General features: G+C 56.9%; 3 protein-coding genes across 7 annotated transcripts in view; all 3 read left to right on the forward strand.

The window, feature by feature from the left end:
- Positions 1-5,063: 5,063 nt before the first annotated feature.
- Positions 5,064-40,632, forward strand: AGL (amylo-alpha-1,6-glucosidase and 4-alpha-glucanotransferase). Of its 3 annotated transcripts, none has more exons than XM_084865333.1 (34): positions 5,064-5,206; positions 5,786-5,932; positions 11,865-12,075; positions 13,014-13,180; positions 14,065-14,268; positions 15,805-15,986; positions 16,087-16,198; positions 17,274-17,400; positions 18,732-18,834; positions 18,927-19,024; positions 19,118-19,257; positions 19,865-20,052; positions 20,988-21,111; positions 22,257-22,420; positions 22,704-22,805; positions 23,343-23,498; positions 23,587-23,737; positions 24,542-24,666; positions 24,751-24,863; positions 24,961-25,095; positions 26,471-26,601; positions 27,516-27,652; positions 28,333-28,466; positions 29,139-29,314; positions 30,546-30,648; positions 31,257-31,482; positions 32,187-32,298; positions 32,463-32,598; positions 33,300-33,412; positions 34,220-34,431; positions 35,449-35,546; positions 36,260-36,347; positions 36,442-36,575; positions 39,500-40,632. In XM_084865333.1, the coding sequence occupies exons 2-34, from the start codon at positions 5,851-5,853 to the stop codon at positions 39,615-39,617; spliced, it is 4,602 nt and encodes a 1,533-aa protein (XP_084721459.1). In that variant the 5' UTR covers positions 5,064-5,206; positions 5,786-5,850; the 3' UTR covers positions 39,618-40,632. The 3 variants fall into 3 exon arrangements, with proteins under 3 accessions (XP_084721459.1, XP_084721460.1, XP_084721461.1); XM_084865334.1 differs by lacking the exon at positions 5,064-5,206 and adding an exon at positions 5,416-5,697; XM_084865335.1 differs by lacking the exons at positions 5,064-5,206; positions 5,786-5,932; positions 11,865-12,075; positions 13,014-13,180; positions 14,065-14,268 and having other exon boundaries at positions 15,851-15,990.
- A 4,793-nt stretch (positions 40,633-45,425) lies between these two features.
- Positions 45,426-59,393, forward strand: SLC35A3 (solute carrier family 35 member A3). Of its 3 annotated transcripts, none has more exons than XM_084865382.1 (8): positions 45,426-45,525; positions 48,163-48,367; positions 50,016-50,170; positions 50,246-50,368; positions 51,749-51,920; positions 52,089-52,207; positions 53,479-53,612; positions 55,313-59,393. In XM_084865382.1, exons 2-8 carry the CDS (start codon positions 48,181-48,183, stop codon positions 55,401-55,403), a joined length of 981 nt encoding a protein of 326 aa, XP_084721508.1. In that variant the 5' UTR covers positions 45,426-45,525; positions 48,163-48,180; the 3' UTR covers positions 55,404-59,393. The 3 variants fall into 3 exon arrangements, with proteins under 3 accessions (XP_084721508.1, XP_084721510.1, XP_084721509.1); XM_084865384.1 differs by lacking the exon at positions 45,426-45,525 and adding an exon at positions 46,295-46,367; XM_084865383.1 differs by lacking the exon at positions 45,426-45,525 and adding an exon at positions 46,812-46,951.
- Positions 59,394-62,126: 2,733 nt separating this feature from the next.
- MFSD14A (major facilitator superfamily domain containing 14A) overlaps positions 62,127-67,818 on the forward strand; it is a 13,767-nt gene continuing 8,075 nt past the window's right edge. Inside the window, exons 1-3 of the mRNA XM_084865361.1 lie at positions 62,127-62,387; positions 67,100-67,195; positions 67,562-67,624. Coding sequence (XP_084721487.1) covers positions 62,304-62,387; positions 67,100-67,195; positions 67,562-67,624 — 243 coding nt within the window. The 5' untranslated portion in view covers positions 62,127-62,303. The remainder of the gene's footprint in view (positions 62,388-67,099; positions 67,196-67,561; positions 67,625-67,818) is intronic.

Below are 67,818 nucleotides of genomic sequence, written 5' to 3' on the forward strand. Positions count from 1 at the left end.
CTGGTCCGGCTGCCATGGAAAACAGTACTTCGGCCCCCTCCCCCAAAGTTAAAAATGGCATCGCCACCTGATCCAGCACTTCTGCCTCTTAGCTTTTACCCAGAGAAATCGAAGGCGGGGTCTAGAAGAGACATTTATACACACACAGGCGCGGCAGCATTATCCTCAGCAGCTAAAACCAGAAGCAACCCGTTTCCGTGTATACAACGCAATATAGTCAGCCATTTGCAACATGGGATGGGCCTTGAGGGCACGATGCTGAGTGAAATAAGGCAAAGACAAGCACATATGAAGTGTGATCGCACGTCTATGGGAGCTTAAAAAGCTGAGCTCAGGCTCATCATGACACCGGGAGTCATCGCACTGCTGTTCTGGGAACTGAGCTGGTACGCGATGCCTGGCCCTCTTACATGTTCACTGAATATTTGTCATTAACTAGTTGTGGGGCATACCAATTTTCAAAGCATTTCCTTCATGTGAGTTCTGTACATCCTTAGAAGAGAAGGTCCCAGAAGCTTAGGAACTAGAGCAGGAGGGGTTAAGGGGCTTGCTTGATGCCTGGAGGAGAATGCTTCTCGTTTTCTTTCTTTCTTTCTTTTAATATATTTTTATTAATTTTTTTTACAGAGTGGAAGAGAGAGGGATAGAGAGTTGGAAACATCGATGAGAATCATCGATCAGCTGCCTCTTGCACACCCCCTTCTGGGGATGTGCCTGCAACCAAGGTACATGCCCTTGACCAGAATCGAACCTGGGACCTTTCAGTCCACAGGATGACGCTCTATCCACCAAGCCAAACCGGTTTCGGCTTCCCGTTTTCTTAAAGGAGCTTCTTCCCTAAACAGACTCAGGAGCCTCTCCCCGCGGCCCCGCCCTTGCCCAGAGGCAGAGGTCTTACCTGGAGGCTACCTTGGGGAAGAAGAACCGGATGGGCAGATGGGCGGACGGGCGTGGCTCACACTGTCCCTCTTCCTGTGGGGTGTGACCAGCAGGGAACCTGACTTCCCCAGGCCTTGTGCGACTGGGGTGAGCGGCCGGTTCTGTGTTTCCTTGAAGCTAGCTCATTCGGCTCACAGCCGGATCTGAGCCTGGCTTCTCCACCCAGACTTTCCCGGGGTGAGGGGCGGGGACGAGGTGGTTGGCTTCGTTTTCTGTGTGCCAATCGAGGACCCACTGCCAAGCCGAGGGGCAGGAAACGGAGGGGGTTGTGAAACCTCTCTCCACGGGGCCAGGCACGGTAAGTCACCAGATCCACTTCTTCCTGGGAGTCACTCTTCCAGAGCCTTCCATCCGTCCTCCTGCTCCAAGCTGACTTTATTGCCTTAATCGTGACTCAAATGAAGACTATAAAGTACCAGGAAACCTGTGACCTGCTCAAATCTGTCCTCTCTCCCCTTAATAACTGTTAAGGAAGAAAACAAACAAACAAACAAAAAACCCACATTGAAACTTGTAAAGAATTGTAGTGAATTTATTTGAGCCAAACTGTCAACATAAGCTGGGAAGCAGAACCTCAATGAATAGAGATAATGCTCCGAAGAATGGCGGGTAACACCTGTATTTATTTATTGAAATCAAAGGAGGGACGTGGGTGGGTTACATGAAATCCATTGGTGATGGATTAAGGAGGCGGGATAAAGCAAAGCAGTGGGAAACCCCGGGATTGGATAAAAAGTAAAATGATGGACACATGCTTAGGTGGGTGCGGAAACAATTAACAAGATAATGAAGGAATGTGTGTTATCCTGGCACCCACCGCATTTGGTTGTGCCCCAGGGGCTCTAGAAAAAGGGAAGTTACAAGTTACCCAGACATCTCACAGATATGTTATCTTAGAGGAAAAAAGGCAAATGGGCTCAGTAAAGATCGAAGTTGATCTTTGACAGGGAAAATATCGGCCTAGGAGTGACTGCCCACTATAACCTGTTTGTAGTTAAATATTTAATGTTCAGACCATCTTTGGTGGTTATTTTAGGTCTCTGAGTTTGCAAGACTGCCACAGAGGCCTCCCCTGAGTTTGTCAGGTTAGCATGTGGCTCCTTTTGTCCACAAACAAAACGTGGGTTTGGGTTCGTTCTGTAGTTGCCCAGAGAGAGGGGGACGGGGTGTGTGTGCGTGCCTGGTGGCCACGTTCTGGCTGCTGGCTGCAAGCAGAACTGCTGTGTGGGGTTCCCAGGAATTCTCAAAGGGAGGAGGCTCCCCTGCCTTTCTTCTTCCTCGTCCTGTTGCCCAAACTTGGATATGGCCGTGGCTGTGGCTGTCTGTCTGTACGGTGAGGAGGTCCAGGCAGCAAGAGCGAGGACGCTGTGGGCCTGGGAGGGCTGGCTTCCTGGGACGTGACTGAGCTGCCCCCCCCCTCCCCCCCCAGTTCCGAACTGCTAACCCGGAGGCTTCCACCGGGGAGAGAGAGAAACCACCTTATCTCTGCCTTCAGCCACTGCTGTTTGTTATCTGTCCCATAGAAACTCAGCCTCCAGCCCTCCTTCCTCGTCCTTTCTCCCCAGCCAGACTGCCCATCTACACCCCTCCCGTCAAACGCGGGAGGGGAGCCAAGATTTCAACAGCAAGCTAAACGTGTTTGCAAGGGGAAAATGATTTAGCTTTGGATTGGGGGCCAAAGAGCTTTAAAAAGATCTATCCTAACAACGAGGAAGTGGACAGCCCTAGATGGCTGACAGTCCACAACCAAAGTCTGAATCTCACCCTCCGGGCCCGCCCCTTCGGTTTTCTTCCTCTCTTCCCCTGACTGGTCTCCCACACTGTCCGCCTGGCGGACACTAGCCACCTGAAATGTGGCTCCCGGAATTGAGACAATCGGAAGTGAAAAATAGACATCACACTTCTAAGACTCAGCATGAAAAAAAAAAAAGAATCTGAAATATCTCATTAATAGCTTTTCATACTGGTTGCATGCTGAAATCATGTTTTCGGTAGACCGAGTTAAGTAAAATACATTATTAAAATGTCACCTGTTCCTTTTTCCTTTCTCTGATGTAGCGACTTGAAAGTGTTCGATGACCTCTGGTATATACTGGCACAGTACATTTCTATTGGATAGCAATGTCCTCTCAGGCTCAAAAAAATATGGTGGCCATCTTTGTTGGTGTTTTTTTGAAAATATATTTTTATTTATTTCAGAGAGAAAAAGGGAGGGAGAGATAGAAACATCAATGATGAGAGAATTATTGATTGGCTGCCTCCTGCACGCCCCCCACTGGGAATTGAGCCTGAAACCTGGACATAAGCCCGCCCTGTAAATGGAGCCGTGACCTCCTGGTTCATACGTAGGTCCATGCTCGACCACTGAGCCATGCTGGCCGGGCTGCACCCATCTTTGATTCCTTTCTCTCCATCGGCAAATTGTGTAGGCTCTGCCTTCAAAACTGGTCCATGACTCATCTTCTCACCACCTCCATTGGTCTATCCACTTTTCACACATACGCCTATCTCCTGTGTGTGTATTTGAAATAGCTTCCTAGCTGGTCTCCTTGCCTCCTTCCACACCAGACCTGACAGTTTCGCTAGCTACTAGAGGCCCGATGCAGGAAATCTGTGCAAGAGCAGGCCTTTCCTCCCCCTGCTGCCGGCACAGGCTTCCCTCTGGCACCCAGACCCGGGCTTCCCTCCAGCAGGTGTATCTTCCTTAAAACACAGGAGTTCCGTGAGGGCCGTGACTTTGTTTCCCCGCTGTGTTCCCAGTATCTCCGTGCCTGCCAAAGCCGAGGTTCTCAATAATTAGTCCTGGAATGAATTAATGAGCTGTGGGTTCCCAAAGTCTGTTTGGAACCGTCGAGCCGCTGGCAGAGGCAAACATTTCGGTACCCTTCGATGTTAGCCCATTACTGCCCTCAGGCCTACAGGAATTCCACAAAGACCAAAGCCAGAACCTTCTCACACGCCAAACCTTTCGTCCGTTTCCTCACGAGCCTCAGTTATCCTCAAAAGACTCTGGAAGATGTGTTCCTTTCCCTCTCGGTTCCCTAAAATCTCCGAGCACCTGGGCGGCGTCCTGAACTTCTGGCCTCAAATACAGGGTGTCCCCAACCAATGTACACACACCCCCACAGCTGATGGCTCAATGTGGAAAGTGACATGTACTTTAATAAACCCTGCCTTTATAATCCCTCAAAGTGTGTGCGTGCATTTTGGGGTCACCCTATGGTGCAGCTACCCGCAACAGGGATCCTTGATCTCACAGGGCCTTGGGGCTTCAGGGCAGACACTGCGAGCACAGGCCCTGTGCACATTGGTTGTTGGTTACCTGCCGTGTGGTTGGTTACCTGGCCGTGTGGTTGGTTACCTGGCCGTGTGGGTGGTTACCTGGCCAGGTGGTTGGTTACCTGGCCGGGTGGGTGGTTATCTGACTGGGTGGGTTGTTACCTGGCCGGGTGGGTGGTTATCTGACTGGGTGGGTGGTTACCTGGCCGGGTGGGTGGTTACCTGGCCGGGTGGGTGGTTACCTGGCCAGGTGGGTGATTGCCTGGCCCGCCCGCACCCCCTTAGTCCTGGGGCTGCATTATTGGGGAGATGGCCCCGTATTGGAACCACAGATGGGGGATAGGTGACAGGGGCCGCAGCCAGGCCCCTCCTCTGAGACGCGGGGAAATCAAGGCTCAGACAACTTGGGCCAAGTACACTTAGGCCACGAAACAAATAAAAGTAACAGCGAAGACCCAAAACTCAAGGCCCAGGAAGCCAGGTGGCTGGGCCCCCACCATCCCGCCGGTCCCCACAGAGACCTCGCGGCCTTCCCCGCGGCTGCGAGCGGAGAGGCCCAGGGCGGCCGTCACCTGCCCCCCAGCCCCCGGGGAGGAAAGAGAGGGCGGGCCGCCCCCGCCGCGGCCACCTCCCGGCCCGGCCCGCCGCGCCCACGCTCTCGCGAGACCAGCGGCGCGGCGCTCCCGGAAGTGGGCGAGGAAAGCGGTCCGCCGCCCCCCGGGGCCGCCGCACTAGAGGTCCGGGGGCCGGGGGACCGGCGGGAGGCGGCTTCCGGGAGGAGCTCCAGGCCCCGCCCACAGAGCCCGGCCCCGCCCACGGCGCTCTGGCCCCGCCCACCCGCTGGGCCGCCCCGCCCTTTGCCCTTCACCGCGCCCGGCCCTGCCCGCGCCGCCGCCGCTCCCTCCGGGCAGCCCGCCTCGCCGTCCCCGCCCGATCGCCCGCAGCGGCGGCCGGCGTGTCCCCGCGGCGCACGCACCGCTCGCTCCGTGTAAGTGCGAGGAATGCCGCGGCCCCCGGGGCCGAGCCCTCTTTCTATCTATAGCTCCGGCCGCCGCCCCGGCCGCCGCAACTATTCCCGGGCGACACCTGCTCCGGGCCCCTCTCCCCATTGGTGGCCGCCCACCCCGATTTGGGAACGGGGCGATCTCCCACCTGTTCCCCTGGAAGGACCCACCCCTCCGGCAGCGGTGCCACCGGGAGCCTGGCAGCCGCTTGGCCTGGGGCTGGGGCTGGGACGTCACCCCACCCACCTGCCTGATTCCAGATCCGCTGCTTTGGGGGTTTTGTTTGTTTGTTTGTTTGTTTGTGGGGAGGGTTTTTGTTTTGGTTTTTCAATTGCAAGACTAGGAAACAGTATTTTTGCTTCGGTTACACTGTGTTTCGAGTGCCTGAGTAACTGTCCATTTGCCTTCTCCGGTCTTATTCGTAAGACTGGCCCTTTCTCTGTGCTCTGCGGGGGTTAAAACGTACTTAGAACATGTAAGTGTGCCTGGCAGCCTGGGAGGAGGCAGAGCACGGCTGTTCTCTTGGTTTTGATGTGTTGTGTGTGTTTGTGTGTTTGTCTCAGGGGCCACGCGTTGGATTCCGGAGTTCTAATTCTGCAGAAAGACCTCCAGGCCTCCAGCAGCCGAAATGGAACCCAGTAAGCAGGTTCGGATTTTGCTTCTGAACGAAATGGAGAAGCTGGAAAAGACCCTCTTCCGAGTGGAGCAAGGTCAGTGTCCGGCTGTCGGGCTGTCGGGTTCGCCGTGTGTCTTTGAGGTTTTCAGTTCGCTGTCACAGTCCGTTTTTTAAAACTTTAAGGGGGATGTGGCTTCCAAGGCCCCTTCGAACCCTGCTGCGGGCAGAGCCCGGGCTGTGTTCGAAGGTGTCAGTGATGAAAGTCGATTGTCGTCGGAAAGATTTTGTACCGGCGTGTCGGGACCGGGATACAACAGCCCTCTCTCTTGGCATGCTGACCTCCCCCTCGCACAGACGTGGGTAAATTAATTCCTAGGTGATTTTCTTTTCTTCGCCTGTAGCTGTAGTTTTGCTCACTTAGAGGCTTACGGGTCCCACCCTTTTCCTTTACTGGGATTTTGAATTAGCAAAACAGATCCCAGCAAGAGGTGAACTATTACTTATGTTTATCAAAAGCCCCTCCACGAGGGAGAAGGGAAAAGTTGAAAATAACTCTTTGCCGAATAAGAAGTGGCTTCCGAGAGGTGATTATGGTGACTATGGTGAAATCCGTTGGAGCTTTTTAAAGGATCGAATTGTGTTCCTGTAAGGCTAATTCAGCAGATGCTTTATTTTCATAGACTTTTCAATTGTCCGGCATCGAAAAGCATTTCGCATTCATTTCTGTTCACGTAATCTGTGGAGTGGAAGTTTCACGTGTGGGAAATCAAACGCAGCCCCTTTGTTCACATGCCGGCTGGACTCTGTTCCCGGTAAACATGATGAAGGAATTTCCCCCTCAATATCTCCAGTTAAACGTTTGAAAAAAATCTCAGCCGTCAAATGCGTTATGCCCGTGCCCAGCCTTCTTCTTCTGCCTCTGGCATCACCGAGCACTCCTCCATTTCGGGCTTCCCTGACTCTGCACTTTTCTGGTTTTGGTTTTTTTCCCTTCCCTCTTGAGCAAGCATGTCAAACACATGGCCTGCAGGCCACATGCAGCCCACAACGAACATTTGTGTGGCCCCGCCACGATAGGGGTATACAAGAAACGTTCTAATAAAAACTCCCTACTCAAAATGTTCTCATGGCCGAAACCAGTTTGGCTCAGTGGGTAGAGCGTCGGCTTGGGGACTGAAGGGTCCCGGGTTCGATTCCGGTCAAGGGCATGTACCTTGGTTGCGGGCATATCCCCAGTAGAGGGTGTGCAAGAGGCAGCTGATCGATGACTCTCCCTCATCGATGTTTCTAACTCTCTATCTCTCTCCCTTCCTCTCTGTACAAAATCAATAAAATATATTTTAAAAAAAGAAAGAAAGAAAGAGAGAAAGAACACATAAAAAAGAAAAAATTTTTTAAAAAAATGTTCTCATAAAAATTTAATATTGACAACATCCCGTTATACGTAATTATTAGTAACAAGCTACAACTTTTGCTGATGGCTGATTGCTATAGCAGTGTCGTGTTCATGTCCCTTAGCGCCTTACGCGCAGGCGCACCGGTCCTCCCCGAGAATCCCCGCAGCGAAAATGTTAGCAGCCCATCGCCGCGTCATTCGTCTCGGACTGACTTGGTTGGTGCGCGCAACAGGAAAAATTCCGCTTTCGGAGAACGAGAGAAGTAGGTTTAATTGCGTGACACTTATTAATCTGTGCCGTTATTCCGTGTCTGGCAGGTGAATGTTCAAGAAAAAAAACACATTAATTTCTATTAAAAAGTTCTGTTATTCTGTGTGAACGATGACTCGTTTATTCCAGCCCTATGTATTCAGCGCGTCTCTATCGGAGCAAACCGACGCTTCTATGGAAATGGAAGCTTTTGTTTTTGTAGACCTTGTTCATGGGGCCCGTGTGAGCCTCTGCGTGTGGCACGCGTGCTCTGGAGCGTTTGTCAGCTGGGCGGTGCCTCCTGCGGTGCCCTGTTCTGTCCCCGTTTCGATGAGCCGTCTGTGTCTGCAGGGGTCCTGCTGGCGTTCCCCCTGCTCCCACCTCGGAGGGGTCACCCCTCAGGGCGCCTTCGGCAGAAGCCGGGGCCGCTCCCTCTGGGAGCTGGCGAGTCTCGGGGAAAGGAAGGAGCCAGGCCGGCCTGGTTCTGCTGGCCGCTGTGGGTCCGCGGGGAGGCCACATCCATTCTGAGCATCCATCTTCCCAGCTGTGCGGGGAGGGACCCACCGCCCCTCCACCGGGCTGCGTGTGAGGCTCCAGACCAGTCGTGGCTGGTTCCAGCTCCCGAGAAGAAGGAAGGCGTTGGCAGCCCCACGCCTGTCTCTTCCGGCTGTGGTCCTCGGCCTCAGCCGGTGCCGGCGGCAGAAGGGCCGTGGGGTAGCTGCTCTTGAAGAGGCCGGGATCCCGGTCCACAGCCGTCTGTTCTCCTTCTCACCCCTCCTTCTCACCTTCCCACGTTCCTGGCCGGCTGTTGGGTATCTCCATTTCCCTAGACTCCCCGCTACTCTCTGAGGGTTTCTTCTCTTCAACTGCGATCTCCCTTTAAATAGTTACTTCGCTATTTAAATAGTTACTTCGCTATCTGTGTCTCCTCCACATCCTGGACGTGCGTGCTGGAATCGGCTTCTTCTAATCCGCTCTTCCCTCCTTACCACAGGCCTCGGTGACGTCCCATTGCAGCGCCTCCGCCTGGCCCCCAGACGGTCTGTCACGGCACACACCGGCCGGGGCCAGGCCCGTGTCCTCGCCCCCCTGGACCCCTCCCCGGGGCTTCCCCCGTGCCCGTCCTGACACGGCCCCTCCTCGGGTTCCCCTTTCCGACCCTCCCCCCGGGTGCCCACCTCCCCCCTGCCCGCTGGAGCCCGCCCCTCCGGGCAGTCACGGCTGTGGTTTCCGATGACACGGCGAGCGGCGGGCGCAGAGCGATGGCGAGCTGAGCCCTGAAGCCGCGTCTGAAAGCTTGTTTGTCTCAGAGTGTCCGGCGGAGAGAAGGTCTGAGGCTAGGGACAGGGTGACAAGCCCCCTGGACGGCGGTAAGGCCAAGGCCAAATAATTGCCCTCTCTAGTCAGGTCCCGGCCTTCCCCGTCTTCCCTATCTCACCGAGCGGCGGCACAGAACAGTGAGCAAAACTGGGCTCCCACGCCTGCCGTCCCCCGTCCCTCTGAGGCCGGCCCGTGCTCGGCGCTGGCTGTGTGGACCGAGTGTGACCGAGAGAGGAAACTTAGTGGCAATCGCAGGGTCACCGGTTTCGCTGGCGGCCTGCAGGAGGGCGGCCGGAGTGCGGACTGAGACAGCCTCTCATGTGCGGCTGTGATGCGGCTAATTTTAGCCAGCGAGCCGGCGGTTCTGGAGTCTGACCACCCCGGCCTCTGGCGCTTCATGTGCTGTCTGTGAGGAGTCAGTCCCGGGCGCCACGGCCTGTGCACCTTGTGGGGATGCGCCGATCTGTCCGTAGGGATATAGAAAGAAACTATACATTCATCTTTCTTTTTCTTTTTTGTTTTTCCCCTCTCTTTCTCTCTCTTTCCTCATACCTACCTAGCTATGTGGTTTTTTAACATATTTTTATTGGTTTCAGAGAGGAAGAAAGAGGGGGAAAGAGAGAAACATCAATGATGAGAGAGAATCACTGACCAGGTGCCTCCTGCACGCCCCTCACTGGGGATCTAGCCCCCAACCCAGGCCTGAGCCCTGACCCGGAATCAAACCAGCGGCCTCCGGGAGCTGGGACAAGGCCCACACCGGCCAGGGCGCAGGCCACACACTTTCTGTTGCAGCTACTCCGCTCTGCCCCTGAGCCCGGAACGCAGCCACCGCCACGTCCACCGTGGACGGCGCGGCTGGGGTCCGGTCAGACTCACAGACATGGGTGGCGGGTAGGCTGTCGCGTGCCGGCCCGGGGCCGTGTGGTGAGAGCATTTGAATGTGGAGGTTAGTAACACCTCTATCAAAAGGTTTGGCCCTTAGAAAGGAGCATCTTCCCACTTTAAAAAGTTGGTAAAATGTTCTAGTCTGCTTACAACCTTCCCAATAAAGAACTTCAGTTGCTTTTCACACCATCTGTTTAAGATATAACTGCGGCCTGCCTTCTGGCGAGCTTGTATTGTAGAAGCAATGGGTGCGTGTCAGGGAAATACACAGATTTACCAGCTCCTTCCAGCAAAAGCCTGTCCCCGACTGTGGACGGGACCGAGAGGGACTGTCCGGGAGAGGACGCGGAGCCGCCAGGGCCGTCTGCCTGTGGACGTGGGGGCCTTTGGGCATTTTTCCGAATCTGAGGCCAATCAGCCAAGTATCCAAATGGACGGAACTGGGAGTCTGTAAAGTGCTTTGTCAAAAGAAGTTTAAAATGAATGAAATTTACTTATCCACCTTTCTTCCATATTAACTTTAGGATCCATATTAACTTTCAGTGACAGCTCAGACTTTCGCATCCGCTCATAAATAAAATGAGGGTTGTTTGTTTGTTTGTTTTTTTAGATTCATAAGCTGGGTGTCGGGTGGAGGCTGTCACTCTGATGCAGGGACAGTCAACACCCATAAAATGAGTTCTTTAAAATATCGTTCATTTGCATCTCACCCTTATCTTGCTGTCTCATCATTTACATAATCTATGAACTCATCAGACGTAGATTTTCCATGTATGTTACACGGAAAACTAAGTATTCGTGTTTGGAGCGTGCTTTTCTGGAGACAGACCGTGGATCCAGACACGGCGTTAGCGTGTCCGGGTGCCTTAACCTTTGTGCCCGAGTCCCTGTGTCATCATCGGAGCGCTGTTTGCACAGGCTGCAGGGACAGGCTGTCTAAACCGGCCCAGACCACCCGTGTCCGCGCCGGGCACGCGCTCCGAGGCTGCCGTTTCCTCCGGAGGAGTGGGGTCCCTCCCGCAGGCCGCAGCTTTGTCGGAGTCACAGCCACCGAGTATTGAAACTTCAGATTTCAGTTCTTTTTTAAAAATATATTTTATTAATTTTTCACAGGGAGAAAGGGAAAGGGATAGAGAGTTAAAAACATCGATGAAAAAGAAATATCGATCAGCTGCCTTTTGCACACTCCCTACTGGGGATGTGCCCACAAGCAAGGTACGTGCCCTTGACCGGAATCAAACCTGGGACCCTTGAGTCCGCAGGCCAAGGCTCTATCCACTGAGCCAAACCGTGTAGGACCAGATCTCAGTTCTCCCGACAATTACTTCTCAGTCTGCATCCTCATAAGTGTCGAGTAGGAAGGCGTAGGGGATCACCCGGAGGATCGGGATGCAGCAGGGATTAGCTGGAACCGTGCTTGTGGCTCAGAGCTGATGGCGCCTCGTCCCCGGCCAGGGATGGCGGGCTGGTGGCTTGAGAGGGCCGTGTGGGACGGGTGACACCAGGAGGTCAGCACACACTGCAAACCAGAGCCTCTCGTCACCCCACTGCTGCCCCCTGCCCGCACCCCAGCACTTCCTCACCTCCAACCCTCTGTCCCCGCTCCCCCTGGATTGGAGTGACATCAACACGTATCGGGGGCTCCGGTGCCTCTACACCCCTGTTTGAGCCCCACTTCTGCCTCTCCAGAGGGGCTCCTCTCCGGGAAGGCCGGCTTTCTCCGGATGGTGAGACAGCTGTGCCAGGCCATGCCCCCCCCCCCACGTTTACATGTGCCGTAACCTCTGACCCCCAGACACGCACTTCTCCACTGCCGTGTGAAGAAGACCAGCCAGGGTCTCAGGTTGCCCCCCTGCTGGGCAGTCAGGTCCAGGCTGGGGCGGACTAGCCAGCGGGTTGGAAGGGGTTGGGGGATGGTGTGAAGTGGGGTCACATAAGAACTCGCATGCCCCAGTGTAGCCGTGCGCACAGGATCCGTGTCCAGGCGGGGCAGGGCGGTGCGGACAGTGCTCCCGGCGCCGGTGCTGACCGGGAATCCGCTGCATCGGAGGCAGCGTCGCCTGTTCCGTGGAGCAGAGCAGAGCAGAGGGCGCGGCTGTGTGACACTTGCACCGAAAGCTCTCTCGCGTCGATGCGGCCCTTCAGGTCCTCTACGATGTGCTTTTCGTTCAGGGTTCGAGCTGCAGTTCCGGTTGGGCCCCACGCTGCAGGGAAAGGCCGTGAACGTGCACACCAACTACCCGCTCCCCGGCCAAGCCTTCCGCCGGGACCAGTTCCGGCCCCTGGAGTGGCAGCATCCGTCGGGCAGAGAGGACGACTCGGACAAGCACTGTGCCCTTCACCTCCAGCAGGCAGGCTCCTTCCACTACTACTTCCTGGAAGGGTGAGCCGGGGCCGGGGGAGAAAGGGAACCCACGTACTCTCCCTTTAAATGTGTGAGCAGCTGCCTTCTGAACCGCAGCTTCCATAGAGATGTCCTGGGACGCAAATAGAAAACGGCTCTTCCAGAAAGCGATTGGGAGGCTCCTTGCAGAGTCAAAGTGTTATTATTTTGTTTTAAACTGTGTGTGTTTGTTTTGTTTGTTTTTTTACTGATTGGAGAGAGAGAAGAAGGGAGAGGGAGAGAAAGAAACATCAATGTGAGAGAAACGTGGATCGCCTGCCTCCTGCACGCCCTCGACTGGAGATCGAGCCCACAACCCGGGCCTGAGCCCTGACCGGGAATCGAACCACCAACATCTCAGTGCATGGGATGATGCTCAACCAACTGAGCCACCCCAGCCATGCATTATTATTATTTTTTAAAACAACAGCTTAAATACTCTAGGCCCGTGGTCTGCAAACTGTGGCTTGCAAGCCATGTGCAGCTCTTCCACAAAATACCGTGGCCTGAGCGAGTCTATGTTGAAGAAGTGGCGTTAGAAGAAGTTGTTTAAAAAAATTGGCTCTCCATAGAAATTTCCATCATTGTGCTGTTGACATTTGGCTCTGCTGGCTAATGAGTTTGCCGACCACTGGGCTAGACTTCCCGTGCAGCCTGACGATAGGATGCTACTTGCCCCGGGGCCCTTGTTGTTACGGACAGGGTTTAAGACACTTGTTTTTTTCTTAAAGCAACATTATTGGACACATTATATTATGTAAAGATTGGGAAAGGATAGAACTGGCTTCTCGTTGAGTTTTATCACAACTTTTCCGGTGATTCTATGTGCTTAGAGATAGACTGCTACCTGGGACAAGGCACTTCCCGCGGGAGGGTCAGACCAGGAGGTGAAGACCCCTCTCGCTGGCTGAGCGTCCTCACGTGTCTCCTTCCCGCAGGAATGAGAAGAGCGGTGGGGGGTACATCGTCGTGGACCCCATTTTACGGGTCGGCGCCGATGACCGGCTGCTGCCCCTGGACTGCGTCACCCTGCAGACCTTCCTCGCCAAGTGTCTGGGGCCCCTGGACGAGTGGGAGAGCCGGCTGCGGGTGGCGAAGGAAGCAGGTATGTCCGCGTTCTTTCTCTCCTGCTGTTTGACGGTAAGTGTGGTCATTGTCTGTGACACAGACCTCCCGGGCTCTGGTTCCCCTTTTCACAGCGTTTCTTAGACTATTTAGTAAGACAAAGAGGTGGGACTGAGGCGATTGTTGATGCGTGACCGTTTTTTAATGCATAAAACTGACAAATCGTATGGTTCAACCTAAATGGAGGAAGTCTGTGATGAAATATTGTTTCTAAGACTTTCCTTAGACATATAAAGATGAGAGGTACTCTATTAAAATGTATTGGGAAATGTATTATCATTACATGCAACTTTAATCCGACAGATACCGTATTAACTGCCTTCCGTGTGGAAGACCTGTATGGAAGGAAGGCTGTCATACATGCAAGAGTAAAATGAAATTTAAGTTGTGTCTTACTCTTCAATAAGAGGCCATATTAATGTTCTGCTTCCAGGCTGAATGTCGTGTGAAGAAATAAATAAGTTCACTGTCATAACTAACACAAAATACAAGTATCGTGGAGCGTTAAAAGTAGGAGAAAGATAGGCTGATAAACTTGCCTAGGATGTATTCTCTACATGTAAATCTATCCATTCAACAAATATAAATCAAGCCCTTAATAGTAACTAGCCTTTAATAGTAACTAAATTTTTTTCACATACATCATCTCCTTATCTCCATCTTGGGCATGAAGCCACTGGAAGACTTAAGTGGACTTGCTAGAATTGACCTGTGGTGGAGCTTGGATTTGAACCCAAGCGTTTGCCTCCTTCCTGGTACCGCGGTCGCCTTCCGGTTTAGAATTCCTCGAGGACGTTGTGTGTTGCTCAGTCTTCGGTGCTGTTTTCCTTTTCGGTGATCTCGGTTCGTTTTCTTGCGCTGCAGGTTACAACATGATTCATCTCACGCCGTTGCAGGCCCTCGGAGAGTCCCGCTCATGCTACTCTCTCGCTGATCAGCTGCAGCTAAACCCTGACTTCTCAAGACCCAATAAAAAGTACACCTGGGATGACGTCGGGCAGCTGGTGCAAAAGCTGAAAAGGGAGTGGGGCATGCTTTGCATTACCGACGTTGTCTACAATCACACCGGTAGGAGCTTCGTTAACCGCTGTGCGTTTTGACGAAAATATGTTCCAATTATTTCATTCCTGGCCGTTTTGTATAACATTGGAAGCACAGTGCCGCTTGGGTATCCTTCCCTTTAAAAACCCCCTTATCTATTTCCACTTTTTCTTTAAAAGAAAACTGAAGTGTTGGTTGAATGTACACTGAGTGGCCAGATGATGATGACCTCTGAACGCATAATAATCTGGCCACTCAGTGTGTGTGTGTGTGTGTGTGTGTGTAATATATTAGAGGCCTGATGCATGAATTCGTGCATGGGTATGGGACATGGGTGGTTGTCCAGCCAGCCTGCTGGTCAAACTCCTGGTGGAGGGGACAATTTGCATATTAGCCTTTTATTCTATAGGATAGACATGGAGCGGCCAGATGATCATGCGTTCAGAGATCATCATCATCTGGCCACTCCGTGTATAATCAGTATGTAAGTATTTGGGTGTAAACCAAGGAACGTATTGTGTAAATCAAGCAGGGACTGCTCGAGAAAGGCAGGCGCAGGGGCTGGAAGGGGTGAAGACGAGAGGGCAACAGGAAGGTCGGAGGGCGGTGCACCCTGGGCCGGGGGCCTGGAGCAGCGGGATGCAGAGTGTGGGGAGAAGGGGGAGGCAGCAGATACTGGATGGACTTTCAGGACATTTGTTTTCGATACTAAGAGACTGCGCAGACGTTCAAGAAAGAGCTGCTTAGACAGGATGTGTGCTTGTCTGTGGTCTCAGCTTTGGGGGGATACGAGCGTATTTAAAGATGCAGAGGAAGGAACCTCAACCCCCCCCCCCATTCCCCCCAAAAAACACCCAGGGAGACATGAGTCTGCAGGAGACTCCTCAAGTTAAGGTAAGAGAGAGAGCCCGGAGCTTAGATGGGACGGAGAAGGGCCCTGTCACTCAGGAGCCGGGGAGGAGGGGAGGGATGGGAAAGGGCTCTTCTCCCGCCCTGGACCTCACAGCCAGACCCGGGCAGCCCGTGGCGTCCTATCTGCTCTCCTTAAAAACCCTACAACAGCCCTAACCAGTTTGGCTCAGTGGATAGAGCGTCGGCCTGCAGACTGGAGGGTCCCAGGTTCGATTCTGGTCAAGGGCACGTACCTTGGTTGCGGGCACATTCCCAGTGGGGGGTGTGCAGGAGGCAGCTGGTCGATGACTCTCTCTCATCGATGTTTCTAATTCTCTATCCCTTTCCCTTCCTTATTATATAGGATAGACACGGAGCAGCCGGGGCCACCTGGCCCACGGTATGGAGCGCACACGCTCTCTGTAAAAAAATCAATAGAATATATATATATTTTTTAAATCCTACCATAGAAAAGCACGGTGGACGGTGGAGGGGGGATGGGCATATATCACAGACACACGTGTGTTCCCAGCACAGCGACAGCATCAAGCACTGATGCCCCAGGTCAGGCAGCGAGTGGCCGAGGGCAACGCGGCATTTCACTTTTCACTCCGCGCGGCTGCGAACCGCGGCCCGTGACAAGCTCTCCCCTCGCGTTTCCCCCTCCCGAAGCCGCCAACAGCCAGTGGCTCCAGCAGCACCCGGAGAGCGCCTACAACCTGGCCAACTCGCCGCACCTGAGGCCCGCCTGGGTGCTGGACCGCGCCCTGTGGCACCTGTCCTGCGACGTGGCCGCCGGCCGCTACTGGGACCGCGGCGTGCCCGCGCTCATCGAAAACGACCACCACATGCATGTCAGTATGTACGGGGCCCCGCAAACCGCACGCGTGGCTGGGCGTGTCGTGGAGAGGCGTCACACGCGTGCACCCGTGTCTCCCCGTGTCCGCCCTGCAGTGCCTCCGGACGGTCATCTGGGAGAACGTCTTCCCCAGGACGCGGCTCTGGGAGTTCTTCCAGGTGGACGTGGACGGCGCCGTCCGGCAGTTCCGGGGCCGCCTGGCCCACGGTACGGAGCGCACCCCGGAGGCTGGGCCTGTTATTACTCTTCCTTCCCGCGTTAGCCCTGCCCCAGACGTGTGATAGGCGGCATCTGTGAGACTCTGCTTTCGGAAGCCCTGATAGTGGGCGGAGACGATCGAAGGGCGGGTCACATCACATGTCACCTCATTCTTGCCTTCGGGGACTGTGTCTGTCTCTTGGTTCCTTGGCCCCTTGAGTGTGGGTCTTCCACAAAACGCCACGGCCCGGGCGAGTCTGTGTTGAAGAAGTGGCGTTAGAAGAAGTTTATGTTTAAAAAATGTGGCTCTCTACAGGGGATGGAGCCCGCAAACCCGGGCTTGTGCCCCGCCCAGGAATCAAACCCTGACCTCCTGGCTCCTAAGTCGATGCTCAGCCCCTGAGCCTCGCCGGCCAGGCTATATAAAGCCATTTCTACGTCCCTTTAGAATAAGCCAGGTATTAGTTAGTTAATGTAAAATCAAGCCCCGGGGAGCAATCTCACGCCAACACCTGATGAATCAGGAACACGTTCTGGAAAAGGAATGAAAAGCCGCCCCCAGAACACTTGTTTATTTTGTACGTTTTTCTCCTTCTATAAGGGATGTGCTTGTTGGGGGAAAGGTATAAAAATAAACCTTGGCCGAAGGAAGTCAGGTGGCCAGTGAGACGGCCTGTAGCACAGAGCAGTCTTCGGGGAGAGAGCGCCTGGGGTCGGTGTGTTTGCTCTGGGAAAAATGTACAGAATGAGTGGGTGCTGACGGAGGCGGGAGGGGGGTCCGGGTTTGGGCTGACAGGAATCCCTGTGTTTCTTCTTCCATGATGTTCTTTTCTCCCAACCTCTCTTTTCTCTCTCTCTGTCTCCTTCCCTCTGCATGTGCATGTGTGTGCATGTGTGTGGGGTGGTGTGCAGGAGGTTGGAAGGAGGACAAGAAGGATGTCTGTGAAACAAACGTTGGTTTTATTGTCTGTAAAAAGCATCACAAACTAAAAATGTTAGTCAGCAAGAGTTCGTCTCCGCGTGGGGGTTAAAAGAAATTGCCTTTTAATTTGCACTCAGGATGACGTCGCCCTTTCTCTCTCAGGAAAGAGGGCGGCAGCGAGCCCCCCGGATGCCCAGCGGCACCTGGAGATCCTCCAGGACCCCGAGTACCGGCGGCTGGGCTGTGCCGTGGACATGGACCTCGCCCTGGTCACCTTCATCCCCCACAAGTATGTCGTGTGTTCTGTGCAACAGAGAATAAGCCCAGCCCTGGCCGGCGTGGCCCAGTGGATAGAGCGTCGGCCTGCAGACTGAAGGGTCCCGGGTTCAACGCCAGTCAAGGGCATGTACCTGGGTTGCAGGCTCCTCCCCGGCCCGGGGCCCTGGTCAGGGTGCGTGAAGGAGACAACCAATGGATGTGTTTCTCTCACATCAATATTTCTCTGTCTCTCCCTGTCTCTTCCATTCTCTCTAAGAATGAATGGGAAAATATCCTTGGGTGAATATTAAAAAATAATAATAAGATCACTTCCAAACCTTTAGTGCAGGTATTGTTTCCACACGATTTACTCTGAGTTTGAAGAGGAATGAAATGAAGACATTCAGGTCATTCCCCCTTTCCCACCTGCTGGTCCCTGCTCCCGTGGGGGGTGCAAACACGGTACAACTGGAAAACTCCTTCGGCCGCAGTGAAGACCCTGATGAATGTGTTTAAAGAACCTATGACCGCCCTAACTGGTGTGGCTCAGTGGACAGAGCGTCAGCCTGCGGACTGAAAGGTCCCAGGTTCGATTCCACTCAAGGACATGCACCTTAGCTGAGGAGGCAGCTGATCATTGTTTCTGACTCTCTATCCTTCTCCCTTCCTCTCTGTAAAAAATCAATAAGATATATTTTTTTTAAAGAAAGAAAGAAAGAAAGAAAGAGCCTATGACCCTTGGTAGAAATTGCCTCTTCATTTCATTAAAATAATTTACTTTAAATAATACTGTATTTTCCAATTACAGTTCACATACAGCCTTACATTAACCTCAGGTGTGCAACCCCACGATTCGATATATTTATTTTTATAATTATTCACCAACTCTTTTTTTTTTTTTTTTTTTTTTTAATATATCTTATTGATTTTTTACAGAGAGGAAGGGAGAGGAACAGAGAGCTAGAAACATCGATGAGAGAGAAACATCAATCGGCTGCCTCCTGCACACCTCCTACTGGGGATGTGCCTGCAACCAGTGTACATGCCCTTGACCAGAATCGAACCGTGGACCCTTCAGTCTGCAGGTCGACGCTCTATCCACTGAGCCACACCGGCCAGGGCCCCCACGATTCGATATTGATACAGCTCACTGCGCGGTCACCCTGATAGCTCCAGCCCCGCGGGGCCCACACACGGTCCTGCAGGACTGCTGACGGCATTCCCCGTGCCCCGCTCCACATCCCCGTGACGACCTGTAACGCCAGCCTGCACTTCTCCGTCCCCTCCCCTGTCACCACCCCGCGAACACCGTTCACCGTGGCCGTGTAACCGGGAACGAACAGCTGTGTCCTCTCTCCCCAGCGACGGGCCGGCCGCCGTGGACGAGTGCTGCGGCTGGTTCCGGAAGAGACTCGAGGAGCTGAACGCGGAGAAGCGCCAGCTCGTCCACTCCCACCAGGAGCAGGTCCGGCCCGGGCGCCGCCGTCCGTCTCCCCGAACCGCAGAGCCGGCGGCTGCGCCGTGGCTGCGGCGCCGACACCGTGTCCTGTCTTCCAGGCCGTGAACTGCATCCTGGGCAACGTGCTCTACGAACGCCTGGCCGGCCACGGCCCCAAGCTCGGGCCCGTCACCAGGAAAGACCCCTTGGTCACCAGGTGGGGAGGGCCCCGTGCTCCGGGCCGGCCCCGCCTCTCCCGGGGCGGCTCCCGTGGGCTCACGTCCGTCCGTCTGTCTGCCCTGTCGCCCAGGTACTTCACGTTCCCTTTTGAGGAGTCGAGCCTGTCGGCGGAGGAGGCCCTGGCGCACCTGCCGCAGAAGGCGTGCTTCCTGATGGCGCACAACGGCTGGGTCATGGGGGACGACCCGCTCCGGAACTTCGCGGAGCCAGGTGCGCGGGCCCCTCCCACGGCTCCGAGCCGAAGAGGACGCTCAGGGCGGGCGCGAGGCCGGACCGTTCCCCCGGCAGGTTCCTCCCGGGCTGTGCTTTATAGACGGTTCCATCAGAGGGGCCCAAGGGCAGAGGGTTGGAGGGGAAAGGATGATAAGAAGGATGGATTCGGCTACCCCCTCCTGCTCCTCCCCTCCCCTCCTCCACCAGACGGCGTCTGTAGACCTGCTGGTCCCTGTGCATCAGGCTGTATTTTTGCAGAACATGTGCGCCATAGCATTTTAAAGAGGCATTCGGGACCACAGCGGTCACAGCGTGCTGCCATAGGACAGGGGTCGGTAAACCAAGGCCCGCGAGCCACCTGCGGCTCTTTGGCCCCTTGAGGGTGGCTCTTCCACAAAACACCATGGCCTGGGCGAGCCTGTGTTGAAGAAGTGGCGTTAGAAGAAGTTTACGTTTAAAAAAATGTGGCTCTCCAAAGACATGTCCATCGTTGACATTTGGCTCTGGTGTCTAAGGAGTTTGCCGACTGCGGTCCTATGGAGCCGTGGTCCCCTTCGGACGCCTCGGTCACTGACCGCACGCTCTCCCCCCACCCCCACCCCAGGGTCCAACGTGTACCTGCGGAGGGAGCTGATCTGCTGGGGGGACAGCGTGAAGCTGCGCTACGGGCAGACGCCGGAGGACTGCCCGTACCTCTGGGCCCACATGAGGAAGTACACGGAGATCACCGCCACCCACTTCCAGGGCGTGCGGCTGGACAACTGCCACTCCACGCCCATCCACGTGGCCGAGGTGCGCAGGCAGCCGCCCCCACCGGCGAGAGGCTCCCCGGACAGCGTGCCGTGCGCTCCCGGTGCTGCCGGGATCTGCTGGTTGTAGTTAAAACCTCGGCACAACTTGCATAATCCTTCATTCTTTTTCTTTTGGTTCATCCTCACCCAGGGGTATTTTTTCATTGACTTTTAGGGCGATTGGGAGAGAGAGGGGGAGACAGAGAGAAACATCGGTGTGTGAGAGAGACACATCAGGTGGTTGCCTCCTGCACATGCCTTGACCGAGACCTGGGCTGGGGTGGAGCCTGCATCCAATTGCATCCTTGACTGGACTCGAACCCAAGTCCCTCTGCTCAGCAGGCCAACGCTCTATCCACTGAGCCAAACCGGTCAGGGCTCTTTCTCTTTATATATTCTCTGCTTATTGGGTTTACCGGTCTGGTTTTTTTGTTGTTGTTGTTGTTGTTGTTGTTGTTTTGAATATATTTTGTTGATTTTTCTTACAGAGAGGAAGGGCGAGAGATAGAGAGCTAGAAACGTCAATGAGAGAGAAACATCGACCAGCTGCCTCTTGCACACCCCGTACCGGGGATGTGCCCACAACCAATGTACATGCCCTTGACCGGAATCGAACCAGGGACCTTTCAGTCCGCAGACCGAAGCTCTACCGCTGAGCCACACCGGTTTCGGCTCCCAGTGTGTTTTACTTTATTTTTTCACACACACACACACACACACACACACACACAAAGTGTATTTGGAAATGCCTCCTGGAGCCCCAGGTTGTCTTGCAACCTGGTCTTTTCCTGTCCGGTCTGTGCGCAGGCTCGCCCCTCCGCCCTCCGCCCTCCGCCCTCCGCCCTCCGCCCTCTGCCCCTCCGCCCTCCGCCCTCCGCCCTCCGCCCTCCGCCCCCGCGCCTTCTCTCCGGTGACCTTTCTCTCCGCTCTCTGCAGTACATGCTGGACGCCGCCCGGAGGCTGCAGCCCAACCTGTACGTGGTGGCGGAGCTGTTCACCGGCAGCGAGGAGCTGGACAACATCTTCGTCACCAGGCTGGGCATCAGCTCCCTGATCCGAGGTGGGCGCGGGCCCGGGCGGCCGCTCAGCACAGCCCCGTGCTCCCAGCCAGCGCGCGTCCGCTTAAATGTCTGTGCAAAATCCCCCACGCAACCCAGCCTGGGTTTGTTTGTTTTGTTTTTTTCAGTAAAAATTTCCACTGTGGGAAAAAATACTTTATTCTTTTACTATGTATTTATTGATTTTATCAACTGCCTTCTGCACACCTCCTCCTGAGGTTCCAAACCCACAACCCTGGCACATGACCTGACTGGGAACCGAACCGTGACCTCCTGGTTCTTGGGTTGATAGTCAACCACTGAGCCACACTGGCCAGGCAGTAAAATATTTTAAATGGAGAGAGCACGGCAATGCATCGATGACTCCTGAACAAAAGCATTTTGTTGTTGTTGAAAATATACAAATCTGTTTTTTCCTCTTTTTTTTTTAAAATATATTTTACTGATTTTCCACAGACAGGAAGGGAGAGGGATAGAGAGCTAGAAACGTCAATGAGAGAGAAACATCAACCAGCCGCCTCCTGCACATCCCCCACCGGGGATGTGCCCGCAACCAATGTACATGCCCCTGACTGGAATCGAGCCCAGGACCTCTCAGTCTGCAGACCGATGCTCTATCCACTGAGCCAAACCGGTTTCGGCTGTTTTTTCCTCTTGACTGCCTAGATACACGATAGAATCCTTAGACTTTTCTCTAACCAGCATCCTGCTAAACAATACACGCTCCCTTTTATCTCCATTTTTTATCTCCGTTTTCCCAGTTAAGTGATCGAGTAGACACATTTTTGGTCACTTAAACTAGTGGGCATTTGTTTAAATGTTTAAAGCAGTTTTTAAAAAATATATACTTTTACTGATTTCAGGGAGAGGAAGGGAGAAGGGGAGAGAGAGAAACATCCGTGATGAGAGAGAATCATGGATCGGCTGCCTCCTGCATGCCCCACATGGAATCAAGCCCGCCCCCTGGGCACGTGCCCTGACCAGGAATCGAACCCGGGACCCTTCAGTCCGCAGGCCACACCAGCGGGGGCTAACGCAGCCCTGCTGTTGGGGATGCTTACTCGGCCTTCCTCGGAAGGTCAGGCACGGGGGACGTCTCGCCCCGGACGCCCGCAGCGAAGGTTAAAGGGCGCGTCTCGCTTCACAGAGGCCATGAGCGCGCACAACAGCCACGAGGAGGGCCGGCTGGTCTACCGCTACGGCGGCGAGCCCGTGGGCTCCTTCGTGCAGCCCTGCCTGCGGCCCCTGATGCCGGCCATCGCCCACGCCCTGTTCATGGACATCACCCACGACAACGAGTGCCCCATCGTGGTGAGCGCCCGCCCGCCCGTGGCCCGTGGCCCGCGGCCCGTGCCGCCCGCCTGGCTCGGACATTCGGAGGCGGGAATGTCCGCGGGCTCCGGAGGCGTGCCCGCTTCCTCCTGTCCACGGGACGGCGGGCTGAGAGGGCTGCGGTTTGTCCTAAAGCAGAGGGGTGCGTCTCACAGATGGTGTGTTCCTGCAGTGATCCTTCTCCTTCCCGACGCCGCCCCAGGCTCTTTGCACGGGAAGGAACACGAACTCCGGGTGTTTTTTTTGTCTGTGTGTCCTCCAGCACAGATCCGCCTACGACGCCCTCCCGAGCGCCACCATCGTCTCCATGGCGTGCTGTGCGAGCGGGAGCACCCGCGGCTACGACGAGCTGGTGCCGCACCAGGTTTGTTTGTGTGCCGCCTTCAGACCCCCGTGGCCCGGCCGGTGTGGCGCCGTGGCTGAGCGTGGATCCATGTTCCCGGAGGTCACGGTTTGATTCCCAGTCAGGGTACATGCCCTGGGTGGTGGGCTCGATCCCCAGTAGGGGGCATGCAGGAGGCAGCATATCAAAGATTCTCATTATTGATGTTGCTCTCCCTCTCCTTCTCTCCCTCTCCTTCCCTCTCTCTGACATCAATAAAGACATATCATATATATAAAAGCCAAAGCGACCAACCAACCGAATGACCAGTCGCTATGATGCGCACAGACCACCAGGGGGCAGATGCTCAAAGAAAGGAGCTGCCTCCTGGTGGTCCCTGTGCTCCCACAGCCAACCTCCCACAGCCTGCCCCGACAGTGCACGAATTCGTGCACCGGGCCTCTAGTTTAAAAATAACATAAGATCCACGTGGCCAGCAGCTTTGAGCAATGAAAAGTATATTCATTTAGTTCTCGTTGTGGCAGAAGGGCACACGCGTTCTGCCTTCTCTCTGCCCAGATCTCAGTGGTGGCCGAAGAGCGGTTCTACACCAAGTGGAACCCCGAGGCCTCGCCGTCGAACCCGGGCGAAGTGAACTTCCAGAGCGGGATCCTCGCGGCCAGGCGCGCCATCAACGCCCTCCACCAGGAGCTCGGGGCCCGCGGCTTCCTCCAGGCAAGACGGGGGGCGTCCCGTCTCCCTCCCGGGCTCCGTGCCCGCGTGTCCCCCCGCCGGCGGCTGACCGCGCGCCCTGGCCCCGCAGGTGTACGTGGACCAGGTGGACGAGGACATCGTGGCGGTGACCAGGCACTCCCCCAGCAGCCACCAGTCCGTGGTGGCCGTGTGCAGGACCGCCTTCCGGAACCCCAAGACCTCCTTCTACAGCAAGGAGGTGCCCCAGATGTGCATCCCCGGTAAGGCCCGGAGCACGCCGTTACATCGCTGTGATACGCCACGCAGTGCGGCCTTGCACTGCCGTTGTATGGCACACGCGTTACAACCCAGGGGAGAAAAAGAATTCAAAACCTTGGTGATAATTTTGTTTTGTTTTTTCATCCTCACCCAAGTAATATACTTTTCACTGATGAGAGAGAGAGAGAGAGAGAGAGAGAGAGAGAGAGAGACAGAGAGAGAGAGAGAGAAAGAGAGAAAGAGAGAGAGAGGAAAGGAGAGGGAGAGAGAGAAACATCGATTGACTGCCTCTCATACACCCCCACTGAGGTCACGCCCACAATCTGGGCACAGGCTCTGACCGGGAATCAAACCTGCAACCTTTGGTGTGCGGGACGACACTCAACCCAGCTGAGCCAAATCAGCCAGGGCGGGTTTTATTTTGTGGGTTTTTTGTTTTTTTTAATATATTTTATTGATTTTTTTTTACAGAGAGGAAAGGAAAGGGATAGAGAGTTAGAAACATCGATGAGAGAGAAACATCGATCAGCTGCCTCCTGCTCACCCCCCACTGGGGATGTGCCTGCAACCAAGGCACATGCTCTTGACCGGAATCGAACCCGGGACCTTTCAGTCCGCAGACCGACGCTCTATCCACTGAGCCAAACCGGTTTCGGCTGTGTGTTGTTGTGTTGTGTTTTTTTTTTTTTAATTAACTGAGTTTTCATCTTTAACTTTCAATTAAGTGGTTTTTAAAGCCCCTTTTGCAATTCCTCATTTCAGAAGGCTTCTCGTGAAACTCTGTTACCGTGCTTATGTGCTCCCAGGTAAAATCGAAGAGGTCGTGCTTGAAGCTAGAACCATCGAGAGGAACACAAACCCGTACAAGAAGGATGAGAAGTGCATCAACGGGATGCCCACCGTCACCGTGGAAATCAGAGAGCACATCCAGGTACCGGCGCGCCCGCCCCGCCCCCGGGCTCGGCGTCGGGGGCGGGGAGTGACTCACGGAGCGGCCTGTCCCCCTCTGCCCCAGCTCCACCAGAGTGAGATTGTGAAACACGCCGGCGTCACCACCAAGGGGCCCCACGAGTTCATCCAGGAGATCGAGTTCGAGAACCTGTCTCCGGGGAGCGTCGTCGTGTTCCGGTGGGCAGCGCACGCAGCGGGCCTCGCGTCTGGTGACTGCCGTGTGCACCGACTGTAAGGAACTCCTGGACACTGACGCCTTTCCCCGTGCTTTCAGCGTGAGCCTGGACCCCCACGCACAGGTGGCCGTCGGGATCCTCCGGAGTCACCTGACACAGTTCAGCCCTCACTTCAAGGCCGGCAGCCTCGTGGTGGACAACTCGGACCCCATACTGAAAGTCCCCTTCGCGTCGTAAGTGCGCCCCCGCACGGAGGCCTGGCCCTTTAACTCCCGGGAGGGGGCGGGTTTCGGGGTTCCTGCATCCTGGCCACTCAAAGGAGGGCCCCAAGGACCAGCAGCCCCGCATCACCGACTGTTAGCATTATCCTGAGTGTCTGCTCGTTTGTGTGTGTTGGCATGTACGCCCTCTATAGATACAAATACACATACACACACACACACACACACACACATACACACACACACACACACGATTCTGTCTATACTCACACACACAAACATATATGATTCTGTCTACACATACAATTTTTCGGAAAGACTTGAGACAAAACTGCATACATCATACTTCTTACCACATCCTTTTTAAAAAAAAAATTGCCAGTGTGGTGTGCTTGTAACCAAGGTACATGTCCTTGACCAGAATTGAACCTGGGACCTTTTAGTCCGCAGGCCGACGCTCTATCCGCTGAGCCAAACCGGTTTCGGCCCCTAAATATATTTTTATTGATCTCAGAGAAGAAGGGAGAGGTAGAGAGAGAGAGAAACATCAGTGATGAGAGAGAATCATCATCAATCAGCTGCCTCCTGCACGCCCCACACTAGGGATCGAGCCTGCAGCCCGGGCCTGTGCCCTGATCAGGAATCAACCATGACCTCCTGGTTCATAGGTCGACGCTCAACCATTGAGCCACACCGTCTGGGCAGGAATATTAACTCTTAATTCAAACTCTTTTAGCAAACAGTTGCACTCTTTAAAAAACAAACAAAACAAAAAAACCCACGTGGTCTCGTGTCCCGGGGGATGGTTGCAGGACAGTGTTTCTCCGCCCGCTCAGCTCACCCGGGGCCCCAGGAACCTGCCGGGAACGGCTCTGCCCAGCCCTCCCGAGGGCTCCCGGCCGCCCGGTGGGAACGGGCCAGAGGGAGTCGGTGCGGACACTGCGGTGGTCGGCCCGCAGCCTGCACGGGAGCTGTCCGGCTGGGGTTCTGCTAGAGACCGGAGGAAAGGAGGAAGAGGAAGTCCAGCCACCAGGCCGTGTGCGCCAATAAATTCCAAGAGGATGTGTGCTCGGTCAGGGACCCGGAAGTCACCTGAGCAGCTAGAAGCGCGGGGCGGGGGTGGTATTGAGCTGTGGTCAGGGTTAGGGCCTCCCTGCGGACCGAGCGAGGGAGCGAGGGAAATGGCCGAGGGAGGCCCTTCCTGCTGACCATGCCCGCAAGCATCTGCCTAAGAGGGCCCTGGTCTCCGAGTGACCGGGCCGGAAGGCAGGGCGGCCGTTCCGTGTCACAATGAGTGCCCCTCGCATGACGCAGGGTTTCCTCCTGCACGGCGATCGGCAGCAGGTGGCTGTCCGCCCGTCCGTCCGACCAGCCCCCGTGTCCGCAGCATCGCCTCCAGCCTGACGCTGGCCGAGCTGAACCAGGTGCTGTACCGCTGCGAGGCCGAGGAGCGCGAGGACGGCGGCGGCTGCTACGAGGTGCCCCGCTGGGCGCCGCTCAAGTACGCGGGCCTGCAAGGTGAGCGGGCGCGGGGCTGCCGCCCGGGGGAGGGGGGGTGCTTTCCAGAGTCAGGACGTCCTTTTTATAAAAACCGGCCTGTGGGCTCAGAGCGGGCTGCCCGGGCTCAGGCTGTGGCTCTGCTGCCGCTGCCCTTCGCCTCTGCCAGCACGCTGCTCTCCACCGCCCACCGCCCTCCGCCCTCCGCCCTCCACCCACCGCCCTCCGCCCACCGCCCTCCGCCCACCGCCAGAAAGAGTTCGTGGTACTGCCCGGCCCGAAGGCTTTTTTGAGGATGAAACGAGGCGATTCATTGAAGTCACAGAACGTGCTATGGAGTGCCCACCCGGGTTGCGCAGTATTTGAGTATCAACCCATGATCCGAGAGGTCACCGGTCTGATTCCTGGCGTGGGAGGTGCAGGAGGCAGCGATCGGTGTCCCTCTCTCATCGATGCTTCTTTCTTAGTGTGTGTGTGTGTGTGTGTGTATTTTAATTCTTTATCTCATCGATGTTTCTATCTCCCTTTTCCTCTCTCTAAAATCAGTTAGAAAACATATTTTTTTAAAAAGAAAAGTCGCCTCTCTATGACAAAAACGCGCTCTGTGTGCGTAAGACCTCCATTGCTCTTTGGGGGTTACTTACAGACGTGCCTGACACTTGGTTTACTTCTGTCCTGTGAACATTGCTTCCTGAGTAGGCGTTGGTCCTATGGCCCATCCCCGTGGACGCTCTTGCTCGCTGAAGCCAGTTCTGTGGCTTCCTTCGGTCCCCCCTGAACGGGAGTGGATCTGCCACCTGCCAGCACAGAGCACACAGACATCCCGTTCCTTCCCGGGATGCCGCAGGGCGCCAGCGGGGACACCGCCCGCCTCCCCAGACGGCCAGCCACGGCCCCTGCCAGCGACACAGCCTGACACGTCTGTGACCTTGCAGGGTTGATGTCCGTGTTGGCAGAGATCAGGCCCAAGAACGACCTGGGGCACCCCTTCTGTGACAACCTGAGAGCCGGCGACTGGATGATCGACTACGTCAGCGGCCGGCTCCTCTCCCGATCGGGAGCTGTGGTCGAGGTAAGCACCGCCGGGCTGCCATCCAGACAGACAGGCACAGTGTTACCGTGTTACCCGTTATCTATACCAGTGAAAGGGGAATGTGCTCATTAGACCGGGTGGATCGGACATCTTCCGGACATCGGACTTCCTTCCAGACAAAGCCACAGTGGCAGGGGCCGAGGCAGAGGTGGTTAGGGGTGATCAGGCAGGCAGGCAGGCAGGCGAGCGGTTAGGAGCCAGTGGTCCCGGATTGTGAGAGGGATGTCCAACTGTCAGGTTAGGCTTGATCCCCTAAGGGGTCCCAGATTGGAGAGAGTGCAGGCCCTCCTATGCATGGGTTTTGTGCACCTGGCCTCTGGTATGTATAATATTTACATAATGAACAAGGGCACAGTACGATCTGTGTTACCTGTTATATGTATGATATTTACATAATGAACAAGGGCACAGTACGATCTGTGTTACCTGTTATATGTATGATATGTACATAATGAACAAGGGCACAGTACGATCTGTGTTACCTGTTAGGTGTATGATATTTACATGGTTTGCCATCCATTTTCCATCCTCTCTCCGTTCTAACGAACGGGCACCTGGTGGGTAGATGACTGGTTAGTGGCGCTGCGGGTTTGGGTGTGCCTCTCAGGAGGCAGCGGCCCGCAGCCGTGACCCCTGTGCTCTCTGGTTCTCTCCTCCAGGTGGGCAAGTGGCTGCAGGCCATGTTCTTCTACCTGAAGCAGATCCCGCGCTACCTGATCCCCTGCTACTTCGACGCCGTGCTGATCGGCGCCTACACCACGCTCCTGGACGCCGCGTGGAAGCAGATGTCCAGGTACCGCAGAGCCTGGGACGGAGGCACGCCTGTGCAGAGCCGTGTGCGGCCTGTGTACGCGTGCTCTGAGGAGACCAGGTAGAGAGCATAGCGCAGAGCTGAGAGCTTCTGTGAGTGGGCAGTAACTGCTTCAGCCTCCTGTCACAGGGAGCACACAGAAGCTGAGGTATTAAACTCTGTTCGGCCCAGCTGGGTGGCTCAGTGGTTGAACATCAACCCAGGAACCAAGAGGTCACTGGTTCGATTCCTGGTCAGGGCACATGCCCAGGTTGCAGGCTCAATTCCATGTAGGGGGCGTGCAGGAGGCATCCGATCCATGATTCTCTCTCATCATGGAAGCTTCTCTCTCTCTCCCTCTCCCTTCCTTTCTGAAATCAATAAAAAATATATATATTTTAGCCCTAACTGGTTTGGCTCAGTAGATAGAGCAGCCGCCTGCAGACTCAAGGGTCCCAGGTTCGATTCTGGTCAATGGCATGTATCTTGGCTGTGGGCACATCTCCAGTAGGGAGTGTGCAGGAGGCAGCTGATCAATGTTTCTCTCTCATCAATGTTTCTACCTCTCTCTCTTCCTTTCTGTAAAAAATCAATAAAATATTTTTTAAAAATAAGTAAATAATAAAATGTTTGTGTTTGTATAAATAACATTTTCAATGCTACCACCTCCTGCAGCTTCGTCCAGAACGGCTCCACCTTCGTGAAGCACCTGGCGCTGGGCTCGGTGCAGATGTGCGGGGTGGGGCGGTTCCCCTGCCTGCCCCGGCTCTCGGCCGCCCTGCCCGACGTGCCCTACCGGCTGAACGAGGCCACGCGGGAGCGGGAGCAGTGCTGCGTGTCCCTGGCAGCAGGTGAGGCGGGCGGGTGGGCGTGTGTGCATGTGTGTGCGTGTGCGTGTGTGTGTGTGTGTGTATGCGTGCGCGCACGCGACGGGAGTGTGTGCGTCAGCATCCTTCAGAGAGGAAAAGCTATGGGGGTGATTGTTTATTGTATTTTTAAAAATTACCTTTATGGCTGAAAGTGTTTTTTAAAAAAAACACTCATGATGTGATCCAGGATCTTGTGTGACTGCTTAGCGGGACCTCCCCGAGGGCCGCTGTGAGCATTATAACCGCGCCGCCCACGTGGCTGTGACCGCTCCGCGGCATTCAGCGTCGGGTGTGTTTTTTATTGAGGCTGGTTAATCCTTTTCTCCGACACGTCTCTGTAATTTTCAGCCCTTGCCATTTTGTATTTTTTTAAAAATATATTTCATTGATTTTTCTTACAGAGAGGAAGGGAGAGAGATAAAGAGCTAGAAATGAGAGAGATAAAGAGCTAGTCGATGAGAGAGAAACATCGTTTAGCTGCCTCTTGCACACCCCCTACCGGGGATGTGCCCGCAACCAATGTACATGCCCTTGACCGGAATCAAACCTGGGACCTTTCAGTCCACAGACTGACGCTCTACCGCTGAGCCAAACCGGTTTCAGCTTGTATTTTTTTTTTTATGAGATATGTTTTACCTCCTTTATTCTATCATATTCTACTTCTTTCCCAATTTTTAAAAAGTAACCCAATCTTGTAATGACCAGGAAATCAGGAGAGGGAACGCACGGTAAGTAAGTTTGTATTACGTGTCTGACTGCCACCGAGTGCTTTAGCCATGTTATTGTCGGCGTTCTCTCCTGCACGTGGCACTGAGACCTGAGCCAGTGACAGTGGCCTACGCTCCCAACGGACTTTGGTACAGGAGACAGTGGGTTCTGTTAGCATGGGTCTTTTTTCTGCTAGAGGCCTGGTGCACGAAATTCTTGCACAGGTAGGGGCCCCAAGCCTGGCCAGCGATCAGGGCCGATTGGGGTATTCCAGCTGCCGGCCGGGGCCTTCCTTCATTTCACGCCGCCCCCTGGTGGTCAGCGCATGTCATAGCGAGCGAGCGAACTCCCAGTCTCTGGGTTGAACTCCCAAAGGGACAATTTGCATATTAGGCTTTTATATATAGATAGATTGAGGAGAGACGTTCTGGCTTCAACAAGCCGGAAGACAGACTGACAGACAATAACGTGGGTTAACATATGACTTTGCTGTGTTTTTGGTCAGGCTTGCCTCACTTTTCTTCTGGAATCTTCCGCTGCTGGGGCCGGGACACTTTCATCGCGCTGCGCGGCCTCCTGCTGCTCACGGGGCGCTACGTGGAGGCCAGGTAGGCCGCCCCGAAAAGGCCTGGGTACCGGTCCCGCTCTCCGGAACCGCCTTCTCCTCCGTCTGCCTCAGCTCTCGGGCGTCTTAGTTTCACTTCTCACAGGTTCGGGTTCACGCGTTCACAGGGTTTTCACGGCGTGTTCGCCTTCGCCGTCAGTCAGTTCTGGTCCCTGCCTCGCAGGCCAGGCTGTTTGCAGGTCTGCTCCTTCGTCTCCGTCCCTGCACTCAGCACCCTCAGGCCTCCTCTTGCACGGATTTCGTGCTCCGGGCTTGTACTTTTTAAATAACGGAGTGCATGTTACGTGCGAACTCCCGGGGATTTCCAAAGGAGACTCTGCAGCTCGAAAACCTCGCAGCCGCATCCCGAGTCGGCAGGTGAAACCCTGTCCCGGGAGGGCCAGCCACACAGACGGCCAGCGCGGGGCCAGGGCCGCACGCCAGGCTCCTGGCCGCCGGCTCGGTGCCCCTGGTCTGCCGGGACCACTTCCCCCGGGAAATGCCGAGGAACGGGCGGAGAGAAGGCGCGCCGACAGCCGCCCCGAGGGCGTCTGGTCCGGGTTTCCCCGTGCTGTTGGCTCCGTGTGCCGACACGCGCCTCTGCCGTTCCAGGAACATCATCCTGGCCTTCGCCGGCACGCTGCGGCACGGGCTCATCCCCAACCTGCTGGGCGAGGGCACGGCCGCCCGCTACAACTGCCGGGACGCCGTGTGGTGGTGGCTGCAGTGCGTCCAGGACTACTGTGGCCTGGCGCCCGGCGGCCTGGCCCTGCTCCGCTGCCCCGTGGCCCGGCTCTACCCCACCGACGACTCCGCGCCGCTGCCCGCCGGCGCCGTGGTGAGGGCCCCCCGCCGCCAGCCTCCCGAAAAGGACTCGGCTTCTCGTTCAAAATCAGGCGCAGCCGGGGATCCTTCAGACACGCTGGCCACCCGGCGCCCGCGGGCAGCCCTGAGCCTGCTCCTCCCACGGAGCCTGGGTGTGGGGAGGGTGGTGAGGGTGCACAGTGGGGAGGTGGTGAGGGTGCACAGGGGGAAGGTGGTGAGGGAGCACAGGGGGGATGTGAGGAGTGTGCACAGGGGAGAGGTGAGGAGGGTGCACAGGGCGGAGGTGTGAGGGTGCACAGAGAAGAGGGGATGAGGGTGCACAGGGGAGAGGGGAGGAGGGTGCACAGGGGAGAGGGGAGGAGGGTGCACAGGGGAGAGGGGAGGAGGGTGCACAGGGGAGAGGGGAGGAGGGTGCACAGGGGGAGGGGTGGTGAGGGTGCACAGGGGAGAGGGGAGGAGGGTGCACAGGGGAGAGGGGAGGAGGGTGCACAGGGGGAGGGGTGGTGAGGGTGCACAGGGGGAGGTGAGGAGGGTGCACAGGGGAGAGGGGAGGAGGGTGCACAGGGGAGAGGGGAGGAGGGTGCACAGGGGGAGGTGAGGAGGGTGCACAGGGGAGAGGGGAGGAGGGTGCACAGGGGAGAGGGGAGGAGGGTGCACAGGGGAGAGGGGAGATGATAAAAGAGACATGTTTAACCCGGGCGTGGCCGTGTCCCGCAGGAGCAGCCGCTGTTCGAGGTGATCCAGGAGGCTCTGCAGAGGCACCTGCAGGGCATCCAGTTCCGGGAGCGGAACGCCGGGCCCCAGATCGACCGCAACATGAAGGACGAAGGTACGCCCCCCCCCGCCCCCGGGCTCTGTCCCCGGCCCCGCGGGCGGCTTCCTGGGAGAGCATGTCCGGAGCAGCACCCCGCGGGGAGGGTGCCCGTGTCCCGGCCGAGGTCTCCCGCTGGCCAGTCCCCGTCCTGCCCTCCGCTCCTTCCCTCCGCTCCCCAGGGTTCAGCATCACGGCCGGCGTGGACCCGGAGACCGGGTTTGTGTTCGGAGGAAACCGCTTCAACTGCGGCACCTGGATGGACAAGATGGGGGAGAGCGACCGCGCCCGCAACCGCGGCGTCCCCGCCACGCCCAGGCACGGCTCTCCGGGCGCTCGCGGAGTCACACCCTCTTCCCTTCTTTCCTTTCTAAATATATTATTATTGGTTTGGGGGGGGGGGGCAGGGGAGAGAGAGGGAGAGAGGGAGAGAGGAGCATCAATGATGAGCATCATGGATCAGCTGCCTCCTGCACGGCCCCTGCTGGGGATCGAGCCAGCAACCCAGGCCGGTGCCCCGATGGGAGTCAAGCCTGGGACCCTTCAGTCCGCAGGCCAAGGCCCTGCCCACTGAGCACACCAGCCAGGGCCATTGATTCTCTTACAAGCCTGGTAGTTTGGGTCCGCTGTGAGCTCCTGGGCTTCCCTTTCCTTTCCCTTCAGGGCGGGCTCTCAGACGATGAGTGCCGCTCCCGGCTCCCTCCTCGGCCCCGGGCCCCGGGCCGCTGCCTGCTGTCCCGTCCCCGGGACTCGGTGACCCTGCGTCCTCCCGCCCCCCCGGCCTGCCGCCTCTCCTTCCATCCGTGATCTCCCTTCTGCTCCAAAGCGTTTTAAACACGACACGAAGCAGGCGATGGCCAGCAGTCGGGAGCGAGGTCCCGGTGCACAGCCCCTGGCGGGAGCATCTACAGAGCGCGGTCTTCGTGCCGCTGCAGCCGGACAGCCCGTAGCCCGCCGCCCGCCCCGTGGGCAGTGCCCGCACGGCTCCGGCCAGATAACGACGGTGTCTCCTCCCGCAGGGACGGCTCCGCCGTGGAGATCGTGGGCCTGAGCAAGTCGGCCGTGCGGTGGCTGCGGGACCTTTCCCGGAAGAACATCTTCCCGTACCGCGACGTCACGGTGCACAGACACGGTGAGGCCCGCACCGCGAGGTCAGGGTGCACAGACACGGTGAGGCCCGCACCGCGAGGTCCCGGTGCACAGACACGGTGAGGCCCAGCACCATGAGGTCACGGTGCACAGACACGGTGAGGCCCGCACCGCGAGGTCACGGTGCACAGACACGGTGAGGCCCGCACCGCGAGGTCACGGTGCACAGACACGGTGAGGCCCGCACCGCGAGGTCACGGTGCACAGACACGGTGAGGCCCGCACCGCGAGGTCACGGTGCACAGACACGGTGAGGCCCGCACCGCGAGGTCACGGTGCACAGACACGGTGAGGCCCGCACCGCGAGGTCACGGTGCACAGACACGGTGAGGCCCGCACCGCGAGGTCACGGTGCACAGACACGGTGAGGCCCGCACCATGAGGTCACGGTGCACAGACACGGTGAACGCCCCCGTGCCGAGGGAGACACTCCCAGGGCCCGTCCCCCGCCCTGACCCCGACCGTCCTCCGGCCCGGTGAGCTGGTCACCGCAGCCTCAGGTCAGGGGCGGGGAAGCCGCTGGTGTCCTGGCAGGCCGGTGCCCACGCCTCCGGCAGCTCTGGGCTGCCTGCCGGGTGAGGCGTAGTTACTGCCCCTACTGCTTCTCCGCTTCCCCCGCGGGGCTGTGAGCGAGCTGTGGCCTTCCAAACATCGGGAGCCACTGCACCTCTGCTCCCAGGCCCGTTCTGTCCGGCGGACCCCACGGGAGCCACACACACGGCTTCAGACGGCCCGCTGAGCGCGTGGGCTTGTCTGAGCTCTCCCGGCAGCCATGCACTCACCGTTTCAGGAAAGGCCGAGAAGGTCTCCTACGAGGAGTGGGACCGGAGGATCCAGGAGCACTTCGAGAAGCTGTTCTACGTGTCCGAGGACCCGGCCGACCCCAACGAGAAGCACCCGGAGCTGGTGCACAAGCGGGGCATCTACAAGGACAGCCACGGCGCGTCCAGCCCCTGGTGCGACTACCAGCTGCGGCCCAACTTCGCCGTGGCCATGGTGGTGGTGAGTGCGCGGCCGGCCGCACGCCGCAGGGCATGCCCCGGGGGGCAGCTCCTGTTCCCGCCGCTCCCGCCGGGCTGGGGGAAAGCACACTGCCTCCAGCTGGTGCTGATATTCTGTTCTCGTTAGTGAAGCCGTCACCCCAGCCAGCCACACTCGTGTGGACACAGAACAGCAGGTGATGGCAGTGAGGTCACCTCGTGGCTCATGAGGAGGAGGCTAGGCGTTGGGCATGGTGGGCAGCCGATCAGGTGGCGGGCCGGATCCGGCTTGGCCACTGGGCCGCCCAGCTGCCTAGACAACTGAGGACACCTGCTCCTCTATCACCCCCATCTCCCTCACCCGCACCTCCCTCACCCCCACTCCCTCACCCACATCACCCCATCTCCCGAACCTCCCTCACCCCCACCTTCCTCACCCACACCTCCTTCACCCCCACCTCCCTCACCCACATCACCCGCACCTTCTGCACCTGCACCTCCCTCACCAGGTCAGGGCACAGGCCCAGGTTAGGGGCTCAATCCTGAGTAGGGGCGTGCAGGAGGCCACCGATCTATGACTCTCTCTCATCATGGATGTTTCTACCCCTCTCTCTCTCTCTCTCCCTTCTTCTCTGAAATCAACAAAGATTTTTTTTTAAATTAACACAGACTCTTAGTCACCGCTGCTCTCTCTCCTTCTGCGTGTCACGTGCTGTCGGAGGCAGGGCCTCCGTGTTCATTCGGCCCCAGAGCGGCCGTGGGGACGGGTGTACCTCGGGGGCCAGGGAGCCCCGATGGGCGGAGGGACGGCTCCCCTGTGGCCGGTGCGGGGTGGGGACCCCGGGAGGACCCCACAGCGGTCCCGTCTCCAGGGCAAGACCGGCTCCCATCGGCCCTCCGGGCGGCTCCGTGGCCGTCGGCACTGAGCTCGGCCCACGCCGGGTCTAACGTGGCTTTCCCCGCGGGCAGCCGCTCACGTTCCCGGGAGGGAAACCCACCCTCCGTGACCTCACGGGCGTGTGTGTCTGCCCTCCCGCAGGCCCCCGAGCTGTTCACGGCGGAGAAGGCGTGGAAAGCCCTGGCCGTGGCCGAGGAGAAGCTGCTCGGGCCCCTGGGCATGCGGACCCTGGACCCAGAGTGAGTGCGGGTGGGCGAGAAGGATGGGGCTCGGCTTGGCGTGGGCGCGGGGTACCCCGCCATCTCGCAGGAACTCCTGGAGCCGGAGCCAGGCGGCGGGCGCGGAATCCGAGTGCCGTCGATAGATACCGTCTGGCATTCACCGTGACTGTGCTGTCAGCAGAAATCTCTGACATTGCACTCACACTTAGCTTTTATTTTTTTAAATATATTTTTATTGCTTTCTGGGAGGAAAGGAGAGGGAGAGAGAGAGAGAGAGAAACATCAATGATGAGAGAGATGTTTCTATCTCTCCTCCATTCTTCTCGGAAATCAATAAAGAAATATATATACATACACACACACACACAACCTTGCCAATACGTCATCGTTAATAAGACTGTATCTTTAGTGACCACCGGCTCGGATTAGTCTGTGTGTACCTCCATTGTCAGAGGCATAGGCGAGGCCTGGGAACTAGTTTACTGTCGCCAATGTTAGTGTCAGGGTGACTCCTGGAAGGCAGGCGAGCTGGACGGTTTCTAGGTGTTTCATCGGCCCGGCCCGTGTGGGTCAGCACTCCCCGAGGCGCATGAGCGGCTCTGAGCGCCAGTGTGCTGCTTGAAGGCTGCTGGCGGTGAGGGGGGGCAGAGTAAGGTGTTGTCTTAGCTCTGCCCGGAGCCTTTTCCCGGCACCGGGTCCAGTCTCCTCACCTCGATGTCCCTCTGTCCCAGCGACATGGTGTACTGCGGGGTGTATGACAACGCCTTGGACAACGACAACTACAACCTGGCGAAAGGCTTCAACTACCACCAGGGCCCGGTGAGAACCCCGTCCCCTCTGCGGGTTTCCGGTTTTCTCCGGTAACGCCAGCTGGCCCGCTCTCGCGCCTCACCCGCCGAATCTTCTCTCCCAGGAGTGGCTGTGGCCCGTGGGGTATTTCCTTCGTGCAAAACTGTACTTTTCCAAACTGATGGGGCCGGAGACCCACGCCAAGACGATATTCCTGGTTAAAAACGTCCTCTCTCGGCACTACGTTCACCTCGAGCGGTAAGTCCCGAGAGGCGTGCCATGCCCGTCATCACCCCATCAGGTCGGAAAGCGGCATTTCCTTCGAACCCATGGCTGCTCCCCCAGGCGTCCCAACGGTACGGGGTCTGTGAGGGAGTCTCACCCCCCCCTTTTTTAAAAAAATGTATTTTATTTATTTTTTTACCGAGAGGAAGGGAGAGGGATAGAGAGAAATGAGAGAGGAACATCTATCAGCTGCCTCTCCTGCACACTCCCTACTGGGGATGTGCCCGCAACCAAGGTGCATGCCCTTGACCGGAATCGAACCTGGGACCCTTCAGCCTGCTGGCCGATGCTCTATCCACTGAGCCGCTCCAGTCAGGGCCTACCTTTCTTTCACTATGCTGGGTTATTTATTTTACCTCTAAAACTTCACTGCATGCTTCTGTATTTTCTGATAGGGTTAGCGCAGAATAAATACAAGCATGGGCCTTTTGAGTGAACAGATTTAAAGACAGACCAATAAATAACTTCCCGAAATGCTCTCCTTGCCCTTAGGACATCAGAGCTGGTCTTTTGGCTCTTGTTTCGAACCCCTTTGTCACACCCTTTGTCCTGTTAGCAGAGAAATAACTTTCAGAGTTATGGGTCCTTATACAGCGAGACGGTTCAGTCAAAAGCTCTTACGTCCCAAATTCTAGATCAAACCTGAATATGTGTGCACAGCTGGGCGCTCAGAATAATTGTGCACAAGCAGCCTGATTGTGTCTCCTTTGTCATGAGAGCCTGAGGGACCTCCGTGTCACCAGGAAAGGGTGTGCCTGCTTCAGTACAGTCATGGGAAACCCCTGCATGCTTCTCTCCATCCGAGTGCGAGTGTGTGTGAGGGGAGCACCCCACACCCCAGCCGGCACCGCCCCCAGCACTGCTCACGACCTGCCCGAGTTCCGCTCCCTTCCCTCTGCCCAGGGGAAGTCAGCGAGTCTCGCCCCACCCAACAGAGCCAAATATCATTTTTCTCCGTCCACCTGTGGTTCCCCCTCCCACCTGCCCCATGACTTTGCTCCGAGGGTTACCCTCCACTTGATGTTCACACCTGCCGGCTGGCGTTTGCCAGTTTGCTGGGGCTGCAGTGGCAAAGCACCACAGGTTCCAAGGACAGAAATGGATTGTAACTAGGATGCTGTTCTCAGGGTGTCCACAAGACGGCGCTATTGCAATGCCTCCCGGCAGGGGCGAGCGTGCTCTGGGCCTACCCATTTGGTTTTCTTTGCAGAATGGCAGAACTCATTGCTCAGGTGCTGTGCTCGGGAGCCTGACATGCAGGCATGGGTGGCCCGTGCCCCCTCCCTCCAGCCCTCCCTCCAGCTCCCAGAACGCCACTGGGCCTTCTCCCTCTGCTCCGCCCGTGTCCCCTTTTTATCAGGACCCCAGTCCAACTGGCTCAGGGCCGCCCGGCTGCACCTTCACTGATGTCCCCTGCAGCAGCCCTACACGGCAGGCTGTCCGCTCCTGAGGTCCTGGGGGAGGCCTCCGCACCCTCACAGACACCGGGCCCCACTGCTCCGGGCTTCCCTCTGCTTAACAGTTGGAAACAAACTGACTGCAGCTCCCATTTCCCTGTGGCAGCTTTTCAAGACGTGGCACTCGCTGCCGTTGTTATCTCTCAGAGGATCTCCACATCCGCCTCCTGGAGTTATTTCTCTAGTCTCATTGCGAACTATCGGGTAGCTACAGAAACGCATATGTAACATAGCCACGCGCTACAGAGAATAGTAACGAAGCAAACATGCTCCCAGAAAATCCAGCGGAAGACAGGAAGCGCCACAGAATTCTGTGTTTTTAAATTTACATTCTGTGTCTGAGAGCTTCCACTGAGATGAGGAATACACTCCACAGGCTAGTAGCACTATTCTGATAGCCAGCTCTGCGAGCCGACCTCCATGAGCCTCCGTAAACAGGGATCACTCTACGGCACCTTCCTCACCCGGCTGCAGAAGCATTGAAACGAGATCCCATATATAAAGCTCTTAGTAGAAAAACACAATAAATACCCGCTGTATTACTCAGCAGAACGAGGAATTAGTATGGAAATGCTAATTGGTTTTTTTAAAAATATTTTTTTATTAATTTCCGAGACAGAGAGAGAGAGAGAGAGAGAGAGAGAGAGAAACATCAATGATGAGAATCATTGATTGGCTGCCTCCTGCACGCTCCCCCCTTTAGGAACTGAGCCCGAAACTCAGGCATGTGCTCCCGACTGGAATCGAACCCAGGACACCTCAGTCTGCAGACCGAGCTGCACGTTGTTTTTAAAATATATTTTATTGATTTTATACAGAAAGGAAGGGAGAGAGATAGAGAGTTAGAAACATTGATGAGAGAGAGTCATCGATCAGCTGCCTCTTGCACACCCCCTACTGGGGATATGCCCGCAACCAAGGTACATGCCCTTGACCGGAATCGAACCCGGGACCCTTCAGTCCCCAAGCCGACGCTCTATCTATTGAGCCAAACTGGTCCCGGCTGCACGTTGTTTTTAATCGCCACCTTCCACCTATCGTAATTGTATGTTTCTTCATTGTTCACGTTAGTTTTACAGTTTCCTCAGGATCAGACTTAATCCATCTCATTGAGTCTCAGGCGCTGGCTCCGAAAGGCATGAAATCCGGCCCCAGAGGGCTTGGTCTCCCTCCCGCGTGTTGCTGGGAATGGCCATTTCCCCGTGTGTCCGTACCTAGCGGGACTCCTTTGTCTGAGTCCTCAATCCCAAAGCTGGAACAGCGGAGAGTCATGTCCCCCCGGACGCTCCGGACACACTCTTAGGGTCCCGCTTAGGAGCCAGAGGCCCCGCGTGCGTGTTTTCTGTGCCAGAGGCCAGGATCCCCAGGCTCGCTGCGCGTGAGCCCCTCCCCTCGGGGTCCGGGTCAGATCACGTCTCACAAACGGCTTTTCTCCCCGAGGTCCCCGTGGAAAGGGCTCCCGGAGCTGACCAACGAGCACGGCCAGCACTGCCCCTTCAGCTGCGAGACGCAAGCCTGGTCCATGGCCACGGTCCTCGAGACGCTCTACGACTTGTAGCGGCCGCGGGGCGGGGGCGGGCAGGGCCTTGTGCGGGGGGCCGGGTGCGTGAGGCTTTCCCTGCGCCGGCTCAGGCCACGGGAGCCGCACTCAGACGCCACGGCGCACGGTGAGGTCGAGCCTGTGAGCGCCATGTTTGTCTGTTTTAGTGTACATAGGTAGCTTTGATTTGAGCCAGACAATCATCATTACCAAGGGAGTGTTTTCCTCTCGAATCCAGTCCGCTCCCTTCGGATGCTCCCAGAGAACGCGTGTGCAGCCTGGAGTCTGAGCAAAGAGAAGTCCGCGCTCCTGGTTGTTCACACGGGAAATGCAGGGGGAGGCGGGGACCCACTGTCTCCGTCACAGCCGGGACCGCGGGGGACCGCGGGGGACCGCGGGGGCTGTGGCCTGACCGACGGCCTTGCCTTGGCCGCTGTATTTCCAGCGCCTTCCCACCGCATTCAGTAGCTCCTCGGTGGTTGGTGAGTTCCGGCAGGTCCCGCCTGTGATGTGTGCTCAGAGACGGGGCACCCAGGGTCCTACGTGCTTCTGTGTTTTTCACGGACGCGTTAGTGCTTTATCAGTAATACCCACAGCATATTTAATATCACTGATGCTAATGATGCCTAGGAGAGAGGGGGAAAGCCACTCAGCATGAGGAATGGATTTCCCAAAGAGCGGTTTTATAGAAGTCTTCGGTTTCCTACGATGAGATGGTTTACATTTTTAAAGCGCAAAGACGGCGGGCCTGCGGGTGCGAGCCTGAAGGGGAGACGCTGTGCTGGCTTCCGAAGCCGGAGCCGCTGTTCTCCGTGTGTGAGTGCGGACAGCACCGCGGCCCTGGTCCCGTGAGCCCGGGCCGGCCGTGGAGAGTGCAGCCCGGAGAGGAGTCTCCGTTTAATGAAAACAGAGGAATCCTGTGCTTTCTTTAACTCAGGACCACCGTTTCTGACGTGTCTTCAGCTGTCCTGCCTGGGGGGCAGGTGCCACTCTGTGTCTGTGTGCCACGCAAATAAAAAACCTTTCCTGCGGGTCTCCGTGTGCCGTCCTTCCTGCCTTCACCCGGGAGCCGGCCCGCGGGCACCGCCTGCCCCGCCATTCGGGCTGGGTGTCAGGGCCTGGTCCCTGCAGGGGGTGTCGGGCACAGACAGGAGGGGGATTCTGGCTGCTTGGGAATTTAATGTTGACGTGAGGAGCCAAATGAACGCTGGATGTGTCAATAGACCTGCTGGCGACTCCGCCCTCCCCTGGGATTTCGCAAAACCCGCTTCAGGGCAGATATGCAGGTCTCAGTCAGGAGCCAGGCCAGCACCTTGGGGCAAAGAATATTCTGCCACGTTCCAGGTCAGGCCAGCTCACTGTCTCCTCCGTCCTGAGAGCAGCGATGTGCAATAGCCTATTCGCTTACTTTAATCGGTGGTTTCTCCACATATTGTTCCTCTTTTTTAATATACTGGTGTATATATATTTTATTCAGAGAGGAAGAGAGAGAGAGACATCCATGATGAGAGAGAATTGGCTGCCTCCTGCACGCCCCACACTGGGGATCGAGCCCACAACCCGGGCCTGTGCCTTTGACCAAATCGAACGGGCTATCTCTTGGTTCCTGGGTGGACGCTCAACCACTGAGCCGCACCAGCCAGCCGGGCTTTCCTTTTTTTAAGCAACTTCATCAAAGCACTAACTCTATGGCTGGAGGAACTGTCTGTCTGCCGGAAGCCAGCTCCAGCACGTCATCATCGCAAGAGTTTCATGGAAAGGTGGATGGAACGTGGGGACTCAACGAGGGCTGAGTCACATATGTTATCGCTGTTGGAATGGCTAACGGCATTTCCCCAGACCTGAAAGGATGATTTTTACTTCCAGGCAGCTCAGGGCATCTTAATCTACGTTATTGCCTCCTGCGGCCCAACACCTGAACAGCCGTAGGCTGTTCCCCCTGCTGACAATGGAGTCTGTAGACAAAAGCCGACCCTTTGAAGGCATCTCTCCACCTTGTTTTAGGACAATTTGTTTTAATAAAAAGCAAGGGGTCCTGAGACCAGGAGAGCTTGGTTTCTTCAGCCAAGCTCCTCTGACCCCCAATGCCTTTCAAAATTACAATCGTCTCTGGACTCCTAAGTTACACACAGCCTTTCTCCAGAGTGCTGAGCCCTTCCTAAGGCCGGAACAAGAACTCCGGCTTCTGGCAAGTGAAACGCAGGCTCACCCAGCCTGCCGGCGCCCCCTGCTCCCTCAGAAATCAGGGCGCGGCCCGCAGAGGGCCTGTGTGGCTGTGTCTCTCATTGAGCTCATTATTCAGCTTCCAAGTCACCCAGGCGGCAGCTTTATCCAAACCCCAGCGCATAACAGAGATCACCATCATCCAGTGCCTTTACTCCAGGCCAGTGCCGCCACACCACACCCCTCTCTGCCCGGCAGTCCCAAGCCTTGCGTCTTGTTTAGGCTGCGTGCCCATTGCTGGGGCCTCGCTCTCACCTCCGCCCTCCAGGGTACAGGCCGAGAGAGCGGCAGGGTGGTGAGCTCGCCAGGCTCCGCAGAGCCGCAGAAGGTCATAAGTGGACAATGTGATGCCCTGTCCCTGAATGGCACATACTCCTCTTACAGCTGATTGGCCAGAACTAGTCATGTGGCTCAACCCAGAGAGCCAGGAAACGCAACCGACCACAGGCCCTGAAGGCAGCTGGCAGGAAGTGCTTGTGTGCAGCATAACCCCCTGCATGTGGGGCGTCTGATCAAATGCACTTCTGGCCCGGCCGGCGTGGCTTGGTGGTTGTGTCAGCCTATGAGCCAGGAGGTCACAGTGCGATCCTCAGTAGGGACGTGCAGGAGGCATCCAATCAATGACTCCCTGTCACCATTGATGTCTCTCCCGCTCCCTCTCTGAAATCAGTAACAATGCATTTTTTAAATGTTCTCTCGATGGGGGAATGGAGACCCAGGTCCCCGGAATCGCAGCCCGCAGCCCATTCCCCGCTCCGAGGCCTGGCCTTCCCAGCACAGCCCGCTCCCGCGCTCCGAGGCGCCCGGAGGCTCCGTGGTGCCTCTGCCAGGCAGTAGACCAGAGAGAGGGGAACCCCAACACTTCCATTTGCAGTTCACCTGGACTCCGAGATGAAGCCAGTTCCTTGCCCCAGACCACCAGGCTGGTCCCCACCAAGCTGGCTCCCCAAGCAGGGACGCAGAGCGTCAGGTCATCGCGGTAGCTTTGGGCAGAATCCGCAAGCTCCACCCTCCAGGGGGCAAGCCTGCAGGGTGACGCCAGGCCCTGAAGGTGTAGCGAGAGCAGACGCCTCACTCCCGGGAAACACCAGGCTCCCGGAGAGCCAGGGAAGCCCTCCTGGCTGGTGGGCGAAACGAAGAGCAAGGTCACTTCCCGCTGGCCAGGCCGGCTCCACCTGAGAGGACCACGGCTGGCCGGCTCGGGAGGGCCTCGCTGAGCCCTCCGGGAGCCGAGTGATGGACGGGGCGGTCGTTAGTCCAGGTCCGCCCTGAACAGCTGGCACGGCGCCTGGGGAACCCGCTTGGCAGCTGGAAGGAACCGACTGGTTTTTCTCCTTCGGGAGCTGGGGTTTCACGTCAACAGTCAGAGCACATAACTGGCAGAAGGGACCCGAGGGTAATTCTCTGAACACTGATTCTTTTGTGTCTCTTCACTGTTTTGAACAAACATCTTAAATATCACCATAGTCCCCACTCTCTCTTTTGTCGTCTTTCTCTTTTGTTGTTGTTAATCCTCACCGAGGATATTTTCCCATTGGTTCTTAGGGAGAGTGGAGTGGGAGGGAGAGACAGAGAGAGAGAGAGAGAGACATCTACTGGTGCCTCCTGCATGCGCCCCAGCCAGGGCCGCAGCCGGGGAGGAGCCTGCAGCCACGGACCACTGTGCGTGCGTTTGACCAGAATCGAACCCGGGGCCGTTGGGTCTGCAGGCCAACGCTCTAACCATTGAGACCGACAGGCTAGAGCTTATTTGTTGTCTTTTCTTCTTTTGTTTTTAACTGTTAACCCATTCAGGTCCCTGAACCACCAGCCCGGAGCGGGGGCGGGGACTGAGCAATGCTCACAGTGTCCGCTGCGCCCGTACCTTTCCATCTGGTCCCACTTCCCCGGCGCCGCTGGACACCCGGCACTGTGCAATGTTTGAATGCGGCCACGCTTCCACCAGCGTTGCCAGATTTTCCAGATAAAAATACATACCGAAACTGGTTTGGCTCAGTGGTAGAGCATCGTCAGTCTGCGGACTGAAAGGTCCCGGGTTCGATTCCAGTCAGGGGCATGTACCTTGGTTGCGGGCACATCCCCGGTAGGAGGTGTGCAAGAGGCAGCTGGTGGATGTTTCTCTCTCATTGATGTTTCTAGCTCACTATCCCTCTTCCTTCCTCTCTGTAGAAAATCAATAAAATATATATTAAAAAAAAAAATACAGGCTACCGCTAAAACCGGTTTGGCTCAGTGGGTAGAGTGTCGGCCTGCGGACTGAAAGGTCCCAGGTTCGATTCCGGTCAAGGGCATGTACCTTGGTTGTGGGCACATCCCCAGTAGGGGGTGTGCGGGAGGCAGCTGATCAATGTTTTTAACTCTCTATCCCTCTTCCTTCCTCTGTAAAAAAATCAATAAAATATATATTTTTAAAAATACAGGCTACCCAGTTCAATCTGAATTTCTGATAAGCAGTGAATTTTTATTATTATTTTTTAGTATAGTTGTACAGACTGAGCACTGATCCCTCGTGTATGTGACATTTCAGTGCAGCGAGGTGTCCTACGTGTTACCTGGCAGCTCTAACCCGCTGCGCGGAGACCACGCCGCTTGGCTCTGGCTGTCCTGGCGCTGGCAGGTGGTTCTCCTTCGTCTGACCTTCCGCTGCCAAGGTTGTGCCTCTGCGGTCTGTTCCCACCGGAGGCCGAAGCCGGCCCTTTGCCCCGAGTCCCCAGGCTGCCAGTTTTCTCTCTTCTTTCGTGGCCAGCTCTGTTGTTACTGGTACTTATTTTACAAATGTACTAGAGGCCCCGTTGCACAAAGACTCATGCAATCGGCTCCTTCCCTGGCTGCTGGCACCCAGGCCTTCGCTATGGCCAAGTCTCTTCTGCTTCAGTTGTCTTCAGTCTTTGCTCCGTACCTGCTTATGCGAATTAACCCACCATCTTTGGTGGGTTAATTTGCATACTCCTGATTGGCTAATGGGTGTCATGCAGGTACAGTCAATTTGCATATTTCTCTTTTATTAGTGTTGATTACATTGATTTCAGAGAGGAAGGGAGAGGGAGAGAAGGATAGAAACATTAATGATGAGAGAGAATCATGGGTGGGCTGCCTCCTGCATGGCCCCCCACTGGGGATGGAGCCCACAACCAGGGCCTGTGCCCTGACCTGGAATGGAACCTGAGACCTCCTGGTTCATAGGTCCACGCTCAACCACTGAGCCACAGGGGCTGGCCTTAGCGGTACTTCCTATGCCTGTGGCTCCGTTTGCTGCTGCCGCCTGTTTTCCGCCTCATTTTTCTTCCCAGGACAGCCAAGCGGTGTTTCTGCAGTTTAAAGGCAGACACATTAGGGGTGAACCCCAGCTCGTGTCTCCGTAGGTGGGGGTTAAACAGGGTTTAAGGTCTGAGGCCTCAGGTTCCCTCAAGTGCAGGACTGAGCCTGCGGGCGGCGAGGGCTGCCTGCGCGGATGGGCAACCTCCTCCTGCTCCTGCCGTTCACGGAGCTCCGGCCTCCCAGCGGCCGGCGCTCGGACGGGCCGGTGCGGAGCTGCTGCTCGGGCGGCTCCGGACGCGGCCCGGGGCCGGCCCAGGAGGGCGGGGGCCTCCACCCGCGGGGCGGGCGGCAGGTGCGGACCCGCCCGGACCAGCGCCGGACAGACAGCCGGGCGGGATGGGCGTGGACCGGAGCCAGCCCGGAGCCGCGAGCGCGTCCCCCGCAGGTGCCCGGGACGGGGGGGGGGGGGAGGGTCCCGGGTCCGGGGGAGGGAGGGGGGGAGGGTCCCGGAGGGAGGGACGGGGGAGGGTCCCGGGTCCGGGAGGGAAGGAGAGGGACGGGGCGCCGGGTCCGGGGGAGGGAGGGGGAGAGGGAGAGGGTCCCGGGTCCCGGAGGGAGGGTCCCGGGTCCCGGAGGGAAGGTTCCGGGTCCGGGAGGGGAGAGGGGGAGAGGGGGGAGGGAGGGGGAGAGGGAGAGGGTCCCGGGTCCCGGAGGGAGGGTCCCGGGTCCCGGAGGGAAGGTTCCGAGTCCGGGAGGGGGACGGGGAGGGGGGAGGGTCCCGGGTCCCGGAGGGAGGGTCCCGGGTCCCGGAGGGAAGGTTCCGGGTCCGGGAGGGGAGAGGGGGAGAGGGGGGAGGGTCCCGGGTCCGGGGGGAGGGAGGGGGGGAGGGGGAGGGTCCCGGGTCCGGGGGGGAGGGAGGGGGGAGGGGGACGGGGCGCGGGTCGGGCCGCAGGAGCCCGGCGTGGCCGTGGCCCGCAGGCGGGTGGCCGGGCCGCCTCCGCCGGACTTTGCCCGCCGGCCGGGCCCTCCCTCCCCCGGGGCGCCGGGCGGCGGTGGAACGGGCGGGCGGACGGGCGGGCGGACGGACAGAAGGGGGCCGGGGCCGGGGCCGGGGCCGCGCGGAGGCGGGAACGGCGGGGCGCGGGCGCGGCGGCGGCCGGAGCGGCGGCGGAGGGACCGGCACCGGAAGCGCTGGCGGCGGGCGGCGCGCGGCGGGCACGGCGGCCCCGGGCGCCCGGCCCAGCGCAGCCGCCGGCCCCCGAGCGCGCGGCCGGCCGAGCGGGGCAGGTGAGCGGGCCGGGCGGGGCGCCGGGAGGGGGACCGGGGACCGGGGACCGGGGACCGGGGGCACCGGGGGACGGGCGGGGGCGCCGGGGGGACCGGGCGGGGCGGCAGACACGTTGCGGCCCCGGGCGACGTGCGGGATGTGCGGGCGGAGGAGGAGGCCCGGAGGGCGCCGCCGGGGGCAGGGGGGGGGGTGGTGGGGGGCGGGGCGGGGGCGTGACCCCGGTGACCCCCGCCCGCTGGCTCCGCCCACCGCCCCGGGCGCCGCGCTGCGGAGCCGCAGGGGCCGCGGGGCATGGTGAGGCCGGTGCGCGGCCAGGGGTCCGGCCAGGGGGTCCGGCCGGGGAGGCCCTGGGGGAGGGGGGAGCCAGGTGAGGGGGGAGTCCTGGCCGGCGCCCAGCCTGGTCCTCCCGCTGGACCAGCGCCCAGCCTGGTCCTCCTGGGCTTTTCCGTGTCTTAGTCCTCCATTTGATCCCAGGAGAGCGTTTTTGAGGAAATTAACGTGCTCTCCGCCCTGAGCTCTCAGCTGAGAGCCTGTGATAACAGACCGATAAGGAGGGAAAGCAGTTGACAAACACACGCCGAAGGTCGGTGTGGACCGCGGCCTCTCCTAGGTTTCAGCCGCTAACGGTGAGGGCGCCCTAGGTCTGCGCTGGGTCCTGGGGTCCAGAACCCCGGCTGCACCGCTGGGCCGACCCCGGGCAGAGGCCCGCCTGCCGCCAATCCCATGCCCCTCACCTGGCACCGCCCGGCGGGCTCTGTGTTTGAGCTGAGCCACGTGGGCATAGCTGAAGCCGAGGTGCCCGGTGCCCGTGACAGTGCCCTGGGCCTGGCCCGACTCCGGGAGGATGTGGGTGACGGGTCTTCCATGCTGAGGATGCGCCGGGAAGAAGCAGATCCTGGTTGTCCGTTCGTGGCTGTGTGTCCGCAGGAAGTTCCCGTGAAATAGGGACGGCAGGTGTGACCGCGGCCCCGGCTCCTCCGTCCGGGCCACCCGCCTGCTCCCTGGGACACGGCCTGCCGCCGTGGCTGCGTGGCAGGAAACCAGGGGGACGCGGTGGCAGGAGAGGCAGGAGGGCGAGGCGTCCCTGCGACAGGTGGTCTTCCCAGTCCGTCCAGGAAAGGGCACAAGCCGAGCGCTTTGTAATCTAGAAGTGAGAATGTAAATATGGTATGTTTGTATAGCCGAAGGACTATTGATTTTAACTGAATGTGTGATACAGATGCCACAGACTGCGAAAGAGCAAGGTAAAAATTAACTCCCAGAACGTTGATATTATGGTATATAAACAGCCACCTGACACCGGAGGGAGGAAGGGAGGGAGAAACAAGGAAAAGTTGTCTGATTCTGACGGATCCAGGGCCCGGAAACTGTAAAGATTAGAGTCGGGCGTGGCAATGGGCAGGGTTAGCTTTTCTCTGAGCGCTTAAGAGGGAACCAAGCTCCTGGAAGTGTTTATTTCCATCCTAGAGAGAAAGTAGAATGTGCCAATCGGGTAAATTAGCTGACGCACTTGTATGAAAAGTGAGGTGTGGGGTTTCCCGGGACGGTCATGGACTCTGGCGACAAGGTAGGCCTCCTGTTGGAGGAGCTGGTCTCCGAGGCCTCTGGCCAGTTTGTCTTCTTTCCTTCGCCTTTCAGCGTCTCTGCGGCTGCTTTAGCGTTCGGTCCAGAGCAGAAAGGACGGAGCGGAACATACATACTCCATCTCGGAGGCCTGAGCTCTCACGGCTTTTTTAACACATCAGTTTGTGTCTTTCCACTTTGTTTACTCGCCCTGCTTGTTCTGTTTTTCAGGCAGATGCAGATAAAGCGATGTCTGCCAACCTCAAGTACCTCTCCCTGGGGATCCTGGTCTTCCAGACCACCAGCCTGGTCCTCACCATGCGCTACTCCAGGACGCTGAAGGAGGAGGGGCCCCGCTACCTGTCCTCCACGGCCGTGGTCGTGGCTGAGATCCTGAAGATCATGGCCTGCGTCTTACTGGTCTACAAAGACAGCCGTAGGTATCCAGGTTCTGTGTGTAAGTCAGTGAAATGTACTTAATTGTTTGCTATTATTGATATACGAGTGTCCCTCTGGGTGGCCTGCAGGGATCGGCCGAAACCCGCAGTCCAACGCTGCCTGCAACTTCCCGCAGCTCCTGCCTGCTGCTCCCGCTCATCCTGGCCCCACGTGCCTCCCGCAGGCTCACGCCCAATCAGTCCCGATCAGGAGAGGCTGTGCTGCTGCAGCCATGAGCCCTGCATCTGGCACCCTCCCAAGGGGAGTGGCCTGCGGGATTGGGCTGAAACCGGCTCTTCGACATCCCCCGAGGAGTCCCGGATTGCGAGAGGAAGCAGGCCAGGCTGAGGGACCCCACTGGTGCATGATCAAGCCGGACAGGGACCACAGGAGGGCTCCAGGGAGTGTCCGGCCCATCTTGCTCAGTCCCAATCTGCTGGACCCCAACAGCAAGCTAACCTACCGGTCAGCTAACCTGCCCCTTGGTGGTCAGTGCACATCAGAGTGACTGGTCGACCAGTTGACTGCTCCCTGGTGCTCAGTGCAAGTCATAGCAAGCGGTTGAGCATCCTTATTATCATTAACATATTACACTTTGGTTGTTTGGTTGTTCTGCCATTTGGTCTATTTGCATATTACCCTTTTATTATATAGGATGACATATATGTTAATATATGTTGTTAACTACACATTTGAACACTACTGCATTATCTAATACCCTAGTATTAAAAACATTTCAATATTTTTCATTTTATTAAGATGGCTTTTTTTTTTAAACTGATTTTTAGAGAGAGGGGATGGGAGCCGAAACCGGTTTGGCTCAATGGATAGAGCGTCGGCTTGGGGACTGAAGGGACCCGGGTTCGATTCCGGTGAAGGGCACGTACCTTGGTTGCGGGCACATCCCCAGTAGGGGGTGTGCAAGGGGCAGCTGAGCGATGACTCTCTCATCGATGTTTCTAACTCTCTATCTCTCTCCCTTCCTCTCTGTACAAAATCAATAAAATATATATATATTTAAAAAAAAAAAAAAAAAAAAAAAAAGAGGGGATGGGAGAGGGAGTGACAGAAAGAAACATTGATGTGAGAGCAAAACCTATATTGGCTGCCTCCTGCACGCCCCCTACCAGGGATGGAACCCGAAACCCAGGCAGGTGCCCTGATCGTGAACGGAACAGGCGACCTTTCTGTGCACGGGACACCCCACCTGAGCCACATTGGCCAGGGTCCCAAGGACCAGGAGGACAGAGGGATAGTGCTATTCTGCATATGCTCCCTGACAATATTTAACATTTGAAACTTAGCCTCATTAAAGGTATAGTTTAGAGTCCAGTGGTCAGCAAACTGAGGCTCTTTGGCCCCTTGAGTGTGGCTCTTCCATAAAATATCACGGCCCGGGCGAATCTATTTTGAAGAAGTGGCGTTAGGAGAAGGGAGTTTAAGTTTAAAAAATTTGTCTTTCAAAAGAAATTTCAATCGTTGATATTTGGCTCTGTTGACTAATGACTAATGACCAGTCACTGGTTTAGACCTAAAGTGTCTTAACGTAGCTCAATATCCTTTCCTCATGAGAGCAAACAGGCCTAGAGAGAGGGCACGGAGTGCTGCCACTCCCGGCCTGACCTCCCCGCTCCACGCCTCCCCAGAGTGCAGCCTGCGGGCGCTGAACCGCGTCCTGCGTGACGAGATCCTGAACAAGCCCATGGAGACCATCAAGCTGGCTGTCCCCTCCGGGATCTACACGCTGCAGAACAACCTGCTCTACGTGGCGCTGTCCAACCTCGACGCGGCCACCTACCAGGTACCGCGGCGCCTCCCTCGTGGCCCTTCTGCCCAGCAGACCCTCGGCCGTCACTCACCCGCTGTCTCTCTCCAGGTCACGTATCAGCTGAAAATTCTCACCACGGCGCTGTTCTCCGTGTCCATGCTGAGCAAAAAGCTGGGTGTGTACCAGTGGCTCTCGCTGGTGATCCTGATGACCGGAGTGGCTTTCGTACAGGTAGCTGTTCCCAAAAGCGCCCTGTCACGTCCCACGGCCTTCTCTGCCGCGCAGGACAGGGCGGCTCTTATGAGGGCTTCCTGTGAGCCATGCCCCGGGGCTGTAACCGGTGCTGAGAAACATGGAGAAGCCAACTGGTCTGACCGCCAGTGAGGGAGCAGGGCCCTGCGGGTGGGAGGAAGCTCCTGTCCAGCGGTCCCAGGAGCATCGGAGGTGACGGACACTCCGAGCCCGTGCCTTCCGCCCATCACCCTCTGCTCTCACAGTCCTCACTGCTCTCACGGTCCGCTCGCTGGGCACTGCCTGGGGCTGGTCCGGGGAGGCTTGTTTCTGTGGTTCCTTCCTTACGTGAGAGCTGCCGTCCCCTGGAGCTTCCACCAGCCCGGCGTGCGGGGCTCCTGTGCTGCCGGCCGCTCTGGCCGTCACAGGCCGCGTCGGGTTTGTGTGTGGAACCCCTGCTGGGCAGCTGGCTGGGCTCTTCAGTCGCCTGCTAAGCGGACGTGACCTCCCTGCCCATCCCTGTCCGTCTCCGACATCACTCTCCCTCATCTTCTGCCCAAAGTCCAGCAGCCCTCCCCCTCCACGCTCCCGGTCTGTCCTCCGCTCAGCACTGCCCGCCCGGCCTCTCCTGTGCCCTGGGCTCCACAGGACTATTGCTGCGGGCTGACAGGGTGCTTTCCTTCAGGGCCCTGCCCCCCAGAGTCAGCTCCACGCGGTCCCCGCTGTGGTCTGTCCAAAAGCAAACCCAGTCTGTCGCATTCCTGCCCCTCAGCGCCCCCAGCGCTTTCCCCAGTGAAGTGTGTGCGCCTTGAATAAAGCTTTTCCACGTTTATTTTATTGGGCCAGACCCGGAGCGCTGAGGGCAGGGGCAGCCCCGGGGTGGATGGTGAGCAGGGCCGGGTGCAGGCAGGGACAGGGTGCAGGGCAGGGCTGGGGTGCAGGGCGGGGGAAGGGCGAGGTGCAGGGCAGGGCCAGGGTGCAGGGCAGGGCCGGGGTGCAGGGCAGGGCCAGGGTGCAGGGCAGGGCCGGGGTGCAGGGCAGGCCCAGGGTGCTGGGGCGGGGGGTGAGGAGGGAGGCGGGCAGAGGGGGGTGCAGGGGAAGGCCGGGGGCAGTGCAGCCCCAGGCTCCCTTAGCTACTCCACAGGCACACCGGAGTCTCGGCCGCGGCCACGGTGCTTGGGGAGGAGCTGTGAGCCGCTGCAGTGTCCCTCTTCTTTCTCGGCCCGGCTCTGCCGTTAGAAGGCGGCAGGCAGAGCCCTGTAGTGAAGTAACGGCTCTAAGGCTGTTTCAGAAGCTCTCCGCAGCCCCAGGCCCTGGGCATAGGGGTGGGGGGTGCTCTGGAAGGGTGCTCTGTCTGAACTGCGTTGTGCCTTCGCCCAGTGGCCCTCGGACGCCCAGGAGCCGGACGCGAAGGCGCTGTCGGCCGGCTCGCAGTTCGTGGGGCTCATGGCCGTGCTCACGGCCTGCTTCTCCAGCGGCTTCGCCGGCGTGTACTTCGAGAAGATCCTGAAGGAGACCAAGCAGTCGGTGTGGATCAGGAACATCCAGCTGGGTGAGTCGGCGCCGAGCCTGTGACTCCCGCGCTGTGCTGTGTCCGTGCTCCTTTCCGTCCTCACGTCTTCCCCTGTGTTCACGGCCCTGCGTGCACTTTAGTTAACGTGCACACACCCCAGGGAGAGTGTGGAAGTAAAGTCACTGGGTGACGGAGCTCCGTCCGCAGGTTTCTTCGGGAGCGTCTTCGGGCTGATGGGCGTGTACGTGTACGACGGGGAGCTGGTGTCGCAGAACGGGTTCTTCCAGGGCTACAACCGGCTCACCTGGGCCGTGGTCGCTCTGCAGGTAAAGCGTGTACTTCCCCGCGTGATGCAGTGCGCTGCTCTAAGGCCGAGGACCGGAGGGCGCCGCTGAGCTGGGGTGAGGGGGGGGTCCCCTGACCGCGCTCAGCGCCCTGGTTTATCCTCAGTGCCCGCGGAAGTGGCTGTGAAGAGGGGGTGGGAGAGTCGGGGCCTTCACTTGACCCGGGGGCGATGCCCGCGGAGAGCAGGAGGCTGGGGCCGGCAGACGGAACCTCCCGTTGCTCTGCCCGCCGCACAGGAGGCGGAGGTCACCCATCAGCTCAGGAAGCAGGGCCGGAGGTGCAGCGGCGACAGCGCGTCCCCCTGTGGCCACGAGTCGCTCAGTTTATGCCCTGAGAGGGTCCAGGCTGCTCCCCAACCGAAGGGGGCAGTGAGGGGGAAGATAGGAGATGCAGCTGCAGGTCCTGCTGGCAAAGCCACAGCCACTCAGGAGGAGCAAGAGTCCCTGTGGGAGGCGGCCAGGGAGCTGGGCTGCAGGGCCAGAAGGATGCTCTGTCTGTAACCGGAGACGGGGCGAGTGCAAGCTCAGAGGAGCCGGCAGAGACAGGAAGTCGGCGTCCGTGCGATGGCTTTGATGTGGGGGAGGAAGCCTCTGCCCTCAGGAAGCGGCCGTGAGACGGAGGGCTGGGCCCTGGTCTGAGGGACCCGCAGGAGCGAGCCGAGAGCACTGGAGCGGAAGCAGCCGTCCCTGCAGCGATGGGAACTCTGCTACCCCCCCCTCCCCCCCAGGCTCCAGGCTCAGTCCCTCCCTGCAGAGGGGAAGCTGTCCCCAGCAGCGGGGCTGGCAGGAAGGAGGCTGTGAGGACGGCCACGCCCTACTCACCAGCCACAGTGGAATCAGGGGTTCGGAGGAGGTTCTCTGCCTTAAAGAGAGCACAGATAACGGCTTTAGGGAAAGTAACAGAGCAGTGAAAGGTGGGTGGATGGGGAGAAACGGGAGGAAGGGAGTGGTTGGGAAGCCATGAGAGGCTGGCCGCTAACTTGGTGCGGGCAGATACTTTATTCGTGAGCTGATAAACTCGTTACAACACTGCAGGGTCCATGGCGGTCACTCCATCAGACAGCCTTGGGAATGAGGGCTTCGGAACAAAGCCCAGGAGGCTATTGGTTAGAAGAGGGGCTTAATGAAAATCACTGACTAAATGGGGAGAAATTTGTAGGACAAAAGCTTAAAGCCTCATTGAGTGATGACATTGTTTTGAAAGCAGTTTTCTATACGTTTGTTTTTTAAATAACCTCTTAACCCTTCCGCAGGCACTCGGAGGCCTTGTCATAGCAGCTGTTATAAAGTATGCAGACAATATTCTAAAAGGATTTGCGACTTCCCTGTCCATAATATTGTCCACATTGATATCCTACTTTTGGCTACAGGATTTTGTACCAACCAGGTAACATCTTTTCTTTAGATCTCCAAAGGGTATAGAAAAATAGGATTTTTTTTTCAGATCTAGTCTGAAAAATGTTGTTCTGTTACAACTTTTTAAGAATCTTGGAAATGTAATGAGGGTTCCTTTTAGCTATCTTTTTTTTTTTTTTTTTTTTTTTTTTAATTTATTGATTTTTTACAGAGAGGAAGGGAGAAAGATAGAGAGCCAGAAACGTCGATGAGAGAGAAACATCGACAAGCTGCCTCTTGCACAACCCCTACTGGGGATGTGCCCGCAACCAATGTACATGCCCTTGACTGGAATTGAACATGGGACCTTTCAGTCCGCAGACTGACGCTCTACCGCTGAGCCAAACCGGTTTCGGCCCTTTTAGCTATCTTTTTAAAAAGGTTTCCAATCATGTGCACGAAAATATCTTCCACTGGAAACATTTTTATACAAATCTGCTGACAGGAGTTTCCCGATAGATCTGAAAGGGCTTTTCTCCCAAAGGAAAAGTCATATAAAAATCATATTTAAAAGTTCATTGGCCTTATAAAGTCATAAAATAAGCCAAAAAAATGACATTTTAAAAGTTTGAAGCTTTCATTTTCTTGAATATACATGTCAAAAGTTAGGATTGGTATTCTAGTTTGCATCCAGTTTAAGGCCCAATACCAGTTTTAAGTTCATTTCCAATTCATAGTAAGGGATCATATTTTTTTTTTTAAATATATTTTATTGATTTTGTACAGAGAGGAAGGGAGAGAGATAGAGAGCTAGAAACATCGATGAGAGAGAGTCATCGATCAGCTGCCTCTTGCACACCCCCCACTGGGGATATGCCCGCAACCAAGGTACATGCCCTTGACCGGAATCGAACCTGGGACCTCTCAGTCCCCAAGCCGACGCTCTATCCACTGAGCCAAACCGGCCTCGGCGTAAGGGATCATATTTATGGATAAAATAAAGAAAGCAAGTCCCTGCATTTAGTCTTATTTTCTTTTAAAGAGCATCCTAAAAAATTGGTCCTGAGTTTTGCTGATTATATCTTGGATTTTATTTTATTTTTTAAATATATTTTATTGATTTTTTACAGAGAGGAAGGGAGAGGGAAACATCAATAAGAGAGAAACATCGATCAGTTGCCTCCTGCACACCTCCCACTGGGGATGTGTCCGCAACCAAGGTTCATGTCCTTGACCGGAATTAACCTGGGCCCTTGAGTCCCCAGGCCGATGCTCTATCCACTGAGCCAAACCGGTCAGGGCTATACCTTGGATTTTAAACTGAAATGTACTTTGGTTTGAAAGGAGTGTAGATTTCCCTTTACAGTTTCACATCTTTAAAAAAATGAGGCCTTATTCATTACAAGGCATATGAAGATGAAAGACATTTAGACGTCTTTGTTTTGGGGGACAGTGCAGTGAGGAGGAAAGGGAGGAGCAGGAGGAGGAGGGAGCTGGAGCCAGATGCGGAGCTTTGCACCCCGCTTCACGAGGAGTGGTGGGGCTGGGAGCAGGTTACCTTCAGTTTGTCCTCTCGCGGTGGCTGTGGGCACTGAGAGGCGTGTGGGCGCCAGCGGAGTAGCTGGGAGGGTGAGCACAGGCTTGGCTGGCCTTGTTCCCGGAACATCCCCCAACCAGCTTGTTCGAGTAAAGAAAGAGAAGCCTTGTTGGCTTTTAACCTGATTTTGTCTTTTTCCTTTTTTCTTTGTTCAGTGTCTTCTTCCTGGGAGCCATGCTCGTAATCGCCGCCACTTTCCTGTACGGCTATGACCCCAAGCCTGCGGGCAGTACCACCCGAGCCTAGGCTCACAGCGTGCCGGGGCAGGGCCCCCAGGACTGCTCAGACCCCGGGTCTCCAAGATCACACTGCCCCCTGGCTGGGAAACACGAACGTCCGGCTGACGTGTTTGTGTGTGTGTGTGTGTGTGTGTATGTAACAGAGTGCCTACTGCAGCTAGAGAGCCAGGCTTGAGAGGATTGCCAGGGCTAGAGTCGCTGCAGGGAGCGGAGATCTGAGGTTAGAGGTGCCTGCCGTGTGGACCGCTGCAGGATGGCCTGTGCTCTCCGCAGTGAGCGCCAGCGGTCACTTCTGCAGACGAGCTCCTTCATTCCATTCGGGGTCTGTCTGCCCCTCCGGACAGGCCAGCACGTCGGTGGAGAGTCAGAGTCCGACAATGCTAACTGTTGCCAGCAAAGCTGTGAGGAAGTAGAAGGACGGCCTGAGAAACACTCTCACGTACCCAAGATTTCTATATTTGTGCAAAAAGATTGGCAAACAAAAGATCGCTAAATGTCGTTCACCTACGTAAAAGCTGGTGAGGTGCCCTCTGGGTCTGGCCAGTCAGAGTGAGATGCAGAGCCCACATCCACATTCCACAGAGAGAAACACACATCTCTCCACCCGCCTGTCAGGTCTTCCAGCGCCTCGGGAGCGGCCCCGCTGCGTGCGGGTGGCCCTGGGCCCTTGGGTGCTAGCGGCTGGCCCTCACCCACCTGCTGCTTCTCCGTAAATCACATCAGTCGTTAGGAGTACTTTAACGGAATTCCTGTGTGTTCCCTTAAAGTTTCAATATGTGATTTAAAGGGATTAAATACTCACTTATTAATTTACAATAAAATAATTCTTGTCTAGTATCTCCATTTGGAGACTTTTGAACTATCAGTGCATGAACTGTACACATTAGGGTGTTTTTAAGAAGTAGTTTACTCATGGATCTGTAAACTCTACAACTGTTGACAAAAACAACCACCAAAGTAGGTCTGACATCAAGGAACTGAGACCAAAACAGCTTTCCTTGGAGACATTCCAGGTTGCCATGGTATCACCTCCTATAAATGGCGCTCTGACTTACACCCAAGGCCACTCAGCGCTTCCCAGGCACTCACACCCGTCCCGGGGCTCTGAGTCCCCGGGGCCCTGAGCACCGGGAGGCGGGAGGCGGGAAGCCAGGTGCTGGCTCCCGTTTGCTCAGCTCCGCGGTGGAGCGGCAAAGTGCAGGAGTTACTTACCCGGCGGCACAGGGAGAGACCGGGCGGAGGCGATGAGGGGAGTGCTGGGCAAATCCTCCTGAAGTTGGATGTGGGTTTATTTATTGACGCCAGGATTACCGGAGAGTAGAATTATTTTGCTTTATGTCTTTCATCAGACTTTAATATATTTTTAAAGTTTCCTGTTCTAATCGTATAAAAACTAAAAAGCACCCTAATGGACTTTGCTAAATGTTATTTACTCCTCTCTCTTCACTACTTTCATCATAAAAATATGCTCATTCGTGGGAGGAACGTGCCAGTTGGTAGTTGCATTAAAAATTCAGAGCGTGGTATCTGGGAGTAAAGTGGAAATGCTGTGTGAAGATGTTTCCTCACCGAGACGGGATACAAGCACAGGATCTGGCTCAAAACAGTACTTCCCAAACGGTGCTTGTGCCGGCAGGATTGGCTCTGACTCGGTTGATGCAAGCCTGGTCTTAGTATCTCTAGTATCAGGACACAGCCTGCCCGGGGCACCGGAGTTTGAATGTGTGCGAAGTCACAGGACACTTCCGTGCCTGCTGGTGATGCAGATGGCCCCGAGGAGACTTCGGGAAGCCCGGCTTAGGGTGTTCGGTGACCAAGGAAGACCGCGGTCAGGCTGAGTGTGTGTGCAGTGACCACCGCGTCGAGGGTGCTTTCAGACGAACGGCATTCACACCTCTGTGACTGCGAAGCGAACCCAGTCTCAGGTGCTGAGAACTCAAGACTGAATACTGTAAGAAGACGTGCGTTCAGCCCATGGAATAGTGGTCAGGTAATGACAGCCATTCCTGTGTGCTCACAATTAATTGTTAATTCAGGTACAGTCTGCTCCTGTTTTAACACTTGCAAAAATAACCCAGGAGCACGATTGGATATCAGATATGCTATGTACAGTGTCCAAAATAACACAATTTTCAAGATTCCTAACAAAGTATATAAAGTTATAATCAAGAGTTTTAAGAAAGGAGAAAATAGTCTAAAGTATATTTTCCAAGCAGTTTTTATTTTGCTTTTCTAGTCAGTTTGAAAATGTTATCAGAGATTGGGTTGTTAGTTTATGCTTTTTAATCCCTAAAGATACAGTCACATTTGAGAAGAGGGCCCTTATTCCGGATCATGTCATATGTAGGGTGTCCCCCCCAAAATGCATACACACCGCTGAATAATCATAAAGGCAGTGTTTATTAAAATACATTTCATACTGGCCAGCGTGACTCAGTGGTTGAGTGTTGACCTATGAATCGGGAGGTCAGGGTTCAATTCCTGGTCAGGGCACAGGCCCTGGTTTCGGGCTCGATCCCCAGTAGGGGGTGTACAGGAGGCAGCCGATCAATGATTTTCTCTCATCATTGATGTTTCTATCTCCCTCTGCCTTCCTCTCTGAAATAAATATATATTGAAAAAAATAAATTCATTTTCACAAGTGAGCTATCAGCTGTTCAAGTGTGTAAGCATTTTCTGGGACACTGTATGTACAGACATGCCATTTTCTTGGGTGTGTGGTATGGGTTTTGCTGACTTCCAAAAGCCTTATTGTATTAAATCTTTTGTGACAACTCGAATATTTAAATTCTTATACTTTTTAAAGTTTACTTCTCTCCACTAATTGACTCATTATAAAGAATATGCTAATTCCTGGGAGGAAAGTGCCGGTTGGTGGTTCTATTAAACATTAAGAGTGTGGTATGTGGGGACAAAGGTCTGAAATGCCGTGAGGAGTCTCCTCGCCGAGATGGGCCCAGCCCTGGGAGAGGTGACGGCGGTGGTGGAGGCTGTCTCATGGAGGAACATGTGGCACGGATGCAGAATCTACGTTTACATCCATGTACATTGAGTGCCACCCTTCATAGGAGGAGGGGTGGTTTGATCCATAAACTAGGTTGTAAGGAGACGTTGAAAGGAAACTCACTTTGTGCTCAGTAGACATAGTTAATGCTGACTGTTCTTAAGAACTGGCACGCTTTTCCTGCTCCCCAAATTATTAGACTTATAAAATGCGTCCTTATAAAAACTTATAAAAACTCATTCAGCTGAGTTTCTTTTAAAAACAGGGTTCCGTTACCATATGTAATCACATGTGCATGTGTGCTGTATGTCCGGGAAGGTCACAGAGCCAGTTAGCTGTGTGGAAGGTCACTTGAACAGTCGGTGGGATGTGTAGCACATTCAGAGTCTCTAAGGACCACAGCCAGAGCGCCTTCACCACAACCTGGGCCTGTGCCTTGCTTTCCAGAATCCCTGACGTCCTGCCCTGGAGGCTGTGCCCGTCATTCCCAGCTGTGGACATTGGGAAAAGGAGGGTGCTTTAAGGATACTTTAAGGATACTAACCCGCCGTGCTGCCGTTTCAGCATTTGCTCAGGAACCCTTACCTGGCGGGATGGAGGGTGGGTGCCCTGTACGAACACTGGCGGGCAGCCTGACGGACTGCCAGGCTGTTCGGGTGCGTGCCCTGCACTGGGGGGGGGGGGGGGGGGGGAAGGGGTTAAGAGGCGCGAGGAACCAACTTAAATAATCACCCAGCCCTCCGGCATTGCGCTCCTCCGACCTGGACAGTCGGATGGAACCGTCATGCTTTCGCTTTATTTCTTCTGAGCTATCATTTACTGTGATTTAAACAATGTTTTACAATCATTTGGGTTCTGAACTTGTCTATATGTCTGTATTTTATTTGTTTAGAAAGATTCTTTTGGGCTTGGAAATGTGATTTGTATGTTTAAATTTTGATGACATAATTCAAAGAAATATATAAACTGGTCTTTTGTTAAATGGCTTTTTTTTTAAATTGACAGATTTCGTTGTCATTTTTTTTGGTACCCAGTTATCCACTTAGTAAGCTGATGAAAGTAGATTATTTTCATAATTAGCGATGTAAGCGTCTCTCTGTGTTCCCAGCCCCCCACTCCCGTGTCAGACAGGACCCATGAGTTGCCCCTGTTCTCTGGCAACAGCGACCCCACACCTTCCTGCCTCTGGTTCCCGGCCCCACGGGTGACCTCTCCAGCGCATGCTCAGCCCGGAGAGACCGAGGCTCACTAACCGAGCCCGGCGGCTCTCCTCGGTGGTGCTAGTCTACTAGTGACGTGTTTTGTCTTAAATTAACTCTCTCTGCTAGCCCAAGCTTAGGTAATTACAGTTACTGGGATGTATCTCCTTCATAATTTGAATTTAATTGTTTCTTTCATGACTCTCAGTTCAGTACATAGAGGTCAAATGATAAGCCACGGGGTTTTATTTGCACCTGTCACTGAAGTAACCCTGTACAGAATGCTTCATTTTAACAGATCCTAAAGCAAGAATATCAGAATTTTTTCATGTGTACTTTTCTTTGGCATCTTCTCATGAAAAGCATTTACTTAAATGGGGGGGGGGGGTGGGTAATAGGGATATTTCTTTTGCTGAAAGTATTGAAAAACTAAAGTAAGAGAAATGTCCTCCTGGGAAAAACAAAGAAAGGAAGTGCTGTCTGCCCGTTCTTGGTTCTTAATCCCAGGGCTGTGCAGACACACCGGGGACCAGTCTGATGGAGGCGCCCGCCGCTCAGTGTCGGATGGTGCGCACCCACCGAGTGAAAGCAGCCACGGGGGAGAGGGGGAGTGTGCTGTGAGCGGCCCAGGCTTTCCGAGCTCCCCAGCCTCACCAGGTGAGCCGATTCTCCGCAAACCAGGGCTCAGGGGAGGGGAGCCACAGGCCAGCAGCCACAGGAGGCAGCGCGTCCCCGGGGCTCCAGGCTCCGTGCCCTCCAGGCGGGCACTCCAGGGCCCCGGGCGGCGCTGGGCACGGAGCGCTGCAGCGGGAAGCCCCTCGCTGCGGGCCCAGGTGCTCCTGGCAGCTCAGACAGGGCCCACGTGGTGGGCTCACACTCCAGCCCTGCCCCTCTGGAGGTCTGGCTCCAGGGCGCCCCCTGCCAGTCACCTTGTGGGCACACGTTACCAGCTGTCACCTGGGGCTGCCAGGAATAACAGGCACCCTCTCCCCTGGGCCCCACTCCCCCCGAAAACCAGGCATAACAGACACCCCCTTGCCTGGGCCCCTTACGAAGGGACTATGCATCCCTGCCGTTCTCCTGGACTAAGGAGGAGCCACAGCCATGGCTGCTGTGCAGCCACCTTTCATGACACACTGCCATTTTTAAAAAAATGTGGAACACTTCAGGAATTTGCATGTCATCCTTGGGCAGTGGCCACGCTGATCTCTGTATGGTTCCAAGCGAGCACTACACGGTCATTTAAAATATATATACTTTTTATTAATTTCAGAGAAGGGAGAGGAAGAGGTAGAAACATCATTATTGAGAATCATTGATTGCCTCCTGCACACCCCTCACTGGGGGGTCGAGCCCACGACCCTGGCATGTCCCCCTGACCAGAATCGAACCCGGGACCCTTCAGTTCACAGGCCAACGCTCTATCCACTGAGCCACACCAGGTAGGGCTACCCTGTCATTTTTAAGTTCCCAGGGCTGGGGCCAGGAGTGTGTGTGGGGGGGGCACGCTCCAGGTCTCGGGGCAGCAGGTGTGGGCAGGGGCTGCAGGTGTGGCAGGGGCAGCAGGTGTGGCAGGGGCAGCAGGTGGCCGAGGACCTGGCCCGGCGGAGGATCTGCTCCCGGGATGACTCCCGCCGGTGGGCAGGAGGCCTCGGTCTGGCCCCTGGGCCTCCAAAGGCTGCTGGAGTGTCCTCCTGGCGTGGCCGCCGGCCTCCCCCAGACCTGAGCAGAGGGAACGGAGCCCGCAGGAGGGTTCTGTGCTGTTGTGACCTCCCTGCCCCGTCTGTGCGGTCACTTCTTCATTCTGTGAGGAAGGCGCCACAGGCGCGCCCACATTCCAGAGGGTCATCCTCCTCCGGAGAATTAGACGGCCTCAGTGCACCAAGGAGGGGACCCCCGCTCCGGCCTCCGCCAGCCCGGCTCGCGCTTCATGCCTCCCCACCCCCCACCCCCGCTGACCTCTGACCTCTGGGAGGGCCGCAGCGCCCGCTCGCTCCGTAAGGCTCCGGTATCCTGGAGAAGGACGTTCTCTTACTAACTCTGAACTAGCCGCATCGACACTGACGTTCATCTGCAACTGTCCTTCGTAGCCACCCAACCCGCTCCCCTCCATCGACTGACTTTCAAACAAAATGGCAAAACTGGAAGCGGACTCCAAGGCGCCGCAGGTAACACGTGCTGCCAGGCCCGGCGAAGGGCGAGGCCCGGGCCCGGCGGCTGCGGGAGGCGCCCCGCGCCCCGCACCACAAGGCTGTGTCTGGAAGATGGTGTGTCTGGGCAACACGAGCCGCTCCCTTCGTTCCTTCGCCTGGAACCCGCGGCTCCAGCGGACCCCCGGCTCCCTCCCGCGCAGCGCAGCCCGCAGCCAGGGGGCGGGGCTGCGGCGTCACGTGGGGGCGGGCTGTGTCACGTGGGTCCAGAGTAGGGCGTCACGTGGGGCGCGGGCAGCGTCGCGGGGCGGGGCGGGGCGACGGCGTCGCGGGGGGCGCGGCGCGGGGCGGGGCGAGGCGGCGGCGGCGCGGGGCGGGGCCGGGCGCTCGTCGCCGATCGCACGATGTGACGCGCCGCCCGGGGCAGGCCGGGCCTCGAAGATGGCGGCGGGCTCCGCGAGCGGCTCGGCCCGGCAGTAGCGGCGGCACGGACTCGCCGCGGGGCCGCCGCCCCGGGAGTGGCAGCAGCGGCGGCGGGACTCGAGGATGGTAAAATGACCCAGGGGAAGAAGAAGAAACGGGCCGCGAACCGCAGTATCATGCTGGCCAAGAAGATCATCATTAAGGACGGAGGCACGGTGAGCGCAGGGCCCGCGGGCCCGGACCCCCGCCCGCTCCCCGCCCTGTGCCCCCGCCCTGTGCCCGCCGCGGGGCGCCCTCCCCGCCCCGGCCCGGCGCCGCGGGCTCCCGCCCGGCCCGGCCTGCGGCCTCCGGGCCCGGCCTCGGGGAGGGGCCGCCGGCCCGTCCGCACCCGCCGCCCTCGCCCCCCGCGACCCCCGGGGCCTGGCCGCGACCCACGTGCGCTCCGCCGGGGCCGGGGCCGGGGCCGGGGCTGGGGCCGGGGCCGGGGCCGGGGCCGGGGATGCCGGGCCCGCGGGCCGGGGCCGCGCTGCGAGGGGCCGGGAGCGCCCGCCCGCCGCCGTCCATATGCTCCCCCGGTGGCGGGGTCGGCGCCGGCCTGGCCGCCCGCCCGGAGCCGCGGAGGTGGCTGCCCCCGCGCCGAGGCCGCCGGGCCCGGGGAACGGCCGTCCCGGCGGCGCTGAACCCCCCGGTGTCCGTGCAGCCGCCCAGCCCGGCCCTGAGCTGCGGGCCGGGAGGCGCCGGGAGGAGGACGGGGGGACGGAGGGACGGACGGACGGACGGACGGACGGACGGACGGGGGGACGGAGGGACGGACGGAGGGCAGGAAAGTTGGCTTCTTGGAAACAGTTGTCATCACGACACACTTCACGCCGAGGGAGCCGCGGGCCGGGAAGGGGAGGAGGGGGTTAACTGGGAACAACTCCCCCGACATCTTGGGCCGAACCTCCGGGGCTGCATCCTGGGCCCGGGCCCGCGGAGCCGCCCCCGGAAAGGAGCGGGACCGGGACCGGCTCCCTTTCCCCGGCCAGGCCGGCCCTGAGCGGGCCCGCGGAGGGCCTGCCGTCCGTTTGGAGAAAATGCCGCGGTTTGGACATTGGACACTGCGGGGGGCCCGGCGGGCGCTGGGACATCGGGCGGTCTGCGTGCACTGGCGGGCAGCTGTCAGAGTCTTAGACGTCACGGACTCGGCCTTTGGTGGGGACACCGCCATCCAGGCCTGAGGCTTCTGTTGTTGGTGATGAAGCATCGCGGGGGCCAGGTGAGGAGCGTGGCCGTGAGTGCCGGTGGCACCGCCCGCAGAGAGGATGCTGGCCGCCTGGTCCTGGCGCTGCATTCGATGCCTCTGGGCCTGCAGGCGGGCAGGCGGGCAGGCGGGTAAGAAGTGTGAGTGGAGCCGATGAAGAAACAGTTTCCTTTTCTTGTAAGCTCCGTGTTTCCTCTCCGCTCGGCTTTGGCTCACAGATGCCTTCCTGGCTCATCCTGAGAGCTGAGATGATTCTTCATCGTTACTTATCGGTGTTGTAGTGGGTCCATAGCTTGCTTTTGGACACAAGCCAGTCTTCCCCCAGCAAGGGTTTCAGGGCGCAGAGGATGCATGGAGCCCGGGGGAGGGCGTGGACATCATTGCCTGTCATCTGGATGCACCTCCCCGGCCGGACACGCTGTAGAATAGGGCTTTGTCCGCCCCGATTGCTGAGGGCCTAGCATGTGAGTCCGCAGTGGCACAAACACTCAGGGTGACAAAATGCGTGTGCCAACACATCAGTAGGTGGTTTTTATTGTAATTTGTTTATTCCTGTGTATAACCAGGAGATATATTTCTGTACCTGTCAGGGTAATTTTTTGCAGGGTTTATATTTTAATCCACTCTAGCTGTTAATGAAAACAAGCATAACTTTGCGAGTAAAACTTTTGCCCTGGCCGGTGTGGCTCAGTCTGTGGGTGTCCTCCGAGCACAGGAAGGCGAGGGCACTTGCCGGAGCTGATCCATCCCCGCTGGGGGCGCTGGAGGCAGCCCATGGTGTTCCCTCTCTGTGGTTACTTTCCCTTCCTCTTCCTCTAAACGTCGACTGAAAAAATAATAAATAACCCTGACCGTTTTGGCTCAGTGGGTAGAGCGTCGGCCTGCGGACTGAAAGGTCCCAGGTTTGATTCCAGTCAAGGGCATGTACCTTGGTTGCAGGCACATCCTTGGTGGCGGGTGTGCAGGAGGCAGCTAGTCAATGTTACTCTCTCATCAATGTTTCTAACTCTCTATCCCTCTCCCTCTCTGTAAAAAATCTATAAAATATATTTAAATAATAATAAAGTAAAAGTAAATGTCTATAAAGACATGATTTTAAAATGGCCTTTGATTTCCGGCCTCTCTTGTAATTGGTCAGGTTACCACCGTTACAAACGCTTCTTAAGAAAGGGAGGAAAACTGCCATGTGATATTGTTCAGTTCTCTGGGTGAGCTGGCGGTGGCTTATTCAGAGTCCAGCGCCCGGGGCACCTGGGCGCACGCAGCTCTGGGCAGCTCCCTCCTGGCGGGCCCTCCCCCCGCCGTTGTCCTGCCAGGTGCCCGGTCACCTTAACCAGCGTGGCTTTGCTTTGTCCTTGCTCAGGGCGTCTCTCTGCGCCCGGTCAGCCACTTAACGTTCATTACCACAGCAGGGCAGGGAGCTGGGGTGGTTTGTCAAAGTGAACTGAGCCCTTCCAGAATCCCGCTCCCTCCTCAGCTCCTGGGGCTGTGGGGGGAGGCTCGGAGAGGGGGTAAGCAGGAGAGGCTAACCTAGGCTGCCCTTTGAGTCAGACACAGGAAGGTAAATGACCTGAAGGCTTGTGAGTCTACACTGCGGGGCAAAGTGGGTTTTCAGTTGACCGTGTGGCAAATTCAAAAACAAGAATAAAAGAATAAACCGTTTCACACACTCGAACCTGTAAGCCCACTTTGCCCACCTGTGTGTCCGGAGGCCCTTCTGGGTCCGCTCACCTCGAGCTGTTGGCCGGTTTGCGTTGACTTAGGTTTTCTGGGGAGAGTTTCTAAAGGGCCTGTACTTCCGGAAGGAAGCACAGTGTTCAGTGAAAACAACATAGTTCACTAGAGAAGGTCCCCAGGTTAAACTCAGCAAATATGTAACCATCTGCTGTGTGCCATGTCACTGCTGAAGGCGCTGCGGCCTGACCACAGCACTAACTAGAGGCCCTGTGCCCGGCACACCGGCCGGCATCTCCCGAGGGGTCCCGGGCTGCGAGAGGGCGCAGGCTGGGCTGAGCGACCCCCTAGTGCAGAAATAACAAGTTTTTCATTAAAACCTTTATATATGTAATGTTTTGCTAATCTCTTAGTCAGTGTGGACCATTTGGGACAGATGAATTTAAAAGTGCATTTCTCCGGTGTTTTTAAGTTACAGTTGACATACCACATAGGGATTAGACATTCATACCTTACAGAGCGCTCACCCCAATAAGTCTAGCGCCCATCTGACACCGTACACACTGAGTACATGTGGCTGATCGTGTTCCCTGTGCTGTGCTTCACGTTCCCGTGACTGTTTTTAAATGTTTTTATTTCAGAGGGAGGAGGGAGAAGCATCAGTGATGAGAGGTCAGCTGCCTCCTGCACACCACTCTGGGGCCTGAGGCTGCAACCAGACATGCGCCCTGCCCAGGAATCGAACCTGGTTCATAGGTCAGCAATCAGCCACCGAGCCACGCTGGCCAGGCTCCATGACTATTTTTAAAACTTGCAATTTGTACTTGATAGTCCCTTTCACTTTTTCACCCAGCTCCTTGCACCCTTCCTGTCTGGCCTCCACCTGTTTGTTCTGTGTATATGAGCTGATTTCTGTTTTTTAGATTCCACAGATAAGCTAAATCACTGTGTTTGACTTCTCTGTCTCACTTATTTCACTTAGCAAAATATCCTCAGGGTCTATCCATGACTCAAGTGGTAAGATTGCATTTTTTAAAAATATCTTTTTTATTGATTTCGAGAAGAAAGGAGAGGGAGAGAATCATGATTGCCTGCCTCCTGCATATCCCCTTCTGGGGATCGAGGCTGCAGCACAGGCCAGGCATATGCCCTTGACCCCGAACTGAACCTGGGACCCTTCAGTCACAGGCCAAGGCTCTATCCACTGAGCCAAACCAGCCAGGGTAGATTTCATTCTTTTTTATGGCAGCATAATATTTCACTATTTCAGTACATCACATCCGCCTTATCCACTCGCCTGTCGATGGACACAGAGGTTGTTTCTGTCTCGGCTCTTGTACAGAATGCTGCTATGGCCATGGGGTACAGGATACGTAATATCTTTTTGGATTGGCGTTTTGGGTTTCTTTAGATAAATAAATACCCAGAAGTGGGATTGCTGGGCCATAAGGCGGCTGCCCCGCTCTGCGTTCCGGGGACGGCCTGGAGGGCTCCCTGGCCTCCACCCCTCCCAGCACCAGTCTGCCGGCGGCTGGCCGGTGCCCCTGACGGGTGTGAGGGCAGCTCAGGGTTCCCGGGCCCCTCAGACCGCCCCACGCCTCTGGGCCCGCCGTCTTTCCCCGGCTGCCCCGGTGTGGAGTGCGGCTTCTGGGCATGCCGGCCTCAGCCCTGTGGCTCCGGCACGGCGGCCGCTCCCCGAGGGCGGTGTCTGCGTCAGTCACTGCAGCCGGGCCGGCCGTGGCCTCCCGCCGACCGCTGTTCCGGGCAGCCCAGGGCCGGGGCCCGGCTCACCTCGCCGTTCCCGCAGACGGCTCTGCCCTCCGGGCGGCCCGGGGCCCCTCCTCCCCGGGCTCCGAGGGGCCGCTGTGGGACCGGCACTGAGACGGCAGGTCCCCGTGGCGACCAGCCGAGCTGCCGGAGGAGAAGGAGCGATGGAGCAGCCCGAGAGAGAGCGGCGCACATCCTGGACGTGGAGGGACGTGGCCCGCTCACTCACTGCCCGTTTTCCAGCCTCAAGGAATCGGCTCCCCCAGCGTGTACCACGCGGTCATCGTCATCTTCCTGGAGTTCTTTGCCTGGGGCCTGCTGACGGCGCCCACGCTGGTGGTAAGTCACCTTTCGCTGACCACTTCCTGTGAAGCCTCTTTCCCCAGTTCCGGGGCGAGCCCTCTTCCTTTCCACGGCCTCAGCCCCTACTTCCTGGTCCCACTCTGGTTGTGCGACTTCCGTGCAGCCTTGGGCAGAGGTCTGACATGTCTGTGCCCGCCTGGGGTCCTCACTGGGGACTGGGTGTCTGAGGTGCCTGGCGAATGCCCCTCAGTGCCCGGTGGTAGATGGCCTCCCGTGCCAGCGTCCTGCAGAGCGAGCTAAGGAAGTGAAATTAGGGCGTATTGTGAGGGGCGGTTGGAAATGGAGCAGGATGTTTTACTGAGACAGAGGCACCCTGAGGTTTTCTTCTGTTCTGTGTTTTAGGTGTTACATGAAACCTTCCCTAAACATACATTTCTGATGAACGGCCTGATTCAAGGAGTCAAGGTAGGATCAGCGTGTATACAGTCATGCATGCGTGTGCTCACCCCAGCACCTAATACCTTGCCATGCAATCTGCCGGGATGGGAGGTGGGTAACTGACCCCATAGGTGTCCATTTTTACAGCCAGAGTGCGTCTTGGGTTTAAGTGTTTGAACCGGCTGGGCTTTCAATCTCATTTGGCTCAGATGTAGCCACCT

Source organism: Pipistrellus hanaki (assembly GCF_964339955.1).
Source record: "Pipistrellus hanaki genome assembly, chromosome: 18".
NCBI lineage: Eukaryota > Metazoa > Chordata > Mammalia > Chiroptera > Vespertilionidae > Pipistrellus > Pipistrellus hanaki.

Coding starts and splice junctions, on each gene's coding strand:
- SLC35A3 (XM_084865382.1), top strand. CDS start 48,181: ATGTCTGCCAACCTCAAGTACCTCTCCCTGGGGATCCTGGTCTTCCAG. Junction 50,171..50,245: donor TCGACGCGGCCACCTACCAG/GTACCGCGGCGC, acceptor GTCTCTCTCCAG/GTCACGTATCAGCTGAAAAT. Junction 50,369..51,748: donor CCGGAGTGGCTTTCGTACAG/GTAGCTGTTCCC, acceptor GCCTTCGCCCAG/TGGCCCTCGGACGCCCAGGA.
- AGL (XM_084865333.1), top strand. CDS start 5,851: ATGGAACCCAGTAAGCAGGTTCGGATTTTGCTTCTGAACGAAATGGAG. Junction 19,025..19,117: donor AAAGACCCCTTGGTCACCAG/GTGGGGAGGGCC, acceptor CCTGTCGCCCAG/GTACTTCACGTTCCCTTTTG. Junction 25,096..26,470: donor CTGAAAGTCCCCTTCGCGTC/GTAAGTGCGCCC, acceptor CCGTGTCCGCAG/CATCGCCTCCAGCCTGACGC.